The 72,089-nt window shown below is 39.2% G+C and overlaps 2 protein-coding genes, 2 long non-coding RNA genes and 1 other non-coding gene across 6 annotated transcripts; 3 read left to right on the top strand and 2 right to left on the bottom strand.

The window, feature by feature from the left end:
• The first annotated feature begins 3,254 nt into the window (after positions 1-3,254).
• On the top strand, positions 3,255-3,336 carry Trnas-cga. The gene has a single exon. It is a non-coding gene; the product is annotated as a tRNA-Ser (tRNA).
• Positions 3,337-5,563: 2,227 nt separating this feature from the next.
• Positions 5,564-17,434, top strand: LOC121863148 (juvenile hormone esterase-like). Of its 2 annotated transcripts, none has more exons than XM_042361638.1 (12): positions 5,564-5,681; positions 9,346-9,544; positions 9,984-10,136; positions 10,816-10,957; positions 11,548-11,733; positions 11,941-12,146; positions 12,638-12,788; positions 13,158-13,345; positions 13,814-13,970; positions 14,413-14,542; positions 16,498-16,612; positions 17,163-17,434. In XM_042361638.1, exons 2-12 carry the CDS (start codon positions 9,353-9,355, stop codon positions 17,241-17,243), a joined length of 1,701 nt encoding a protein of 566 aa, XP_042217572.1. In that variant the 5' UTR covers positions 5,564-5,681; positions 9,346-9,352; the 3' UTR covers positions 17,244-17,434. The 2 variants fall into 2 exon arrangements, with proteins under 2 accessions (XP_042217572.1, XP_042217573.1); XM_042361639.1 differs by lacking the exon at positions 5,564-5,681 and adding an exon at positions 9,124-9,146.
• A 615-nt stretch (positions 17,435-18,049) lies between these two features.
• Positions 18,050-19,230, bottom strand: LOC121863149. The gene is made up of 2 exons (XR_006088347.1): positions 19,026-19,230; positions 18,050-18,993 (listed from the first exon to the last, which is right to left on the bottom strand). It is a non-coding gene; the product is annotated as an uncharacterized LOC121863149 (long non-coding RNA).
• Positions 19,231-19,694: 464 nt separating this feature from the next.
• LOC121863143 (mucin-2-like) lies at positions 19,695-23,724 on the bottom strand. The gene is made up of 8 exons (XM_042361632.1): positions 23,649-23,724; positions 23,350-23,372; positions 22,779-22,812; positions 22,214-22,449; positions 21,106-21,276; positions 20,788-20,859; positions 20,419-20,533; positions 19,695-19,825 (listed from the first exon to the last, which is right to left on the bottom strand). Exons 1-8 carry the CDS (start codon positions 23,722-23,724, stop codon positions 19,695-19,697), a joined length of 858 nt encoding a protein of 285 aa, XP_042217566.1.
• Positions 23,725-30,014: 6,290 nt separating this feature from the next.
• LOC121863158 lies at positions 30,015-30,943 on the top strand. The gene is made up of 3 exons (XR_006088348.1): positions 30,015-30,092; positions 30,257-30,334; positions 30,775-30,943. It is a non-coding gene; the product is annotated as an uncharacterized LOC121863158 (long non-coding RNA).
• The last annotated feature ends 41,146 nt before the right edge of the window (positions 30,944-72,089 follow it).

A 72,089-nucleotide genomic window follows, 5' to 3' on the forward strand; every position in this document is an offset into this window, starting at 1 on the left:
GAACAAATATAGTCACTTAATTCTCCATACATTTATTTCACTGGTTGTTGTGAGATTTATGCTCTCGGGTGCCCCATGCATTCTCTCATACCGGTGAGGCGAGACGACAGTCACCTTCTTCTACTTCATGATAAACACTACAGCACAACCATAGCTGTGTCCGGGTTGTTATGTGAAGGTGACGGTACATGGCTGGTTGCGTGACGGTAACAGTGATGGTAGAGTTGTGGATAAAACAATTCGGCAGGGATGGAGGCAGGGAGGAAGTCGTAGATGGCATCTTTGCATAGTGGTGGCAGTTAAAACAAAGCGATTTCCTTTTTCACATTAAATTTTTTTTTACCAGATGCAGTTAACACTAACAATGTGCTACAAATAAATCAATATACCAAAACAGCGAAAAAAATCCGAAAATGCTGAATGTTCGAGGAAACCTTTCATCGCCAATGCTACCTTGCCAAGTCTGCCCTTCTCCCCCTACCCTCCCATACACCACCGCCCTCCCTGCTGAATTCTTTTTGTCCACAACGGTACTTGACTGTGAAGACCTTGTGAAGTAACGCAACTTCTCCGTGTTACAGGCACTTGTGGCATCGCGGGCAGGAGACGCTGCAGGTGACAACGGCGAAGCTGCAGTTGGCGCGAGTGATGAGGGAGCAAGCTGGCAACTACTCTGTCAGCGCCCTCACCGACAGGGGCGTCATCAACGCCTCATTCGTCGTTAATGTGCAGTGTGAGTTACTGGCAGCGGCGGAGTATATATTAAGGTGTCTTTGTATAGGTGGCAGCACGCGCTTTATGGCTCTTAAATGCAGCATTTTCTTAGTATATTTAGAAACATAGATAAGGAAATGCTCCTTCAACTTTATAAATCGCTCGTACGTCTCAATCTGGACTACTGTATACAAACATGGAGACCTTACCTTCAGAAACATAACTTCCCTATAGAAGGCGCATCACAAAGCTACTAAGATTATTCCTGAACTACATCATCTCGATCATCCTAGTAGACTGACAACCTTTAGACATGATAGGGCGCGGATCTCATACACATCCAAAATCTTGAAAGGGATGGGAGACGTAAACCCAGATCGATTTTTTGTGTTGCCACGCGCCGCCACCACAAGAGGATACTACTTCAAGCTCGTCAAGGTGTCATATCTTAAAGGGGGAGTTAGACCTATGGAACAGTCTACCAGCTTAACCCGTGGAAGCGAGAACAGTACTGGACTTCAAAACACCCCTTTACAAGACTATCAAGAGTAATGGTCATTAGGGTAAATTCGGTAACAATGTAGTAGTTGTCCTCTTGGCAGGGAATCAGGAAGTTTTAACGTTTGTCATCAAGATATTCTTTTGTAGTGGAACAAGACTACTGATACCTTGTGCATTAACACGTCCCTAAAGTACACAAACACGCTTCCACATACACGAGAACACGCCCCAGTATGCCAACACAATCCCCAGTACACCAACACACTCCCCCGTACACCAACACACTCCTCAGTACACCACCACACTCCCCATTACACCAACAACTCCTCAGTACACCAACACACTCCCCAGTACACCAACACACTCCCCAGTACACCAACACACTCCCCTGATACACCAACACACTCCCCAGTACACCAACACACTCCCCAGTACACCAACACACTCCCCTGATACACCAACACACTCCCCAGTACACCAACACACTCCCCTGATACATTAACACACTTTGCCAGTATAGTTACACCGCCGCCCTCCCTTGGCAGGTGAACTAACTAACAGGGCGTGAGGAGAGGTGTGGCTTAACTGGAGACTCAACCTGTATGGTGGCGCCCCTAGCGGCTACACCCTCAAGTACGATACTCCCGCCTCGCACAACTACTGGATATCTCGTCTCTCCCGTTCTTATTTTCTGGGTTGTCTTGTTATCTGTGAATGATTTTAGTCTCTACAGTTGTCTGACATAATTGGATATATTTGATCTTACAGCGAGGAGAATATCTCTTAGTTGTAATCACTAGTTACGCAGATAGAAAGAAACAGACAGACAGACAGACAGAGGGGGGAATACAGTCCAAGACCTAAGTATTTTACACTATATATTTTCAATTAACATCATTAATATCTTATGTACGCAACAATGATTTATGTTCACATCGCTCATAATAAGAGATTAATGTGCACATATTACGAATAAAAAAAAAATTACGTGTACATAATTCGTGTCAAAAAAGTAAAATAAAAAAAAAATAACCAGATAAAAAAAAAATCTAAAAACACAACGACAAAAATATACAAAACGCTGGTATGAGTAATGCGATTAATGGGCCTTGTGCCTCCGAGCCCACACATGGAGACCCAACAACACTTGAAATTGAAAATGTAACTAAAAAAAAAAAAATAAACTAGGGAGTCAAATTTATTTATACAATTAGTATTTTATACATAATGATAAATGGTGTAACATATCTACGTTCAGAGAGAGAGAGAAAGATGGGTGTGAGAGAGAGACGGAGAGAGATGAGTGTCTGTGATAGAAGAGAGATATTAAGGAACTCTAACTACCATTGATGTTTTTTTAAGGCTATTCCACTCTCATTGTTCATTCATCATCTTCACCTACAATCTTACATCATCTATCAATATTTATGGTAGTTAAGCTTGGAAAAATCTTCACGTTTTCTATACCTATGTGTTTATGTATAGTCTGTGGGGTGTTGTCATAAGAAAATGCTGAGGAACGAGGGTCTGAAAATTATATACTGTACTTGGTGTCATGTTTTCATCGGTCGTAGTGGCTGTCATGGCATGTCTTGCTGATCATTCGCCTAAGCTGCCGTCATTGGTCACTGTGTTAAATAGCTATGAGGATATTTTCACAGTGGTGTGCATGACACTGCAACTTGCACTGTTAATTCACATCAAGGTACAGTACATGATGAGCCTCGTTCTGTCTAATTTTGACTTATTTCACATGGAGGTAACTTATACGACAAGGTACAACAGATTGTCTCATTTGTGGTCCTCACTCGACACGATTTTATTGATGTTTTACCTTATATAAATGCGTCCTCTTAATCCAGTTGGGAGACATATAAACGGAAGAATCCCTTATAATACGAGAACTGCTCTAACTCCCAAGATGAGAAGCGTTGTACAGCTCACCGCAACCCCGGAAGTTTTCACCCGTTGATGATAAACTATCATTTGGGTTATCATTTCTTTAATATTCTATTACGTTGTTCATAGAAAATTCGGTAGCTGTGGTGTCCGAGTGGTTAAGGAGATGGACTCGAAATCCATTGGGCTCTGCCCGCACAGGTTCGAATCCTGTCCGCAGCGGCGTAAATTTTGTTACCTATAGTAATAATACGAATTTGTTTAACATAGTGAACACAGTACAAGTGTTAGCTTGCTTCTCATGATAAACGCGGAGATACAAACGCTGGTGTAGACTGTCTTGCTACCACTGTCAAATTGTGTGTATGTGTGTACATGTGAAAGACACTTGTCCACATAATTGTTACACCATGTACTGTTTGTGTGTGTGTGTGTGTGTATCTATAGATATATGGTCTTTGGCGTGACATGGGAACATTGTCAAGTTCACGTTAACTGTTACTGCGAGTTAGGTTATGGACAAGTTTAGGTACATGCGAGGCATATTTCTGTGCTAAGGCACAACATTTAAACTTAACTCATGCGACCGAGATGGAGAAGAGGCAGTGTAACCTATAGTGTTTGTCGTGATCACAGATACTGAAAAACACTTCACTCAGATTGTCTTAATAGTGGATTTCTGCTATAATATTATTTATGGTTCCTCAGACTATGGAGTTCTGGAAAACATGACCTTGAAGAAGAACACGCTGCTGTATCCTGAACGATTCCTGAATAACCTGACATGTTCTTCAGCATGTCCTGTATCGGACACTGCAGGGCGTTAATGGCACACCAACCGCTGCTACTACACCGCATGAGCCAGAAGGACACCAGCAGGAGACGTATCATCCTACTGTGTATACGACTGGTACTTATCGGGATGGTGATGGTACTGTGGGGAACAGGTTGTTTGGTTCACACTCAGGATGGGATGGAGAAAGGAAACTCACAATGTGCTCTCTGTAACCATATTATATTGGATGTACAATGCAGCTTGGTGGCTGGTGCTGGGAGGAGGCAGCGTGGTTACAAGCGTGATGTAGAGAGAGCTGGTTGGTGAGGGCGCTCAGAGGAGGACAAGCTTGTGGGTCGCCGTGCTCGCCGGCGGGAGCGAGGACCGCCAGGCAGGCGGAGGAGGTGGTGTTGCTTGCTGCGGCTGTAGCTAGAAGAAGAGAGAGGTCACCACGAGGTCAGGTCTTATATAGCGGAGGTAGGCGTGGCTTAATAGTTGACCTCCGTGATGTAAGGCGGCGCTGATTGACCTAGACCACGAGGCATAGACTGGGGAATTCGAGGGGTCGGCTACTCAGCGACAAACAGCGTTAGTAGGGGAGAAATCCACTACAGTACAACCTTTAGCAACTCATCATATTTACACTAAATGAAAACTAAAACTGAGTCACCGGAATAAACTTTACAGCCACGTTGTATCATCTGTCCTCCTTCCTCTCACTGTTAGTGTGTCGAGTGTTGGCTGCCTCAAATATTAGAGCGGCAATTACTGATTTTGTTAATATTATACATGACTCTTAATAATAAGAGCTTTCTGGGACACGCGGAACACAACAAGGGTATCGTTGATAAGTCAAGAGTGCTCATCGAGTTATCTATATGAAAGATAATTCTACAGTTTTCACATACTGTAACAGGGGCGTCGCCACGGGGGCACTAGGGGTCAATACCCTCTCGTTTTTCAACGGTGCCCCCCCCCCCTCCATGTTTATATATGCTGATTTTGTTTAAAAGTTAAAACTATATAATTTGTTGTCGAGGGAACGACCGTTATGATGCACGAATTTTAAATCATCAACAGGCGAATTTGGATTCCTCTTTGCGACTAGATAACATACTGTATACTGCGACTAGCGACTTTTTGGCGAATTTCTAGATCAGCTGGTGGAAGCATAATGTGTTGTCTAATGGTAGACCCTGCTGCCATATGGCATCACGAAAATTGTGACCAAGTCCCAGGTTGCTGATCTGACTTTCTGCCTCATTTACACTTAATTGCAGGGTCTCAATTGTTTCTCTTACTTTGACAACACAATATACATACAGTATTTCTCACTCTTGATATTTTTTCATTTTTTCTAAATTTATTTATGGCTCATTATTATTATTATTATTATTTATAATTTATATTAATTGTTATAATTGTTATTTATTTTTATTAATTTCATTATTATTATTATTATTATTATTATCATTATTATTATTATTATTGTTATTATTGTTGTTTTATTATACTTTCGCCCCCAAGGCCTTGATGTGGGTCATTAAAAATGACCTGTGCCTGAGTGGGTTAATGACCGTAAAAAATAAAAAAAATGTTATTATGTGCTGGTGTTATCAGTTAATGCCGTTTATATCGTTTTCCCGAGCAGCATAATGGACTTGTGGCATCTCGTGATGGTTGAGCAGCGAGGACAACTATGAGTCCTCTCACAGACTCACACTCAGTGTACAGCTGCCAGCTGGACGCCGCTGAGACAGTACTTCTCCCCCACCACAAGGGTCTAAGACAGGTTAGTAAGCAATGCAAGTTTTCTTCTTGTGCTGTACACACAGTAAAACAGCCTCGCGCAGGGGGGGGGGGGGCTGCGGACTTCCGTATAATGATCCCTACGTCACCTGATGTGGCGGGAGGGTTGGTATGCATACCTATATATATACGGCAGGATATGTCGTTAACAAAAGATATGTTAGGACACCCTCAGGCAAGGACAGCAGGACTACCACCATAATACAGGACCAACACGCATATTCCACTATCCCTCGTCCGTGGTGTCATATTGTTTCACACATAATCCGTGCGGTACTTTTTTCTGTGTGTACATAAATATAAGAAAATATATGACAAGTGATATTGTATCACATATAAGTGAACTGCATATAACTCTAACGTTATATAACATAACATAATAGTTATATATACTGTAGTTCACTTATATGTGATAAGCATCTCTTTTTAAGTGTTCATGAGTCATTGTATTTGTATTCTATTCTAAAGTGCTCCCTCACTAAATTTATCTGTACATACAAATAGACATATACCTTGTACACACCCACACACATCAACATTTTTATTGGATTCTTGACCTGACCGGACTAGAAATTTTCTGCTCCATCTTACATAATGTAAGATGGAGCAAGTAAACCCAGAATGGACGAGTCACCGCTACTAAGAGTGAGAAAACGGGTTTCTAAACGGGTTATCTGTAATAAACGAAGAAACAAGTTTAGCTTTACCTGGAGCTCACACCACGAATGAACAAACCCTATGCCCCCCTAAAAAAGTGTTGAAGAATTATACAGTACAGGAATTTATTAATGCCATAATCACCCACTTTGACATGAGTGTGTTGCTATGGTCTGGTCTGTCACAGCTGTATTGCCACACTCACTCATATTGACGAAGCTATGTTTATTTCTAGCTAAACACCACGACAAAACACCATTTTTTTGTTTTGTTGACGACTCTTTCTTACTCAGACGATAGAATATACTTCCAAAATTCAAACCAACTCAATAAATACTTAGATAATCATGTTTTTCAAAATAATAATTAAAAACAAATAATCCAAGCCGTTTTTTATCAACCTACATTAACCATGATGGAACTAACGGTAGAAATTTCCTTACACGACATCTATTTCCTAGTATAAGAGCACGTTCCTTCTAATTCTCTGGCAGCATAACCCGTTTTCTCACTCACACCAGCGGTAACTCCCCTAATCTGGATCTTACCACGCATGGGTGAAGTGAAGACGATATGCAAATTATCCGAGTATTTTGTCTGCTTACTAAACACAGCTGCAGTAAAATAGATTAAGCGAATCATGTTGATGGTCGAGTAAATATGTTTTTATTGGGGCGTGTGTATGTGCATTTATATTATATGTGCAAGCATGACTGTGTGTTTACGTTATTTGTGTGCGTGTGTGTGCGTGTTTGTGTATATGTGTGTGTGTATGTGTGTGTGTGTGTGTGTATGTGTGTGTGTGTGTATCGGATACTCATTCATTATGTGTTTGTGTATCATATGTGCTTATTATATGTTTATTTGTGTATTATGGGTGCTTACTATGTGTGGCTGTGTGTGTATCATAGGTGTTTGATACATGTGTTTTTCTCTTTTATGTGCTTGTTTTATGTGTGTGTGTATCATATGTGTTTATTATGCGTGTGTTTGCGTATCACATGCTCTTTGAACTAATCTATATGTTGCATGTCTAGCTCATACACACGGAACGATAACGCTACCTTAAAAATTAGAGCACGGATATATCAAAGAAAATTAACAGCTGCAGAGGATAACTATTTTAATTAACCCAAACTAACTAGCCTTTGAAAATGACGCGTTATTGGCTTTTTAAATATGTCTATATACATGATAAATGTTATTAATTCTCATATTCTGTAGAAACTGATTGAATAAACGATGATTTGAACGACGAAATATTTATGAGACTTATTCCTGACATGATCGCAAGGAGCTGTCGAGTGGATACAGTACTTGTCTGCTGTCTTAAGGGTTACTGGTTCGAGGCTGGAGTATTTCCCAGTCCCCGCAGATATGAATGGGTACCTAACACATATATTTGGAGAAAAATAAGGTAGTTGAGTGAATGTCGGCCTCAGCTGCCTCTTTATGTTGCGAAAAGGGGCATTCGTTTATACCAGCACACCTGTCCGTTTATAATAATAATAATAATAATAAAGAAGAAGAAGAAGAAGAAGAAGAAGAAGAAGAAGAAGAAGAAGAAGAAGAAGGAGAAGAAGAAGAAGAAGAAGAAGAAGAAGAAGAAGAAGAAGAAGAAGACAGGTTTAATATTGAAGAAAAGGAAATTAAGTCAAACCTCGACAGCATTATACGAATAAATCTCGACTTTAAAAACTGTAAAACAAGGACAGGTCGTCTTCTTCTTCGGATTTCTTAGTCACGACCCTCCTTCCCACGACATCCCAGAGAGCCATGAGAAATATCCTCACTCCAACATTCCGTTCTACCTGACTATTGCGTGAAGACCTCCCCTCACCCCCCATCGTCATCCTCCTCACGCCACCCATTGCTCACACCGTTATCATCTCCCCAACTACCTATAGTTCCTGCCTCTCACTTCACCAATAGCAACACATTCAATGGACCTTATAATGCTGATTTCTTATACATCACCACAACTCATCAATATATCTAGTGTTGTATTACATTATATCATACCTGTTCACATATCATCGTTTCTGTTTTGTTTCACATCTTTTATTCAACTCGGATATATATTTGTCTTATATCCGACAAGTTAAACCATCTGTTGTACACCGCAGGATTCTTAGGCGTCAGTGCTCAGGTAAATCCTCCAGTGGATTAGAAGCGTGAAGTAGTGGCTCATTACCCGTCACTCGAGTGTGTAGCAAAATGGTGTTTTCTCGTGTCCAGGATGTATGTTCGGAATCGAGAAAACTATGTATGACTGTATTAACGTGTTTGTAAATGTATGTATAGATAGCTACTGGCATATGTATGTATGTATGTATGTATGTATTTATGTATGTGTGTTTGTATGTATGTGTGTATGTATGTATGTATGTATGTATGTATGTATGTATGTATGTATGTGTGTATGTATGTATGTACAGTATGTATTTATGTATGTGTGTTTGTATGTATGTGTGTATGTATGTATGTATGTATGTATGTATGTATGTATGTATGTATGTATGTATGACCAGACACGCCACTTCCTAAACACGCTATCGTCACCTCCACTTTGCTACAGGAGGAGTAAGCCATTGTGATACACCTGAGCGAGAGGTAATGAGCTGTTTAGTTGACGCCGCTAAAAATACAGAATGGATGATGACTAAGTATCCTGTGTGTGTGTGTGTGTGTGTGTGTTGAGCGAGAATGGACAGTCTCAGTTGGTTTGTGGCCACAGTTGACAGAGCCTGTCTGCTATACGCTTCCCTTGTCCTCTAAGCTGCAGTAAAAGGTAGGACTTGATGGTCAGCTCTGGATTTCAGTGGTTTTGCAGCATTGTTATTACCTTCGTGTGTTCATTTCTCCACAATTGTTTCGTAAATTAATATATGCGTGATTCGTGTGCTTTGTGTTTCTTCTTTATGGTGTATACTAAACGCGTCTTATATAATGAATCTTTAAGTACTGCACCTGTACGTGTGTTCCCGCAGCGTGAGGATGATGAAGGTGTTACTGTGGCTGCTGGTGGTGGCTGTGGTCACGCATCAGCAGACCGAGAACACGGTAAAGATAGAGTTGCAACAGGGCGTCATCATTGGGTCCAGGGAGGAAGCCGACGCGGGAAGGTTCATCTATAGTTTCAAGGGCATCCCCTACGCCGAACCTCCCGTCGGCGACCTCAGGATGAAGGTAATAAATGTATTCTTATTGATATAAAATTAAGAGGAATGATAATCAATAGTGGTAGTTGTAACAATAACAGCAGCTGAAGTAGTATTGTCAACAGGAAAACAACAACGGTATGAAAAGTAGCAGGTCACTGGCATGTAAAGTTTTGCCATTTGATCTTCGATATATGGTTAAAATAACACACAAGATATAAGCTGGTCCCAGAGGGTTGCAGGCGTCAACAAAGTTTCCGAACCACTGGTCCATAAGATAGTCGCTTACCATTCCCTGTCCCTACACCCGGGCCAAGTCTGGTAAATCAGCCAGTATGACAATAATTTGAAAGACGCCAGGACCTGCCTGATGACTACAACATTCTATGATGTAGCACTCGGGAATGTATACAAGTGTCGTGTATGCTTAGCGAATCTTTACTGACTTAGGTGCACACTTTTCCCAGGACCCGTTGCCTGCTGGTGGCTGGACGGGGGAGAGGAATGGCACCGAGGATCCACCGGTGTGTAAACAGATAGACATTGTGGCCTTATTTAAAGACGAGGAAGCAGTGGTGGGTGACGAGGATTGCCTCTTTCTCAATGTTTTCACGCCTCGGGTGAGTATTATTGTAAAACTATTTGATAAACATGTTACATATTTTGTCATAAACCAGCGTGGAGTTGAAAGTTTGAGCGTCTATCTATTCGCTGCGAACTAAATGAACTGTGCAAATTTCTTATCACCTTAAGATGTATGTATTTGCACCACAAAGTATCAGAAGTGATTTACTTAAAGCCAACTCGGAGTGGTTTAGCCACACACACACACACATTAAGGATCTCGTAGAAGAAACTTATGATACAGTATGTAGCGGTATACAGAGGAAGACAACTTTTAATAAACAGGAAACAAATGTTTTTATGGCTCATAGGCCTCAGTCCCTACACCCCAAGTCAAGGTACAGTTGGCTCTACTCCTGCGCTAAGTAGTAAAGTCAGAAGTGGAGCTAACTGTACTGTACGTCAACATCTTTCTAAACCTGAGGCTGTCGCAATTCAACAAATATAATTCACTGATAGACTCAACCCGACATTAAGAAATGGAAAACATTAATGAATATGTTACCTGAAAATAGTTATACTACACGTAAGGAAGAATAATATTTTGGCTGTTTTTGTTTTAACAATTGTAACGGACACCTGATGTTCATGGTTAAAGCAGAATTCATGTTTCAGTAATCTCAATAAATTGTCATTACACGTTAATGTTTAACCTCCCGCCCGCTCTTGTGGCAGCCATATTCTTCAGATTTGCCTGTGATGGTGTACATCCATGGTGGGGCGTTTATCTTGGGCAGCATGATTGGCTGCGGCCCGCTGCCTCTCCTCAACAAAGATGTGGTCCTCGTCGCCATTCAGTACCGTCTTGGTGTGTTAGGTAAGGGACTCTCCTTTTGGTTGAAAGCTTTATATCTTATTAAAAAATAGTATGGAAAATAAACATATAATCTGCTCTCAAGATGTCTTGCTGTCATTTAGTTCACTATAAACTAAACGAATACTGTTTATGAAGTTGTTCCTCCTGACTCTTTCAACATGGTGACTGAGGATTTAGGATAATTTTTATATGAAGTTTGGTGCATATATTATGTCACATTGTTACAGTATAACAAAAATAATATTATACACAACAAAAGTTAACGTTTGTTGACACTGTCGACAACAACAAGTGAACTGCCAAAAAATGACTTTACTAAAGGTTCTTCACTTGGTCCAAGTCAACTAAATTTGCCACGTTACAGTAGGCTGTGCTGTCTGGTCACAAATTGTCACTTTCTCTAACTCGTCAGTTGATCCTCTCAAGACGTGATCAGCGGCTGCTAGTTCCACCTCCCAGATTTATATAACCATGAGACTGTTAGCGTGCAGTGCGAATTTTTATGCAAGAATCATGGAATTATAGATGGCGAGCGTTGGAAGAACTCCATATACTGTACTCTGTACGTGTTACCGTGATTTATATTATAGGCTTCTTGTCTACGGAAGACGAAGTACTGCCAGGGAACCTTGGGCTGAAGGACCAAACGGTGGCCCTCCGCTGGGTACAGGAGAACATCCGTAGTTTCGGAGGTGACCCAGAGAAGGTAACGATCTTCGGGGAGAGTGCCGGGTCGGCGTCTGTCCACTTCCAAATTCTGACGCCACACGCTGCCGGTAAGATGTCGTGATGAAAGTATTTATTTCAAACTCATTTGATAATTATTTATCTGTGTTTCATGAAAAACTCGGCATTCCTCCAGTAACTCTCTGGAAATTTGGCGTGGTATGAAGTCTTCTATTAGTTTTAACTGTAAACACCAGACATACAAGTAGCTTATAAACCACACTCTGTAACGTCTCTCATTTTCTCTTTCTTATCAGGGCTTTTCCAGCAAGCTATCATGCAGTCAGGGACGGCATTGTGTCCGTGGGCCCTGAGGGAAGACCACAAAGAAGTGGCAGTCACCCTGGGGGAAATGTACACATGCTCGGATGCGGAGTCTCCTGACCTGGACAGTAACCGGCTCCTCGACTGCCTCAATGAGGTTCCAGTCGATGATCTCATTCTTTCTCAACTTAAGTTTTTTGTAAGTTATACAAACACTATTATCCATGTTAAAGTATCATATTCTTGAGAACCGTAAATACTTGTACAATGTTCAGAGTACTGGAAACCCTCTCAAAACCAGACAAATTCTTGCAAAGTCTTGTCCATTATTGAGATGTCTGGTATTCAGAGGGTTTACTGGATATGGGTATGTTTCTTTCAGAGTCTATTGATGGGTAATGTCTGCGGCATATGAAAACATACTCACTAATTCAACTCATTCGGGCGTTTTAACCCTGTACTGTACCCTTAAGTGAGAAGGTTTGGTACATCGGTCGTGTTAAAGTCAATTGTTTCTTGTAACTCTCAAGATTAGTTTGACTTGTGTGACTGCCTTCACAGTTATAACAATCCATAAGTTTGGGTCATTATGTTAGTGTGATCTTTATTAAGCTCAACCAGGAGAGGGGGACGGCGAGAAGGAATAAAAACACGCAAAAACTTAAGGAAAAACGTTCCATATTATCACAGAAGTGGGGCAACTTTCCGTGGATGACCCTACCTCGCGTTGATGGTAACTTCCTGCTCGACCACCCCGCCTCCATGCTGAGTGCTGGCAGGTACAACAAAGTAAACATCATGGCCGGCATCAACTTGGATGAGGGCTCCATAATTGTTATCGGTAAGTTTATTTCTAAAATGAGTTTCGTCATGTACAATCATTCACAAAAGTCCTGTCGCCTCTCCTCCTGAACCACGAACCCCAAGATTCAGTCTTGTGAACCCGAAGCAGTAGATATTGATGCATTATTCTCTCCAAAAATTCTTCGGATTCATGAGTCTGAATAAATTATCAGGGTTCGTGGTTAAGCAGGAGAGGCGAAAAGACTTTTGTCCGGTGACTGTACTTATTTAACTTTAATTTGATAAGCTCGAAGTAAACTTGTACAGCTCACTTTTTGGTTTAATGTGTTTGTCTTTAAGTGTTTATTATATATAAGGAATGATAATTTAATAATCAATCATCAACACATTTATCTTCTCTTGACAGACTTATTCTCGCAGAAAAGAAAGACAGATTTGAACATGTTAAATGCGACCTTCCCCAAATACAGTCCAGTCGTGTTAGGCTTCGAGGAGTGGGAAGAACGACCAGAATACCTCGCTCAACGAGTCTTCCACCACTACTTAGGAGGAGACATCGATCTGACGGAGGGCCAATTTCATTTATTGTCACAGGTTAACATCCATGTCCTCCACTGCTGATGGGTGGATGTGCTTTAACTCTCTCCCAATCTTTCATACAGTAATCAGGTGAAGCAAGATAATATTATGCGTTATATCACGTAATATTTAACTCCCCTTCCTGCCACTGAACGTCGATTCGGTTCAGTGACTTAAGAAATACTTTATTGATGAAATGTAGTTTGTGTGTGCAGCATTTTCCAGTTATTTAGAGAAGTATGGTCCAGTTAGAGAAAAAATATGTGACAGAACCATAGAACAACCTCATTGTCTACGGTGTGTGTGTTACTTTAATGTTATTTGAAACTGGGAATATGCATCGTCGATCTTTTGTTTTACCCGAGGCTGAAGATTTAAAAATAGCTTACATTTTTATGGTAGAATTAAAAAAAAAAAAAAATATGAGTGTGACAGTCTAGATTACTCATCATGTCCCTGTGTTAATGATGGGTATTGTTTCAGATGTTTGGGGACAGATTTATAAAGACGTGTCACGAGGACGCTGCCTACTTCCACAGCCAAAACAAGGACTGGAACGTATACCTATATGAACTTCGCCACCAAGGTCAACAAAATTTACCTGACGCTTTAACAGGTTCTCCCAGTGGTGGAAACGGCAGTAAGTTTTAACATTGATATTGTATTGCCATTCTCAGCTAATATTCTTATGCCTCTAACATACGGCTTAAACATATTGTGTGACTCATAATGACTTAGTTCCATATTATTGATGTCTAGGTTGAGTAGAGTAAATCTGCCAGTGAGCATTAGTGAAATTTTGATATTCAACAGTCGTTAATAACTCGACTGAGGAAAGTTATCCATGTATTGACCTGTTTATTTATCTTAGTTACAGTACCTTTTAAATTTTAAGTACTAGGGATTAATTCCAGATATGTGACTAATTTTTGGCTCTCAATATCTTCAGTGATTTGTTGGTTCGTTTGTAATTTTGATTTGTAAATATCATATACCGAATGAAACTAACCATTGATATTATGTAAACGTTTCCGGTGAAGCAGTGATTAGATACTGACACAAAACCTTGCTGGCACTTACAGAGGTGAATCACGGTGACGACCTACAGTACCTCTTCAGTGGCATGCCGCCCTTCCAACCCCTGCAACACTCTGGCGATCTCTTCCTCAGTGAGATCATGGTCGACCTCTGGACTAACTTCGCTGCCACCGGGTAAGGTTGGCAACACAAAAGTAATTACTACAATTTTAGGACTGGAACAACGTATCGAAAACTCTATATACTGCCTTATTGGTGATAGTAGAAGTCACGGGGGTTTATATTAAATAGATATCATTTGTACAGGACAGGTACACGGAAGTTATAATTCATAAACAGAAGTAAAATAAAAATTTATAATCAAAAGTAAAAAAAAATCACATGTTTTTTCATTCATAAATCACTGTTAACAGGCCTTAATATTTCTCTGCTGCAGATTTTTACCACATCATGTGGTAATTCAATAAAAAAAAGATTTAAAAACGCCAAAAAGGAAATGAATTTGAGATTTATCGTAGTTATAACAAAATAAATCTAAATGAAAGTTAAAGTAATACTTGTTTTAACATTTCGAAAAAAATACAAATTGTAAGTCATGCTTTCCTGAAAATCAATAAACACATGTACAGTAACCTCCAAAATTATCTATACAAAATTCTGTTGAAAAAAATATGACAGGACGAAGGATTTTGAATACCCAACCGAAACACTCGGAATCGAGTATGACGATCATCCAGCTATGATACAATGATATGAGTTATTAGGGATGTCACCTACTGTAGATTGGTGAGTTTTGATGTGACTAAAGCGGCCGATACGGGACCCGCAGCGTCGTCCACATTCGTTGCACTTGTGGAGGGCTCCATCTACTGTGGGAGGGGAGGTGGCAGCGTCTTTCCGACGTTGGCGCTTGTCTGCCTCGGTTTGCAGTCGGGCTAACTCGAAAGTATTGACACCTTCTCGTGTGGTGCTCCTCCAAGCGTTACGATGTGGAGTAATCGATTCCCAGGTGAAGGGGTCGATTTGGCACCTTCTCGGGTTTGTCTTAAGACTATCCTTATACCTTTTCAATTGCCCGCCAGCGTTACGTTTACTATTCGTTAGGTGACTGTAAAGTATAGCTGCAGTGGCAGTCTACTGTCACCCATGCGAGTAACATGGCCAGTCCAACGTAGTTGTTCATGGATAATGGTAGCCTCGATGCTCCTACAGTTGGTGTCAGCAAGAATATTGGCATTTGTTCTCTTGTCTTATCAGCGAACTCGGAGGATGGAACGTAGACTACGTTGGTGAAACTTTTCAAGTGCCTTGAGGTGCCGCCTGTATGTGACCCATGTCTCACTGCCATATAGTAATTGCTCGATATACGTGCAACTTTGTGGATAATTTCATCCCCCTACAGCTGAAGACATGATTTCGGAGTCCGCTCAATGCTTGAGATGCATATCTGATCCGATGCTGAATCTCTTCATCGATGTCTGCGGTGGTGGACAGGTGGGAGCCGAGATACCGAAAGTGAGCAACATTAGAGAGGGTAGTACCGTTAAGCTGGATGGATGGTGAAGGTGTGTCTGAACCAGGGGCAGGTTGAAAGAGAATCTGAGTATTACGTACATTCACCTCAAGGCCGAAGTGTGCATACGCGTCTGAGTACGGTGTTCAGGATCCCCTGAAGGTCGTGTTCAGTGTGAGTAACACGGGTGAGGTCATCTGCATACTGAAGTTCAGTAATGGAAACTGCCGACACTTTCTTCTTGCATGGAGTCGTCTTATGGAGGATAGCTGAGGTGGATCAGCTCTGGATGCTGAGGGACCTGCTGAGTGGCCAGGACATCCACATCGATGTTTCGTTTAAGCAATGAATGGTAATGCTCTTTCCAGCGCTGAAGGAGGCCTTCGTCGTCTTCAATTATGTGGTTACCGTCAGATGAGCGGAGGGGGATTGTGCCACGAGAGACTGGGCCATAAAATGTTTTAGTGGAAAAGAAAAATTCGCGCATCTTGAGCTGATCTGCAAGTTTTTGTGCTTCACATGCTTTATTTTTAATCCAGATAGAACACAAACCACATACATTCCTCATCTTGTTTAATAGATTTGAAATACTTAACGATACACACTCCTGCTACAGAAACCCGACGCCCGATGGATCTCTGGGATTCAGGTGGACTCCGGCAACCAAAGACAACATGACGTTCCTGTCTCTCACTACCGTCCCCATCATGGATAAGGAAGGCAACCAAGAGGTAACCTGTATTTGATCATATGCTCTGTCTGTTTGTCTGTCTCCTTCCCAGTGCTACATGATACGTTGACTCTTCCTTGTGTTAGGTTCTCGAGTAATACAACTGTTTACCATGGAACGTTTTCAAAGACTGGTTAATCTCAGATATCGGTGAAGCAAAACCAACAAGTAAAATGACTTAATATGATTAATATAAACTCTTTACAATGCGCACAAGAAACAATAACGATAATATTACTAACTAGGAAGTTTGCTCAGAGAATTTAGCCGTTGACAAAACAACTCTGTTAAACCTAATATTAAATCATTTACAATACACAGTACTTAACCTAACCGGAGCAGGAACACTTGTAACATAAGTGAAGACAGTTTACACAATACAAATAACAATGCACTCATCACTATGGAGAAGAAGGAGGTGAGACCCAAAGCCGGCAACCACACTGTCCACCAAACCTTTAATGAATGAGTCGACGCTTGGCAGTTCTCAGGTGGAGAACTTCAGGTTTATCCTCACAAGTTATGGTAATAATCTAAATTTGTGTTTACAGATACAAGAGTTTTGGAGGAATTTACCCACGAAGCAGAACAAACTCCTCTTCCCTGAGCGTTTCATCAAGGACAAGGCATAATGCTGTTCTCCACCACCATCTAACCTGCTGATGACGTCTCCAATAGTTGCAAACGACAACCTTTTATACTGTCACTGTGTACTATACGCGGTGTCTGCCCTTTCGTCTGCCACCTCCACCAGAGAGAGTTGTAGCAGCTGGTTCAGTCTTGGTGATATTTTGTTTCAGTAATACAACACTACACCTTGATATCAGTCTTTCTTCTCAATCGTTAATTATAATGAATCACGAATACGTCATGTTACATCATTCTTCACTTATACACAACATGTTAAAGCCTCTCCAGAATGTTATCATGTTATCCGTAACTTAATAACTCTTACGTGAGACAAGATAATATATTGACGTACTTATATTTTCCATAATTGTTCTTATTTACGTCAGGCTATGATATATTAGCAAAATTTAACATCTTGTCAATATTCCAGTAGGAGGGGAAACACTATTTCTCTTCAAATAGGAAATTAACATAGGGAGTTAGTATAGCGGCGAGCTTGCATGGGGGAGAATTTGTATGGGGGTGAGTTTGCATGGGGGCGAGTTAGTAAACGGAAAAGTTAGTGTAGGGGCGAGTTAGTGTGGGAACCAGTTTGTATAGGGGCGAGTTTGTATGTGTATGGGGGGTGAGTTAGTATGAGGGCAATTTCGTATAGGGACGAGTTAGTATGTACTTAATGCTTCTCCGTTGTGTCTATGTAACACCATTTTCCTCACTGCGTCTCTCTTCATCTCTCTGTTTTCCTTCTTTAGTGTATAGTATATTAATAATCTCTATGTAACAACAAGGGTGAAATAAAATACAGTTATCGTGTTCCAAAAAATCCAATATTTTATTCAGTACAGGGAAATTCTGTTTATGGTTCATGTTTAGTTACAAATATTTTGGTGATATTTTACTGTCAATTATTCCGTGGACTAGATATGTTGACTTCTACTGTCCTCCCTTGTCAATGTACAGAAGCGTCTATGTCCAGTCTGTGAAGTTAAAAAATAGAATATTATGTTTGTTTCAGTTCTCATCGATGTTGTTGATCGATGTTGAGAGGTGATGCCTTCTTGTCATTGGTGTTGAATGAAGCATCATCACTGTTGTATGGTGTTGTCCAAGCATTCGTCGATGTTAAAGCACCAAAAACTACGACTGAGTGGTGTTAGTATCCATATAAAGGTGTTAATGGAGTCAATTACTGTAATGATCTGGTGGATGGATCTCATTGTAAGACATATCACAAAGACATATCACACTTCTGATATTTACAACTGCACAGCGTCTATAATGTTGACTATTGTGATGTTTTAAAAGAATTTCCAGTTGTTATGTTTTCAAGACGTTGACTAATTATTAAACATTTGGTTAAGGTGATAATTTTAATGTTAACGTGATGTTTAAGTTGTATTCACCTTCCATTGAAATATCTTAAAGAACAACCTTCGATATTGGCCTTCACGGTGATGGCTGTACTCCCGTGTGTTGTGTTACTCCTGGAAGAGTTAATACAAGACGAACAAGTGGAAATTTTTACAGACGAACTTTATGTAAAATTTAAATGATGTTTAATGAAGAATCCATCCATCCATCCATCCATCCATCCATCCATCCATTCATTCAATTATCAACCTATCATCCAACTTTCTATCTTTCTATCTGCCTATCCCTTGTTAGATGATTTCCTTCATATTTGACACAATATGATATCGTGATAAAGTTCAAGCAGGTATAAGGTTCACTGCATTAGGCCCATACCCTCACCTGCCCATACTCTCACCTGCCCATACCCTCACCTGCCCATACCCTCACCTGCCCATACCCTCACCTGTTCCTCCTGCTCATTATCCACGTCCTGCTTCCCTTTGTTTAGCCTTTGCTTTCTTTCCGTGCTTCAAAGACCTTATTCTTCGTACGTCTTTTATGGTCTCGGTTTCTGTTACGTCCATCACTGGGTCTTCTGTTTCTTTTGTTAATAATTGGCTTTTTATTTGAGAGGTTGTTGACGTGGGCCTTTGTTGTAGTTGTTGTTGTTGTTGTGGTTGTTGACGTGGTTGTTGTAGTTGTTGTGGTCGTGGTTGTTGACGTGGTTGTTATAGTTGTTGTGGTTGTGGTTGTTGTGGTTGTTGTGGTTGTTGACATGGTTGTTGTAGTTGTTGTGGTTGTTGTGGTTGTTGAAGTTGTTGTGGTTGTTGTAGTTTCCGTTGTCGTAGTAGTTGTGAATCCTTTTGTCACTTTCTTGCCTTTCTCTAAAATAAGAAACACCTTATTAATAATTCCAGAACAATGGTCTACATAAATATCTGATTAAGTTTAAAAGAGTAAGTAGAGACTTAAGTGTGTAATAGGTTGGACAGGAAGTAGGTATAGTGACAGACAGGTTAACAAGCACAAAAGTAGACACAGATTGTTCATTCCAAATAACAATGTGTTCAATGAGAAAACTAAGTTGCTAAGTAAAGCGACTAACCTCCTTTAAAATGTGGAATCGCCATGGCCAGGTGAGCGTTCTCTGCCAGTGCCTCCAGCCACCTGAACTCTTCCCTCTCGCCCATGTTGTTTTGATTCAACATGCACAGGTCAAAGGCGCAAGTCTCTGATGGTGCACACGGAAGAGTCTGTATAAGTTCTGTTGTTACTCACATTCAACACTGAGTGACCCATCCAGGCAAAGACGTGTTCACTTTACAGTCCTCACTTCCAGAGAAATTATTACTACACACACTAAGCATTACTCCCTTTCCAAACACATTGAAGAAAGATTGTCCGTATTATTGCATCTCGTCTCCAGGATATTTAGACCTTGTATTCTCACACACTGATATGTAGTACACTAAAACTCTATAATATGAAAGACATATATATATATATATATATATATATATATATATATATATAAACATTAGATAAAGAGTAATGTTTACAGTAACATATTAGACGTTTGAGGTATTATTAAGTCTATGAAGTGTCAGGTGGTCATGAAGCTCACCCGTGAATGTTTTATGACGATACTGCTCAGTCATAACCCGTGACCGAGGATATCCCCTACAATATTAAACCTCTCAATCATGTTAAGACTTCTGTTGTGTATCATAGACCACATAAGGCGCCTTAAAACATATTAAAACATATACAAGTGTAAACTACATCATGTTACCTCAGAAAAACACAAGATCTTCATTCACTTACCAATGTAATGTTGCCGTTTCACATCTTTCCCGACGATATTACCGAGTTTCTTCCAACATAGTTTCCAGTAATGTCTCCACTCTTCGCCATCATGATCGAGTGTGCAGGGATCATGCTATACAAAAAGAGATAAAACCGGACAACTTTATGCTAACAAACTGATATTAATGTGTATAATAAAACTCACGCGGTAGTCATAAATAAATCAATACAACATAAAATAGTCATAGTCAAGCTTATATATGTTTACCTATAATAAGAAAAACTGAGCGAATGAGAGTATAGGAGTTAGAGACGAAGGGAGAGACAGATAACTAAAGGAGAGTCAGAGGATGAATAAGTCACTAAGAGAGAGAGAGAACAACTCACCGTTCCCTCGCCCTCACAGCCCATTAGCTCTGGACACTCGTCTTTACACTTCTCTTCACATTGGTCATCAGTCTGCCAAGAAAATTACGTGAGAATAATTATTGTTTATTTAATCCTAAATAATTAGTGTCAGAAATATCCTCAATGGACTTTTACGACAAATACAGAAACGCTTTCAATAATATTTATCCTGTTGATCTCTACATATGGTTCATTAGGTCTCGTCCATAAAAACCTGGATAAGAATGTTAAGTGAGGTATTAGAATATAACAACAGGAGCAAACGAGAGTGAAGCTGTTAGGACCCCGGAGACTTACTAGCCAAGAGAGAGGGAAGGCGAGAGGTCTGTACTGAAGGGGGTGCACCACTTCCTGCCTGCTGGTGAAGTCGTCCATCTGGTACCCGTTGAAGTGACCACAGAGCCCGTCCAGCTGCCTCATATGTGCTGGGTGTGCTATCACGTCCAGTCGGTTAGAGCAATGACGCACCTGTTAACATACACCAAGGGTGTTGGTATACTGCTGCAACCTACACTAGGGGTAAGAGTACACTGCTGCATCCTACACTATGGGTGTTACTATACTGATGTATCATACACTAAGGAAGTTAGTAGACTACTACATCCTACACTAAGGGTGTTGGTATACTGCTGCATCCTACACTAGGGGTGAGAGTATACTAATACATCCTACACTATGGGTGTTGGTATACTGCTGCATCCTACACTAGGGGTGAGAGTATACTAATACATCCTACACTATGGGTGTTGGTATACTGCTGCATCTTATACTAGGGGTGAGAGTATACTAATACATCCTACACTATGGGTGTTGGTATACTGCTGCATCCTATACTAGGGGTGAGAGTATACTAATACATCCTACACTATGGGTGTTGGTATACTGCTGCATCCTACACTAGGGGTGTTGGTATACTGCTGCATCCTACACTAGAGGTGTTAGTACACTGCTGCACCATACACTAGAGGTGTTAGTATACTGCTGCATCCTACACTAGGGGTGGTGAGGTAGCACAGTGAGTGACCACACCACAAGCAGCACGCATTGCACTGGACTGTCACACTCACCACTAGCTGGCAGGACCCGATAAACGTCACACATGAACCACTTTTGTAGGCAAGCACAGGATGGGGGACGCCGTTGACGATAACTTGGGAGAGTGACGTCGGAACAGGGTACGGGATGCCATTCACCAGGGGCTGCCTCACCCAACACAAGTTAGTTATTACATAACCGCTCATCTTTGTCTTCATCTATCATTTATCTATTCAAGCGGCCTCCATATATAGCAACAACTTGATTGTTATATTATATCAGAAACATCTATTTTATTTTGAAGTGACAATCTATTCACAATGAGAAGCAAAGTTTGAGGAAGTTTTTACATTGGATGAATAAAATTTACCAAGAAGAGGCTGGAGACACGCATGGTTATGATAGTGTTGGGGTTGTCCCTGAAGGTGGTGTGGCCGAGGCAAGATGCCCACGCATTGCACGGCTCGAAGTCGCTAAAGACGCCCACATGTGGATCAAGGCTAAAGTCGCTTTGCGTGACGGAGTAGTTGCAGGTGCCGTGCCAGTCATACCGGTAGCCGTCGAAGGTTGTGATGTGTGGGTCGTTGGTGAGTTCGCAGTGAGCACCTTCAGTGGTGGTATAAAGTAGATACTTGAAGAAAGTAAATAAGCAATTAACGATTCAGTGATTATTTATCAATCTGTACTTGTCTAAGACACAATACCCATATTGTGCTACAGATAAAACCTTATTCTATACCTGTGTTGTACCTACGTCATGGTCTCCATACACATCTAAAGAAGTTTGTTGGAGATTAACAGTTTTAACTGTAGAAACAAGTACTACATAATAATCATCTTGACCCGGTAACTCACAGCACTCATCGTAATTCCCGGTCAGGAACCAGCGGCCTCGCCTACATATCACCTCCAGACATTGGCCCGTCAACACACACCCATCGGGGTACACTTGGCCGTTAAACTCACAACCTGTAGAAGGAAAGAATACAAGTCAGAAAGTGTGAGACACACAGAGAACAGACAAACAGTCACAACCTTGAGACTTACAGTGACTATCCCCGGGACTGTTGAAATACTCGGCGACTATGTGGGTGTCTTGACACACCAGCTGAAGGCAAGACTCTGGCAGGGACACTACCACCTCCCCGTGGTTAAACAAATCCTTTCCATAACAGCAGCATCTGGCCCCAACCGGTTCAGTAAGACAATCGTATTCTGAAAAGAGAAGAGTGAGGGACTTTTACAGATTAAGAAATAACAATCGATTCTTTGAAATTCACTGTAATATATATGACAAACTCAGCAATATGAATATTCAGCCAACTTTAAGTCTTTGGTGAACTAGAGAGATACACACTAGGACAAGGGACTTCAAATGTGAGGGCGACAGTGACTCTGCTAAAGGTTCATGTCATATACTGTAGAGGTAAAGTGACCCGTGCCCCACCCCACCACCCTCATCTCCCTCCTTAACCTCAAGCCTTTTCTTTTCCTTTTTTTACATACCTTTGGTTGTTCTTTTTCTTTGGCTCTTGGGTGTAACAAGAAAACATATATTAAACATCATCTTCATACAGAACATCTTAAGATGAACTAAGTCATTCACCTAAAGCTCCACTCCATCAAGTCATTTTGGTGTAATAGAAGTTTTGGTCTTCTACTTAACTCTCCATCCACAACAAGGACCCAAATAACCAATGATATACAACTATACATTTATCACTTCACACAAGACCTACCAAAAACTCGTCCCTCAACACTAAAGTCTCCCTCATGTATAAATAAAGAGATAGAGAGTTTCTTACCATGTTGCTGCACTGACAGAGACACGAGAGAAAGCACCAGGAAGGAGAGACTCATCCCTCTAGTTATCCACTCCATCTCTGTAACAAGAAGGTTAAGTTTTGAGCTGAGAAACCACTACGGTTGACACTGAGAGTATGTCTCTACTTACTGAGTGGAAGAAAATATATTAACAGGTTTTTGCAGCTGACAGTTTGTAAGTGATGAACATAAGACAGTAACTACACGCAAGGTTGTGACTCACTCGTGGTAGATCAGCGAGTGTATGCTGGACACTGTGTGCTGGAGTCAGGTGAGGTTAGCACTGCTGCAGAGGGACAGATGTGCCGTTAAATAAGGGGGCTGCCTGTACCACGTGGCCAGGTGACGCACACACCTGCTCCATGTTCAAGGACACTATATATATTAATGTGGTTTCACTCTTGTAGGGATAGCAGTTAATTAATGCAGGTTGGACTGGAAAGTAGACACGAGTATCTAATAGGAAACATCTGGGGAACCAACTCTGTAATTATGGTTGTAGAATTGTTGTTGTTGTAAATTGGTTAACTTAATATTTCATAATCTTAAAGAATTCTATATGGTTATTATTCTTCTAACTCTTACATTTGATTTACAATAAAGGATCTGCTTCTGTTTGTTATTAACTCACAATATTATCTTATGTTTATGTTACACACTATATTAACATTTAGACAACACACTTCTCTTTGATTCTACCAATATAAAGTATTGTTAAAATTACCCAAATTTTGATAGCAGTAACAACATAATTGTAACCATTTTTTTCATGAAGAAATTTTACAATGACATTTCATACAATCACTTCCCCTCCGTTTTCACTTTTGTTTAGAAAAATATAGATTAAAGATAAAATTGATCATATTATCCATAAGAACCGTTCTCCTAAGTAACAATTTCAATTGTCTTTTTCATCCATATTTTCATCACACTTACTGGAACTGGAAGCAAAATCAATACGGGTTTCAGAATAAATTTGTATTGTCTTAAAGATTAAGTTGAAATAACGAACAGACTATCAATGTTGTGGAGGAACCAGTCAAGGACCACATTTAAGGAGTTTTTATAATGTATATGTGTAATAAATTTGGATATATAAACTTATAGAAGAAGGTATAAAACTCCTGGAATATGGTGTTTAAAGTAATTTGTCGTGCGCAGGTTTAAAGGTTTAATTTGACTGGTCAGCCGGCCATTTATAGACAAAGGTGATTGGTAGCAGTTGACCAGGAATCCTCTAGCCTCCAAATTTCCTCAACCAGAAATACATAAATTTAATTTAATTGGGGGGAATTACACGGGTCTCGGCCACATGAAACGTGTTTGTAAAACACTTAAAAAAACACGTTGATACAAACAATGAATTAACTCAACAGTCTGAGAGCAGAGGGCATAAATTACTGAGGCATTTATTATATTTAGGTAATGATTTTTTTTACTAAAGTAACTTAAAAATGTAGCACTCTAATGAAATATGTCTCTTAAAAATTGGGATAATTTTTCGTCGTGGGACAATTTTCTGCTTTATTATACAGTATATTCAGGAAAGCCATTTTAATTATATATATATATATATATATATATATATATATATATATATATATATATATATATATATATATATATATATATATATATATATATATATATATATATATATGACTAACGTGTGTTGTGTTTAATGTGAGAGTACATACTTGTGTGTGTGGGTTCGTGCATAAAGTATGATTACAGATGTAGGTACGTTAGTGTTGTGTGGTTGCTCGTGGAGACACAGGGGCGTTCCGTGTTTTAGGAGTGGGTACATACTGTACGTGTTAAATGCTTTTAAGTGAGGTGGGTGTGGTCTGTGCTTACATATGTGGTAGGTGTGTGGTGTATGCTTGTATATATGGTAGGTGTGTTGCATGCTTGTATATATGGTAGGTGTGTTGCATGCTTGTATATATGGTAGGTGTGTTGCATGCTTGTATATATGGTAGGTGTGTTGTATGCTTGTATATGTGGTAGGTGTGTGATATGTGCTCCGTGTGAGGGAATAAACAAACAAAAAATTACAATATAGCTCTACTTTATTTTCCATTGTTGAACATATCTCTTTAATGTCAAGGAGAACTTGTTTCAGAGATAAATATTCCTTTTCTTCTGTCTATAATAGATAAGTACTTAGTATACACAATTACAATTATATTTTTTTAGTTATCAGTTCCCAGTATTGAAATGCCTTAAGTAGGATGAGGTGGAAATGCGATATTATGAAGGTGTTTTCTAGTGAACTAATTGTATGCTGGTGTCAGGCGGGTGTAATATCACGGAAATGCATTATACATATGGAAAAGCAACAAGTGTAATTGAAATTCATATATTCACTTTTCTCTCTGAGTTTTGAGTGGCAAACAAATTAAATAAAATGTTAGCATCACATACTTTATAAAGGAGTGAAAGCGGAACGACATAAAACAGATCTAACTCAATAAACAACATACAATATAAATGTTTACCTTCTGATTTGTAATAAGAAAATCGACCACAACATATTTAAATACTGATACTGGCAATCGCAGTGTAACAATTCTTATGTAAATCATTGCAGTAGCCAGTGATTTTTTTCTTTAATGTTCACTTATCTAACGGCATAAATGAAATTATTAATTATTCAAATGGTGTATTGGTGTGGCGGAGTCAAGCAGGATGCGGTTAAAAACATTAAGAGTAGAGCAATTTCCTTTCCTGTGGCGGCCCAGGTCAACATGTCTGCCAGGTTTCAGTTTAGCACCTCAGACTCATCTAATAAGAAGGATCTTGTCTTGCAACAGTAAACGATAAGAAGTTTAAACTAAATATGGAAGTAAAGGAAAATAATTGGACTATGTTTTATAAAACTGATATTCTGTCGGCTCGCCTGTGGGGAATTTGATATGGTCTTTCATCAAGTACTGAAATGGAAAAGCCTCTGAATTTAAATGGAAAATTTCCGCACGTTATAACAGTTACGGCAATTTTTACAAGGCACCAACAGGTCATATATATATATATATATATATATATATATATATATATATATATATATATATATATATATATATATATATATATATATATATATGACCTGTAGATGTAATTCCATTCCAAAAATAACTCTTCCTCTGATTTCTTTAGACTCACAATAATTCCAAAAGTAACCACACAAATCGTCAAACAATCGTGGTATCATTCATTTTATAAATATTTTCGACTACTTTACGACTTAATTTAATCATATAATTATACGACTACTGATTCCATGCGATTAACTCAGAAGATAAGCCGCATTTCAGATAATTACGATCACTAATTATGATTACTGATTACAATAACTCTAGTCTTGAGATGCATGTAACAACGTACAGTAGTGTCTCCACATTACGGTGTATTGTATTAAAAACTTCGCTTCTCGCTTCAACCACTTTGCATTTACAGATCGCACAAGTCCTCTTATTTCACCAACGACACAATAAATACCACACAAAACCTCTATCTCCCTCAATACCAAGGTAATGCATTAACAAATTCTGATTACATGAAACGAAGGGAAATAGTTTGGTACTTTGCTTGGACCTCTGGCTGTAGTTGGCCTGTCAATGAATGCTACTGTCTGGAGCTGCAGTCTTCTCCCCAAAATCGCAACACGAGAACAATCCTTACAGGCAGCACCACCTTCAGACACGAACACAGCCCCTGGGCACCACATCGGTTAGCACAAGCACGCCTGCTAACTCCTCACATAAATCTAATTAGTTAAACTTCCGTCAGGAGGAATAGTTAATCTTCATAACGCTAAACCTCTATGAGTCTCCACGGAGATATACTGTACATACATACTGGACGAGTGACAACCTCCTACCACCGGGAGACTGAAAAACATTAAGGTATTATCACTTTGTGTGTGTTGTGGTAGCTTGTTGATGGCACCTTAGCTCAGCAAGTTGCAGTTATGTATCGCAGTATCAGGCTACTTGGAAATATTATAGATGTATTAGTATGATTAGTAAATAAACTGCCATCTATGGATAACTCACTGTACAGTAACATGACTGTATCATACAGTTTAACTCAACAGCCGGAGTCCAAGTTTTATAAAGATTTATAAAAGGTTCATGAGTTTCCAGGTGTTTGGTAAGAGGACGAAGATTACTGAGGTAATATCAGACTGTTGATGGGTCAGCACCAGCAAAAGTTGTGTGCGTTGCCATAATTCATGATCTCAGTGTAATATCGCCATTATGAAGAGTGTGATCACGCTGTTGTACCACCATCAGTAATGTTTTGCGTCACAATGTGTGTGTTTGTGATTAATTCTTAACACGAATGACTTAACGTGATATAGCTTTGACATTTCAGGGATTTTACGTGATCAAATATTTTCTTTTCTTATCTTCTCTCACTTTTGCCTCCACAGACTTACTGTCATCCCCAAAAGGTACACTGCAAAATTATTCTGTTAAAATTCATTTGACATAACTTTTATATGAGCGAATCAAACTTTTTTGGAACTCATTTGCTTTCTTTTCTGCATCCTAATTTTTCCTTCTTGGGAGAAAAATAGCAGAACAAAACTCTTTCTTATAGTCTCATATAGTTGACATTTTTGAAAGATACGGTTTTCAATTATACTTGACATCAGTCCTATTGGTCTCATCATAATACCACATTCCTTATAATATTCCCATGAATTTATCCCAACAGTGAGGACACGGGAACACCTTCTCATCACGCTCAGTATTGTCTTGATGTCGTGATTAATCAGTGACTCAATTGTATAGTGTGATTGAGGAGGCGCATCTGTTGTCCAATCTCCACCTCAGACGTAGTCCACCAGAGACTCAACATAATTTGACTTTGTTCACTCACTTTGGGCATTGTCCCTCGCCCGTGTTCTTATCCCTTCACCGTATGCACACACCTCATTTTCCTCTGATGTTAACTAATTTTATTATGTTTTTAATAAGAAATTGATTTGATGTTCAATGTCAGAAATATGGAAAGAACTTTGGAAGAATATTCAAAATCACCTCAGTCCAGGAGAACTCTTTTCTTTTATCTCTTTATCCATATTTACTTTCATAATTTTATGTATGGTAATAAAATGTGCTCAACAAAACACTAATCACAGCGGAGGATGTAGCAACCATACACTGGACACCATCAAAGGAATCATTACACACTGAGGCCCACCACAACTCATGTAATATTTATCAAACACTTGGGTAATTCTGTTTAAATTTCTTTTCAACCCTTTCTATGGAAGTTATTTTAATATTTGCTTTTCAGGAAGTTGAGTTGATTTAACAAAGACTTATAAACCTGTTGGGTGTAAATCTTGGACTGTATAAGGTTTCCAATGAGTTCTGACTGTATATATTAATATGAATTAAAAATATTTGGTTTCTTATATAACTTGGTTTATATATATATATATATATATATGTTCAAAGACACACTTACGTAAACATATTCACTTAGTGTATTTATAATGAAGAAATAATCGTTTTTAATGTCTTTAGTCTATAACTCAAATGGTTATACTTATGATTTAAGATTTTCTCAGATATTGCTAAATGCTTTAATTGTACTATGTTTTCTTATACATATTTTTCCACCTTTTTATACTTGATGCTGAGCAAATTATTAGAGTGTGTTAGCATTTGTTAATATATATCATCTTTATTGGTAGAACTCATCAGTTGATAAAATTTTAAACATTGGACCAATTATTAATTTGTAAAGGTGTAGTGTGTGTGGGGCAGAAACGGCAATGTTGTTGGTTTTTATATCGCAATATCTTAAATGTGGTCTATAACATAATTATTGAAGAGATTCGCACACTTCCCACTGCTGGGTGATTACTCTTGTTATGGTAAGTCGGAAAATGAGTAGAAACATATGTTAAGTGACCATGGATACTAAATAGCTCACATCAAGGCAGGTAAACAAAACCTGAAAAGACTTTCAGAATTAAGAATATATTAAGAATAATATATTGATATGATAATTAATCTGTGCTAAGCCTAGTCACCTCTATGAATGGTAATATAAACACCCACATAAGTTTGTATAGATGCAAAGGAAAATCAATTGGTCACAAGTCGTATACATGAAGATACACTAATTGAGATCAGGTGTATAACCAGAGGTGGCCATCATCCAAGGTAATACACCTGATCTCAATTAGGTCAGAGGTGAGCTGGCCACCAGTCAGTTCAAGATTTAAACAACATTCTTTACAAGAGTGAAACCACATTAACATGGAGCAGGTGTGTGCGTCACCTGGCCACGTGGTACAGGCAGCCCCCTTATTTAACGGCACATCTGTCCCTCTGCAGCAGTGCTAACCTCACCTGACTCCAGCACACAGTGTCCAGCATACACTCGTTGATCTACCACGAGTGAGTCACAACCTTGCGTGTAGTTACTGTCTTATGTTCATCACTTACAAACTGTCAGCTGCAAAAACCTGTTAATATATTTTCTCCCACGCAGTAAGTAGAGACATACTCTCAGTGTCAACCGTAGTGGTTTCTCAGCTCAAAATTTAACCTTCTTGTTACAGAGATGGAGTGGATAACTAGAGGGATGAGTCTCTCCTTCCTGATGCTTTCTCTCGTGTCTCTGTCAGTGCAGCAACATGGTAAGAAACTCTCTATCTCTTTATTTATACATGAGGGAGACTTTAGTGTTGAGGGACGAGTTTTTGGTAGGTCTTGTGTGAAGTGATAAATGTATAGTTGTATATCATTGGTTATTTGGGTCCTTGTTGTGGATGGAGAGTTAAGTAGAAGACCAAAACTTCTATTACACCAAAATGACTTGATGGAGTGGAGCTTTAGGTGAATGACTTAGTTCATCTAAAGATGTTCTGTATGAAGATGATGTTTAAAATATGTTTTCTTGTTACACCCAAGAGCCAAAGAAAAAGAACAACCAAAGGTATGTAAAAAAAGGAAAAGAAAAGGCTTGAGGTTAAGGAGGGAGATGAGGGTGGTGGGGTGGTGCACGGGTCACTTTACCTCTACTGTATATGACATGAACCTTTAGCAAACATAATATTTAATTTTTTCAACTTCACAGACTGGACATAGACGCTTCTGTACATTGACAAGAGAGGACAGTAGAAGTCAACATTTCTAATCCACGGAATAATTGACAGTAAAATATCACCAAAATATTTGTAACTAAACATGAACCATAAACAGAATTTCCCTGTACTGAATAAAATATTGGATTTTTTGGAACACGATAACTGTATTTTATTTCACCCTTGTTGTTACATAGAGGTTATGAATATATTGTACACTAACGAAGGAAATAGTGTTATATAGACTCCAGCGAGAAGCATTAATTAAGGAGTAACAGAGTGTAGAAATAAGATGATTAAGAAAGACAGATATACTCACACATAGAAGAACCTTTATTAAATTGTCCTTGTTGATGGGTAGTGTAATTAATAACTTGGTATACTCACAATGCATTATACTATCATTACACAGAGCAGAGCAGAGTAGGTTCTTGCATAAATGGCTTTCATATGATGGACATTTACAGGTAGAAGGGTATAACAAGTGCACAAATAATCTCGATAACATAAAATATTCACTCAAGAACTCCAGCATTCAAACACGTTAAATTCTCATCTTCATCCAGTCAGATTTATATTTAAGAGAAGAATACCCGAATGCTTAGTTTACACTGATGCTTTCTTTATGAGCTGCGGCTGTGTGGCTGCGAAAACTGAGAGCGACAATCAATCTATTTTCCAGAGGATATTTTAATGGTATGATTTCATTGACTTTGGTTGTACATTTTCCAACCAAGGATGATAAAACTTAACACAAATACGCTGCTCTGAAAACAAACTGTGATATATTCCAAATATGATAATGTCTTCATTTTCATAAAGAATTGTTAAAGAAATTTACTAGTCGTGTTTGTCGTGGTGTTTTTCATTGCTTAATATACGACTCTATTATCATAAGTTATGTTCCACGTATTGTCTGGAGGGTAAAGTGTTGGGTGAAGAGGAAATAACCCAGGTAACGCAGCACCAGAGAGAGAAAGGAAGACAAACACACAAAGAGTGTCAGAAACTTGAGCGCACTCTTAACATCCCGAGTGTATCAAATCACAATGGTTCTTTGTGGAGAGAAAGCATAACGCGAATACATTAATTACAGCTAAGATTGCAGCCCCAGATAACCAGCATTTCTATAGAACTCATTATATTATCATTAGGTTAAACTTAGTAAAATAAATGACCATGAAATGCTTTACCTGTGTTGAGTTCTAAAATTTCTGATAAAAAAATGCTCTTAGGTATCTATATTTTTGAAGACCTAGAGTTGTTAAAATGAAGAAAACCCAGAAAATAACATGAGTGAAGATCTCAATAGAGTCAAGCGAGTGACTGTGAAGATCTCAATAGAGTCAAGCGAGTGACTGTAAAGATCTCAATAGAGTCAAGCGAGTGACTGTGAAGATCTCAATAGAGTCAAGCGAGTTACTGTGAAGATCTCAATAGAGTCAAGCGAGTTGATGCATAATTCGTGGTTCTCAGCGTAATCCATTAACTCTTCTCTTAACAAACAACTTGCTTTAGGGACTTCCCATCTCACTTGTGTTTTGTATATTGTTACGAACCCCTCCACCAATTGTCCTGATCTACCTACCCAGCACCACGAGCAACGCCATCTAGGGACGAGACACGAGTATGACTCGTCTTAGTTAACACTCCGGGGTTTCCCTTCTCCATATCCTGGTTGTTGCGTCACTTCCTCCTCTTGTGAGCTCCAATTCGAGGAGGAGAGCAGTCACTCTGGGAAGTGACCACAGGATCACCTATCCTGGAAACCTACGGCACAGTGACTACCTACCGTTTTCTACAATACTCAGCCTTACTCGTCAGCCATCTCAGCTCCGCACTTAAGTATTTGTAATCTTATATTGCCTCCCCCACGTCCACTTGCTTCAAATTATTGTATGTTGTATAAATATGTATATACTGTTAATGTTTAGGTTAAGTATGGTTAAGGGTAATTTATAGAAAGCTGAATAATTTGTTAAGGAATTTATGGTACTTTATTATACACAACAAAAACTCGCATATTTTGTCTACCCTTTTATAGTCCAATTGTCTTTGTTTTTTGTTGTTGTTGTTGCCTGTTGGGATCTGGGTAGACTTTTAACTATATTCTAAATCCCCAACTCGTAACAATATTTTATTGTCTTTCTCATCACTGTAACCTTATATAAAGAGAACTATTAAACTCAACTCTCCCTGACCCAGAGACGGCCATCAACATTCCCTCCACACCTCCTTAAGCTCCGCATCATCTTTTCTCACTTCCAATATTTTTCACCTCAGGGCCGTAAATTCCCTTCCAAGGAATAAAAATTTTCCCCAAAGAGAACAGTAAAAATCAGAAAGAATAGAACCGATGAAGTACATACACTCACATCCCGTTAATATAGAGAATACATTAATATTTTGGTTGGATAGGAGCTTAAGGCATAGAGGTGAGTTAATCATAAGGTCAGCTACTCCCCCACATATATCATGGAGTCTTGTACCAACATATTAAATAATGAGGAACATAGGATATATTCTGGTCACTGAGGCAAACCCGACACGTTGTAGATTTATGATAATGGAGAAGCTTTGGTAAAGGCGGGATGATACGAAATAGTTATGTTGATGGGGTGTATTAAAGTGAGAGAGGATTTGAGAATAGTCTGCTTCAGGGCGTAAAATAATAATAATAATAATAATAATAATAATAATAATAATAATAATAATAATAATCTGTTGGCCTTGGTACATTTGTATACTTTGAGTGACCTCCGGCAAACCTCACCATTTTCACCTGTTTCATATTATTTTCATTCAAGCCTCAGGATACCATACACATTCATACATACATACATACATACATACATACATATATACAAATGGACACGCTTACTCATAAAATACACCCAACTCCATCCCCCCCACACACACGACCATAACAGCCAAGAACACACTATCCTTCATCACAATCCTACACTTGAGTCAGAGAGGCAACGATCCCCTGAAATACACCCCCTGAGACACCTACCATAGTCCTGTGTTGACCCCCTGAGACACTACCATAGTCCTGTGTTGACCCCCTGAGACACCTACCATAGTCCTGTCTTGACCCCCTGAAAAACCTACCATAGTCCTGTGTTGACCCCCTGAGACACCTACCATAAACCATTTATTGCTTCGTATCCTGCAGGCTGTAACTCCTACTTATCCTTTTAAAGAGAAACGGAGCAAGATTATATCCTACATCTGCATGACTCGCGGTGCTTGTAATTCCTCCAAGACAGCAGACAATAAAAGTCATTCCGGCAGAACGTCAGGAGCATTTTTCTGGCGCGGTCACGGGGGAGTGTTTCTGTAAGGGACTCAATTGCATACATTTCTAACCGACTTCCCTTGTGTTGTGAACCTTTTATAGTGTACACAGTAACAGACGAGGTCTTAGCTGCAGTTAGATGAGTGCTTATGGAAAAAAGTATTCACGTATAGTTGTAATTATACTGAATCATATGAATTAAGATCCTGATTCTGTGAGTTAAGAATCTGATACAATCTTGCTAGTGATTGTTTCCCTGCAAGCAATGTCAACCGAGTATGTCTTATGTTTTTGAGGAGAGGGAGAGATAGAATGAGTATGAGAATAATTAATAAAAACACAAATAAATAAAAACTTACTAAATTAAAAAAAATCAACTCATAATCAGGAAGACCAGATCGATCACTTATGATTAATGAAGGAAAGTAGACCAAAGACACATTCACACGGTAGAGTTACAGTGAGAGAACGATGCGGCTTTTGACTGCCAGAGTAGTAGTGAGGGAACACACTGCCAGTGCTCAGAACAACACTAGGAGAGTGTCAAAGGTCAAGGGGTAAAAGATCAATCAGTCAGTTTTAAGATTAAACCTAGCGATCTAGTTCCCTACTATAGGTTCTTGTGTTTGGTTGATCTTGGTCATCAATAAGAGATCATTTGGCCAGGCCAAGTGCGCGCGGATACACACACACACACACACACACACACACACACACACACACACACCAATCACTGGGAACAACACAATAACTTTCGCTGTGTACTTTATTACACCATTTTACCGGGATGAATTGAGTGCATCAATAAACAAGATTGTCAACAGAGTCCAGCCATTACTCTTCTTAGCGAGGCTGACACACCATCAAGTGGCTGTACCTTTATAGTTGTGTTTTGTGTGTGAATTGTTGTCAGTCAAACATAATAAGTACAAATGAGCCTCTAACAACCTCATAACCCCATAGTAAACAAGAGGGAACTTGACATATAACACCTGTACTTAATATTTATGTAGAAATTCATATAGGAAGAGGATTATCATTAATTTTGAAGAGGAAAATATATTGGTGCTGCAACACTCTTCCACATGCCTTAAAGTACAGGGAGTGTGACGACCATATATAAGAGATAGTCTTTCATACAGGAGGTTCAGGCTTGTGGGATCTTTTAACTTGGGGTACAAGCGAGGACGGATTCCCCGGACTGAATATTGTCTTTGAGTTCAGGATGAGTGGGGTGATACTGAGGCCTGACCCACAGCATCTACACGACCGCTGATGAGTGGGGTGATACTGAGGCCTGACCCACAGCATCTACACGACCGCTGATGAGTGGGGTGATACTGAGGCCTGACCCACAGCATCTACACGACCGCTGATGAGTGGGGTGATATGAGGCCTGACCCACAGCACGACCGCTGATGAGTGGGGTGATACTGAGGCCTGACCCACAGCATCTACACGACCGCTGATGAGTGGGGTGATACTGAGGCCTGACCCACAGCATCTACACGACCGCTGATGAGTGGGGTGATACTGAGGCCTGACCCACAGCATCTACACGACCGCTGATAATGTCGAGGTGAACACAGTGCTCTAAATCCATGCTTGGATTGTCATCAGGAATGTTTGTTTTAATGAAGAAAATTCCATCGTCTCTTCGTGTTATGCTTTTAGACACCGTATGTTGTGTTTTAGTTGCAGGTGATGGTAGTTGTTATAGGATGTGGGCGTGAGAGAAGAGGTTTGTGTCACCCCTTCTTGTGACTGTCCTGTCTGTCTGGTTGCCGGGGGTGGTAGACGCCTCTTGCCCATCTTGTGTGACAAAACTAATACAAAAAATAAATCAAGGAAAGAAACTGATAGCAAAATACTGAAGACCTCCCTCGCCCTCCTCTTTCTCATTAACTTCCTGGCTGTTTTTCTCTCCCTTCACTGAGGAGGAGGATCGAGAGAAGCAGGATCGAGAGATATCAACATTTCGCTCAGTTTCAATGACTTAATTAAACCAACGATACTTTCTCTCTTTAAAAAAAAAAAAAAAAAAAAAAAAAATATATATATATATATATATATATATATATATATATATATATATATATATATATATATATATATATATATATATATATATATATATATATATATATATATATATATATATATATATATATATATTATCCCACGGCGCTGCTGGCTAATAACTTTGGATTTAATGCAAATTGCGTATTAAATATTTTTTTTATGAAGACGGAGATGATTATTACGTAGGAATATTATCCTCAAATATTTCGCTCTCTTGATTATTACACGTCTTTTTACATGACTGTTTGAATGTAACCTTTATCTCACTGAAGGTATGTTTTGCATTAGCTTATCAAAGACCTTAATCATCATTCAACAATCTTAACGTAATACCTTGATAATTGATGAAGTGAACTTTTATGTGAACAAATTAAAACTTTTTTTTTTATTATTTTTTTACGGGGATCAGCCCACCCGGGCACAGGTCACTGACCCACATAGGGGCTTGGGGGGCGAAAATGTAATAATGATAATAATAATGATAATACTAATAATAATAATGATAATAATAAAGAACCAAAAAGAAATACAAAAAAAAAAAAGATCCATAGTGATAAATAATATATGTATGTTGTGTTGTCAGTCGTAACAGAAACAATTGAGACTTTGCAATTGTGTGTAAATGAGGCAGAAAGTCAGATCAGCAACCTGGGACTTGGTCACAATTTTCGTGATGCCATATGGCAGCAGGGTCTACCATTAGACAACACATTATGCTTCCAATATCTTCCCAGGCGGTAGTACCTCCCTGTTTGGTAGCTGCCTACTACCTACTGCAATTAAAGTAAATTATATAAACATAATCCATATAACTATATCAGAAATTAACTACTACAGAAACACCACCAAGTACTCACACACCTACAGGAACACCACCAAGTACTCACACACCTACAGGAACACCACCAAGTACTCACACACCTACAGGAACACCACCAAGTACTCACACACCTACAGGAACACCACCAAGTACTCACACACCTACAGGAACACCACCTAGTACTCACACACCTACAGGAACACCACCAAGTACTCACACCTACAGGAACACCACCCTCACACACCTACAGGAACACCACCAAGTACTCACACACCTACAGGAACACCACCAAGTACTCACACACCTACAGGAACACCACCAAGTACTCACACACCTACAGGAACACCACCAAGTACTCACACACCTACAGGAACACCACCTAGCACTCACACAGGCACAAAGAACAGCGCATAAAACCTCTTGCGCTACACAACACACTCAGATGGCCTTCATAAAATAGCCTTTTGTACTCCGGGGTCACTTTCAGACACAGCAGTATTGTATTGTTGTTCTAATCTATATCTGAGGCCGCCATTTGGGTCTTTTATGCGATAGAACCTTTGAGTAGTATTTTTCTCTTATGTTTTTTGTCCATTTGGGGAAGACTATTTAGAGGAAATAGTGACGAGGCTTTTATGTTTTCTTTAGTTATGTTGTGTTTTTTGTACAATGACTTATATGCCTAAAAATAAAGTGTACAATATGCAGTATTTTACGTAAAGAATATAAACAATTTTAAATTTTTTTTATAGCTTTAGTTTACAATCTTTCACAGAATGAGTAAGAAGTCTGATGTGAACACCGATACACATACACGCACTCAAAGTCACACAGTCAGGAGCACCACAAAAAAGGGTCAGTAACACAACAGAAACAGTCAATAAGGCACAAAACCAGTCAGTAGTACACACAGACAGTCAGCAACACAGTAACACAGAAACCTGTCAGTAAGACACACAGACAGTCACTAACACACACAGTCAGTAACACATCCAGGCAGTCAGCAGTACACACAGACAGTCAGTAATACACACAGACAGTCATTAACGCACACAGACAGTCAGTAATACACACAGACAGTCATTAACACACACAGACAGTCAGTAAGACACACAGACAGTCAGTAACACACACATACAGTCAGTAACACACACAGACAGTCAGTAAGACACACAGACAGTCTACGGTAGGAAGGTCAAGACAGAAACAACAATACCACAACAAACTTCACCTACAGGTAACTTGACTCATCTTCCGTCTCAGGTAATTTCCTGGGAATCTCCGGAGATAACCTGACTTGCAACTTTATATTAGGAACATAATCTCTGGCGGCTGTTGCTGACCCAGACTGAAAAGTGACTTAGGAAAATATTGAAGATTAAAGCATTAAGGAGATGAGTTCCCGAGTTTTGAGGTCATTGGGTCATTGTTTTTGTTGTTTTTTTAGAAAGAGAGAGAGAGAGAGAGAGAGAGAGAGAGAGAGAGAGAGAGCATAAGACGAATTTAAGAGGCATGGCGGTCGTTCAATAGGATAAACGATTAGGCTAGTACAGGTAAAGCGAATTTTTTTTATCAACTAAGTCGTTTTGCTTTTGTTTTTACATATAGCTACCTGGATGATATATTATTGTAATTATATTATTTTCGTGTTTAATACTACATAACATACCATCATCAGTCTCCCAATATATATATATGTAAAGAGTCATATACTAGTTAATTGCTATCAAACACTTCTTATCATTATAGATTATCATATATAAACAACAAGAAAAAATACACAAGACATTCTAAAAAAAAATACATACATTAAAATAATAATAATCTTCCCTTTTACCTCCGTGACCCCTCAAGTAAGATGACGTCATATGATACCCAAAAATTCGAGGAAATTTTGCTGGCAACTGATTTAAAACTGTCCTTCGTAAATTAAGTCTCCTTCCGGGTCTAAACTTTCTCATTAATTCAGCTCCTGATCTCTGGTTTTAGCCTCTCTCTTCCTACTCTCTCTCTCTTTCTCTCTCTTGCTCTCTCTTGCTCACTAAATGCTTATAATCTTCCTCAATTTTCTTAATTTTCTTTCGTGGCTTTATACATTTTTGTTTTTGTTTTTTTTGCAATTTCTTCCTGGTATTATTTTTCCTCTCTGGTCTTATTTTCCCTTCATGGATGTTATTTTTCATCCCTGGTTTTATTTTTCTTTCCTGGTTTTCTTTTTCTTTTCCTGGTTTTATTTTTCCTCCCAGAAGTCGTGACCCAACCATGACCGGGGAGCATTGTCTTGTTACTCTTTCATGGACAAGGAGCATTGTCTTGTTACTCTTTCATGGACAGGGAGCATTGTCTTGTTACTCTTTCATGGACAGGGAGCATTGTGTTGTTACTCTTTCATGGACAAGGAGCATTGTCTTGTTACTCTTTCATGGACAAGGAGCATTGTCATATTACTCTTTCATGGACAAGGAGCATTGTCTTGTTACTCTTTCATGGATAAGTACTCTCAGTTTACTCATCACAAAAAAGTCACAGCTCACGGCTTGGAGTCTCCCACCCACTAACAAGTTCCTCCAGGTGGCAGTAAGTAATTCCACGTTGAACCCCCGAGGCTTCAGAATCCCGGAAAATGACACCAACTCCGAGACTCCGAGAGACTGAGACATCAACACCATTTCAACTTTTCCTCGCTTCTTATAAACCCTGAATTTGAAATTTCCACCAATCTTCAGTAACCATTATGTGTTTTATTTATTTATTTATTTATTCTTCTATTTTTTACGCATTTTGGATCATTAACTTTTGTTTATGACTGTTCCTCTGTATTGTCTATATTTAACGTTATTTTTTGTCGCCTCCATTAGAAAAATTCTAGCAAGTTGTGAATTTCCCATCAGATTATAGAAATTCTTTATCCATTCTCTTATATTAAAGTTAAATAAGAGGCTATAACTACATCCCAACTTCTAATGAAATATATTACAAGTTTTCGAGCTTTAATCTCCCCAGCCTTTAGTAATAATTCACAATAACTCCACACTTCCCTAATAAAGATGGACTTATTCTTCACACGGCTCCACGTCCCTCCACTCTATCTGAATTCATTATCATCCTCACATTTTTTTTTAGCTTCTTTTTGGCAAACTTTCTCTCTTAAGTTCAACTCCAGGACTCTGCACTACCCAGCGACAACCTCCTTTAAGATCTGGGCAGGTCCTGGGGGAAGGAGGAGGTGAAGGAGGTGTTGAAGCCTAGTCTGGGTCCTGCGCTAGCAAATAACTCGGCAAGTTCTTGGTGAACCGAAGTCCAGTCACCTCTCCTCACGCTCGAGATATTTTTGTATCCTGACTTTTGGTTGGTTAAAATTTTTGTTATTGATTTTTATTTTATTTTTCTCTGTGTGATTATATTGTTATGGTCTTTGTATTATATCTACCAATGACCCAATATAAATATCCAGAACCCATTAAAATATATATATTGTTACTCATCTGATCATATAAATTCAGAAGTTGTTTAATATATATTTTCATGTATATGTATTTTTTCAACTAGAGTATTAATTTAAGTCAGTAAAATATGTCTAGTTTTACATTACGTTGATTAAGTTGTCTTTCGTATTCTTTTTTAACATATTTTTTACTAATACTGGAGAGGTTTACTATGCCCCTTTACACTTATTTTCGGTAATCTTCCTCAATTTTGACGTATAAGTAATGTGTGTGTGTGTGTGTGTGTGTGTGTGTGTGTGTGTGTGTGTTAAAACGTATTAATGGAGCCAATTTTACACGTAGTTTATCTCACGTAAATCACTGAGCCACATCCTCTGCCTCAACAAGATAAGATATACAGTGGCTCCAACTCGCCTCTACACTCACTCTCGCCACTAAAACTTTAAACTCTCTTACATCCTCTTCCAGGCCGCTCCCTCCCTCCCACCGTGAATACCCGTCTCTTATCCTCTTATCGCCCCTCCTCATTCTTTATTTCCAGTGGGTCATGGAAGTCACCTACAGATCTATTCAGTTCTTGTTTACTCTCTGTGACTTGTTCTACTATTTTACTTTACCCTTGTACAGTACAGGTGACAGTAATATCCCTAGAACTGTTTTATTCACCAGTCCATATTCAGTACCGTGGATTCTTATATTTTTTCACCCTCTATATTAACACGACTCTTAGGATTACTTCCTCGTGCATTTAAACAACACAAATTAAAGTTTTCCCGTGGCCGCGTATCTGAAATAACTTTACATCCAGGTATTTGGTCAACAAGTATCATGAGATTTTACGCGATATAGTAATGCCATGATGCTGACCATGTCCACGAGGGTCTTATGACCTTTCTTTCCCTCTTGGCTTCTTCTCCTTTTTTCTCTTCCTTTTGAAACATTTATCTCTCTCTCTCTCTCTCTCTCTCTCTCATTTACTACATCTTTCCATCCTATTGAAAAATACTTCGTACTGCAAAGACATAAATTCACAATACCACTTCTGCTGCACCTCTGCTCGTAGACGGGGCAGGAGTGTGATAATTTAGCTCACGTTCCCTGGCGGTATTGGCAGGCTTTGGGGGAAAGAATTTGTGCCGTGGGCCGAGTTTAAGAGGTGTGGGGGAGGAGGCTGGCTCAACAATATGGTGTTAGCGGGTGAATTACAAGGCTAATAATACCTAGGGTGTAACTCTGCCAACTTATAATCCTTAATTGATGACGTGTTGTTAGTTTATCTCTCTAAATTGTATAATGATTGGATTAAACCACGATGTTTATACTCAAATGGTGAAAAATGTCGATTCAGGAGGCAGCTTGGCACATCACTGGGACACACCTTTATGGATAGTACAGTAGTGGTGTAACTTTTGTTCATGTACTACAGCCAAGGTTAATGTAAAGGTTAGTAGAATTACCATCATCACGTCGCTGGTTGCCTGACGCCATAACTCGCTACAGAATAGTTAACAAACATTTAAGATGTAATTGATGGTCCAGTTCAGAATCTCAGCAGTTAAAACAGGTCAAAAAATTAACAGTAAAACCATGACCAAAAAGTTAAGAGCTCAGGGTAACAGTAAAACCATGACCAAAAAGTTAAGAGCTCAGGTCAAAATATTAACTGTAAACCCAGGACGAAGAGTTAGTTTAATACAGAACCAGTACACGTTCCTCCCTCTTCATCGTCATTGTATCATTACACGTCTTCCTCACTGCTTCAAACGAGTCCACTTTCACTTTCACGAATTATAAGGAAAAAATTTTAATCGCTTATACTGAATAATAATAATAATAATAATAATAATAATAATAATAATAATAATAATAATAATAATAATAATAATAATAATAATAATAATAATAATAATAATAATAATAATAATAATAATAAATTAATAAATAATAATATCAAAATAATATTTCACTAATATCATATATATTATGTCATAATGTTAACGCTCGTGTGCAAAATAATAGTTGTGATGCAATCTCACTCCCCAGTGTTATCGATGCAACAAATATAAATATTCATGAAGTTTTACAGATGAAAAATAAAAACATTTCGTTTTGTCTCTGAACACATCAGGATTACGGGATATAAGTCTAGAGTATCCAATATAGTTGAGGATGCTCTTGATGCTCTGTAACCCAATTATCTATACCATATTCTTGTTTTATATGAATTTATGTGTTTTGTTATCCAGATATTAATTTAAACTGAGTCACGATAAGTCATCATTAATTCCGCTGATACTGAATGATGTCACAGTGGAGGATAACAAGAGGGGAAATAGCAGAGATAGATAAAGGAGAAGAGGTAGAGGAGGACTGAAGGGATGGAGGAATAAAAGAGAAGGAGACTAAGATGAAGGTTTGGAGAGAGACGTCTAAGGAGGAGTAATGAGGAGGAGGTATAGGGAACGGAGAAGAAACTGCTTCACCAAACTACTCGACCCCAGTGAGCACCGATCACAACTGGTTTCCCGTCCGACTATGAGACCGAGGTATCGAGGAAAGTGTGTCTACCTGGTAAGCTCAGTCTCTTCTCTGTGGCCTACGGTGTTTCTCTTCTCCCGGGGTGTGGACGAAGGATTGTATTACGGACTAATGTCGGTGCTGTTGTGATGGTTTGCTGGTAGTGGACTACGGCAGTAATCCCTGGTTCCTTGTGGTTGGCCGTCACAGCCTAGACATTCTACTTGAGCTGCCATTTCTATCAGGTTTTTGTGTTGTTGTATATAGTATGTGAAGAAAAAACATAAAAAAAATCACTTGACCAAATGTAGAAAGCGAGAAACTGTTGTAGTAGATCTCTGTAATGAAGCCAAAATATAGTAGATTGTAATGCAGAGAAAGGTTCAGACGCGTACTGTAATACGAGGAGAATACGTTAAGATCAGAATACGAGACCGAAACAGACTTGAAGAGGTAAACTGGGCTGCATCAGGTGTGGAGTTCTCTGAGGCGGGAGGCAGGTAAAACCCGCTGGTGATACATTTGTCCCTCACTTAGTAAATCACCTTGAATACCTTTAGCCGAGAGATTTAGCACTAGGGTTAAATTGGCAATAACTTAAACATGACGTTCTTAATGACCAATTACGTGGTAATTCCAGAAACTGCAGAATTATTCTCATCCACATCACCATCGCCATCAGTTACGTTGTGCATCCTGGCATTCGCTACTTCTCTTCATGGTCAAGTTATTTTTATACCTGATATAAAGACCAACAGAATGGATCGCCAGTCTATAAATTCACCGAGTGCTTGTCCTTGTATACTCGTAAGTTTGGCTAACTAGTTCACTCTGACCCAGACATATATTCACCCTTACCATTAAAGCTTGTCATATCATCACCTTTGCTTTCCTCTCCTACACTTCATGGTAGTAATGACCTTTGCCCATTATTCTTAGCTTCATCTCTCCTTTAATTATTGGTATATTTCTTGTTTATTTACTAGTCTGTCACTTTTATTGTTTGATCATTTATTATTATTATTATTATTATTATTATTATTATTATTATTATTATTATTATTATTATTATTATTATTATTATTATTATTATTATTATTATTATTATTATCAGTAATATTATTTTTATTATTATATAACTTGTATTCATCCTACACTCAGTTTAATATTTAATCTTTCATAAATGTTGCTCCGATTGTCACGACCAGACCAGCCTCAAAGTTTCTGATCGACAATTTAGGATGAGATGCCTCGCAGTTTTCTGTGTCTTACCCCCCTCCATCCCTCCCTCCCTCCAGTAGGCAACCCGCAGCTGATCAATAGTGACGGTGTAGCGAGTGTGTGACATCCTGTTCTGATTAGTCCTTTTAAATGAAATCCCTTACCATTGTCCGCCTTTATAACACCTGGGGAACTATCAGCCAGCATGCCATGGCTTCAGGTGTAGAGAGAGAGAATTAAGTTCAATCACTGATAGACAGACAAAGGCGATTACTTGTATTGTAACATAGATTATTATTATTGAGTGGGTGGGAACTGGGAAGGGACGAGCTAATTCATTTCCATTAATCACTGCAAGTCCAGATACAAAGGCGTCAGTATAGAACAGATTATTAACGCTCTAATATCAGATATATACACAATAATGATCTCAGTTGTATATACTTGTTATGACCCAACTTGAACATATTCCTGGTCATCTTTAATGAATCAACGAGACAATGAAACGTTGTGTAAAGAGACATACACACACACACACACACACACACACACACACACACACACACACGGTATTTCACCAAACTGTCAGTACAGGATTATACCTTTGCCATACCGGTAATCTCAAGGGATTTTTCCTGTTCATCACAATAATTAACGAAGAAATACAAAGTAGTGAAGGACAGATTAGCTGTACTTCATTAAATATCACTAATGGGTCAACATATTTTCTAAAGTAGATATGATATTAATGGTTATTCATAAGAGGACTTGATTGCACTGCTTCTCATCAAACTAAACATCATACAATGTTGTTTAAGTTGGAGAGTTTTCTGTTAGTGACGATTGAGACGAACCACGACAGGCAGGGCAACAAAACTTTACAATGTGTCTTACTTCAATACACGCATTGATACCCCTCACCGTCGGCTCCCTGCACCACCACAGGACTACAATAATGATTAATAACAAGAGATTCATTTCATTAGGACCGAATTTGGATGTATTGAATGAGATGAGGTAAAGTGAGGAGATGTGAGGTGAGGTGTAATACGAACAGCTACAGAAGAAGCAGTAACAAACAACAGCAGCAGTAACAACAGCTGCAATAGAATGAAAGAAAACAAGAGAGAGACTACAACTTTAGCAATAAGAACAAGAACGGGGTACTACACACAAGAGCGTCGCACCACTAACAATATTAGCCAGGGCAGCAGCTACCAATTTAGAAAACTCTGTTATAAAGTGCACAAATGGAAGCAGCAGCAGTATTAATAAGAGCATCAGCATCATCAGCACGACTAAGACTATCGTGAGCAATACACAGGAAGACACAGCCAGAGGTGCTGACGACACAAGAAACAAAATAGATATATCCTCTAAGAGCTACAGACCTGACGACTCCACGAGTAGAAGTTCAAAGAGAAGCATTAATTTTAACGATAGATGCAGCAGCAGCAGCAGCAGCAGCAGCAGCAATATCCATGACTACGGCCACCACTGCACCAGTGTGGGCTGCAGGCCTGGCGGTGGTCTGCTGATTATCATTGTTGTTCATACAAACCACAGTTTAGTGTCGCAACGTTACACCTTTCAGATGAAAAGGTTGAAAATTTGCATATTTTTTTTGTTTTAACTTACCACCTCAAAAAATCCCATTTAGATGATAATGGGTGATATTAGTACCAAGATCAAAATGGTGGTGGTGACGAAAACTGGGACGAACTCATCTTGTTAAATTTGCGGATCACAAGATTTTTTTATATTACATTATTTCTACACGAACAAAGTTCACAAGAAATGGAATTGTCAATGTCGCGATGGAAATAGGAATGAAATAGCTTTAGGATATAAATAGAAAATGCATATTTCATGACGCATCAGATCCCGGCTGGCCAATACCTGCAGCGGTCGTGATTGGTGTGAGGTAATGTAGGTTTGGATGCAGCTATAGGAGGAATATAACTCGTAAAGAAGATCCTTCAATTGATGTAAAGAAATTCTAGAATAAATTAAAAATACAAATAGAAAGAGTTTGTACATTAAGACATAAATAAACATTCTGGTTTCACAGAAAATAGTTAAGACATAACACATTATATTAATCACTTCATTAAGATGAAGGAATGAGAGCGGAACACCAGTGTAACTCGTTGTTCTTTGATACGATACCTCCTCTGTAACCTTCACTGATCAATGAATAGTGATACGAGAGTGTCATTAACGAAGGATGTTGGTAAGGACACGAGGGAAAGGATCCTAGGGAGAACGGGAAGGTAGAGGGATCCTGGGGACTATGAATACGGGACAGCGAGAAGATCCCTGGCACGACCCACGTGAGAAGGATCTAGATAAGTATTGTGAAGGACTCATACATTCTCACAGAGGGATTCTGGTGGTGCTTTGGGTGAAGGATTTTGAGAGTATGTTGTTGTTACTAGAGTTTGTTTATTGTTATTCCCGGATGGTAGAAAGTCGAGGTCTTATACTCTCGACATGCTATATGAAATAAGTGTAATTTTAAATCTTGTAAATTGCCGGACATAACTTTAAACCATAGTTAATATCCATAACATGCCGGAAGTGTCTCTTTTTACTAGTTGTTGTTGCTGTTCTTGTCAAGTTGTTCCATTGTAATGAACAATACAACCAAATCAGCTTCGGTAAACTTTCTGACATTATAGGATCTACTTGACTGCCTGAACTTCTCTAGAATCCTTTAATCATCATCATCATCATCATCATCATCATTTATCATCAGACGATTTATTTTAGAATAGTTTAACCTTATCTTCAAATTCTCCAGAAAATAACTTCAGTGTCCTACGCCCAAGCCTACACAATATATCTTGCAGTATATCTTGACGGTGATATTGAATCCCGCATGATTGATTCTGGGGTGAGGCGCAGAGAGGCTCACAGAGTTCATATTGCCTCCTCTTACGGGAATATTGGCAAGGTGTTGAGAGAGGAAGATAATCATCACAGTACAGGGTAGAGTGACTGTAAATATCCCTTGAAAACCTATATCGTTTTTGTGTGTAATACGTTTAGTAAAAATGAATGAGTTATCAATTACTTGTGATGGTATTGACGGAGCATCGAGATTGCGTATTGTACTCGCATATATGTCATTGGCACACAGGATTTAATATATCACGTTGGCGGCCAAACACCCAATCCGCGTGTGTGTGTGTGTGTGTGTGTGTGTGTGTGTGTGTGTGTGTGTGTATGACGTTAGGGTATGACTGTTATGGGAAAATATGTGTTAGGTTAGGTAGTGAGAGATATAATGAGAGCGAGAATTATATATATATATTTTTTTTATGTGAAAAGTTGTTTTTTAATGCTGAATCAACTGTTAAGATATGCCCTTTGATATCTTCAGTGCCTTTTCACTTTATACTTTTTACCGTGAATTCACAGCCAAAGCTTTACCCCCTCAACCTCACAAAAGGATCGCAAATATTTACAGCTGTGTGATATTCCAGGAGTGTGACCGTGCGTAAGGGGGGATATTTCTATGTTATATTAAAGGTTTATTTAAAGTATTTAGAGGTGCCATAATAGTGTTCTGAGAGACAGGGTGTGTAGAGGAGATGTTAACAGTATGTCTATGGGATTAAAATTCACAAGTGTTATGTTAACTCTTAGGGCGACTGTGATACACACCTTCACAAGGGCTCAGGGGCCACGTTATTATATCTACTGAAATTAGATAAAATTTTACACATTATTTGTAAATCGAACAATAAATTTTCAGTTACATAAAAAAAAAATAATATATCATCACTGTATCATAACTAACATGTGTCAATTATGTAACAATAAATTTTCCAAGATTACATAACATACATTACGGAGGTTAATTGAAAAAAAAATAATATTAAGGTTATCATTATATCAACTCTAAATTACTCCACTTGTCTTGCTATAGATTTCAAAGTTACAAAGGATAGAAAACCAAGTACGTTTCTACCAGCTCTAAAAACGTCACAACAGTCGATTTATGAACATTTAAAAGTCACATAAATATTCCTGCTGTACGAGAAGAGCTGAGAGGACCCTTGTGGCTTCATCTTCCCGGCAGACTAAGAATAAAGATCTCGCCAGGAAATGTAAAACCCGAGTTAACTTGGACATCTTACCTGTCGTTTATTTCTCTTGCTCGCATAGTGTGTTAAGTGCTCTGTTTTGGCTCTGTTTGGTAGTATAACCGACGCGCTAGAAGAGAGGATAATATGTATAAGTTTTACTCTATAATTCGTTCTCTATATATGATAAATACTGTTGCTTACATATTATATAGTGAATATTTAAAGATTTTTTTAGTTTCTATATATATTCCATTTACTACTGACGATGTGTGTGTGTGTGTGTGTGTGTGTGTGTGTGTGTGTGTGTGTGTGTGTTGTGGTCCAGATGTAAACACAAACATCCTGGTAAACAACACCCAAAGAGAAAGTCGTACTGAAGAATAAATAAACTTTTCAACTTTCGAATTTAAAGTTTGTTGTAATCTATTGAACAATATTTATCCAATAAAAGAATCAGGCAAGGGAGAATAATAGTTGTTTTTTTCAGTTATTTGTAATCGGCTTTTGGATGTTGTTGCTGTCTTTATCAAATTAATGTGACATCGTTCTTCTTTTTTGGGTCCTTTCTATTTCACATATAATTACGACCTTTAAGTTTGTTCTGTCTAGAATTTAATCAAACCTTAGTTGATATTTTTCACCCTGGAATCTATAACATGAAGCTCAAAAATTTCATAACTTCTTCCCCCACGTTTACAAAGGCTGCTTTAGAAGTTTATGAGGCTAAATTAAGCCTTTTTTATATATAAAGTTTGATTTATCACCATAACGTCACAAACTTGTAGGAACAGGGAACAGAAATTCTATAAAGTTTGTTTTATAGTGAACAGGTGAGATCTTTGTGTTGCTAATGAAGTATCATACAATATGTCTCGGCAACACACCTTAGACACTTTAAGTCCTGTATTGTATATGACGACACGTGTCCATAAAGATGTTATCACCCATAATTTTCAACAGTTGATGACTACAGTAGTGCACAGTAATACTATTCCTGGGATTCCGGTCTAATGACCTTAGTTTATAAAGCGTAGTAGTGTATTATATCATTATAACCTAACCTAACCTAACACATCATTGATTAAAGCGGTCCTCAAATAACCATTCCATCTGTGTTTTTTTATACTGTGAATCTATACTAAACACGAGAATCTCATTGTCCCTCTATTTCTAGGGCATAGCACTAGATTGGCTCACCGTTATACACCCCATCGATGCTCTTCAAGGGGTGAAACAAAAAATGGGCATGTTAAATTATCTACTGTTCTTCTTATCCAATAAAACCAACTTCACAAAGATTTTTCAAACACTCAGACTCGGTAACTTTTCTCTCTCAACAAACCCTTTCGTTAAGCCGTGTTAAGCTAGTTATAAACTCCCCTTAGCAAGAGTTCATTAATAAAAGGAAATAAATCAATTAAACTCCATAACAAGATGTTCGTGATCCACTTAAATAACTTCTTTCATTAAACTTGATCAAAACATTGGCTGAACAGAAGATCAGGGGGGCGTTAATTGAAGAAAAAAAACTCAGTTCAGTTATAGACAGCGGTCTAGAATCTACTCCTTACCTTAGCTGCAACAACCAAATTTCACAATTAGAGAACACCTGTTTGTGGTCTGGACAGTCTGGTGTGACAGAAAGACATCATATGTTCTTAGTTTAAACAGTCTAGTGTAAAATACGGACAGACAACACGTGTAACCGTGGCAGTGGAAGAGGAGAGGTCCATCGCGGGAAATGTAAACGTATCAACATATCTAGTCTTTATAGCAACATAAACTGTATATATCATGACGAAGGTATAGTTGTGTATTTATATTTACATTTCCAAGATCTTACCTTCCCAGAATGTATCATCGATCCCATCCGAAGAGTGATTTTACGTTCTGTACACAATACGCCTCAGTTTACTTCACCCGAGATGAAAAACAAACTCTTGGCTATGTGACTTTTATCGCAGTGTTCAACCTGATATACTGTGCATAAAAACCTTGGCTCAAGATGCTCGCCAACATGAGTTCTTGCTACACCAGTTTTATTACCAACACTTGAAAGACGTCAGCGAGAAGACCCATCACTGCGTTCATTGGTAATAGTCATTCATAAACGTTATAGATAAATGTAATTCACCAATTTGTTATCGTCCTCGGCACATTTAACACTGAAACACGACATAAACTACGGCGAGTGTTGAGAAATAAATATTGACTGTACCTCAGCACTTACTCACACACCTGTACACCTACACCCCCACACACAGACCCACACACCTATACCCCTTACACAGACCCACACACCTACACCCCCACACACAGACCCACACACCTACACCCCCACACACAGACCCCACACACCACACCCCCCCACACAGACCCACACCCACACCCCCACACACAGACCCACACACCCACACCCCCACACACACCCACACACCCACACCCCACACAGACCCACACCTACCCCCACACACAGACCCACACACCTACACCCCCCACACAGACCCACACACCACACCACCCCCACACACAGACCCACACACCTACACCCCACACACAGACCCACACACCCCACACCCACACACAGACCCACACACCCACACCCCCACACACAGACCCACACACCCACCCCCACACACCCACACACCCCACACCACACCCACACCCTACACACACAGACCCACACACCCACACCCCACACACAGACCCACACACCACACCCCCACACACAGACCCACACACCCACACCCCCCACACAGACCCACACACCTACACCCCACACACAGACCCACACACACCTACACCCCCACACACAGACCCACACACCTACACCCCCCACACACAGACCCACACACACCCACACACCACACACACACACCACACACAGACCCACACACACCTACACCCTCACACAGACCCACACACCTACACCCCCACACAGACCCACACACACCCACACCCCCACACAGACCCACACACCACACACCCCCACACACAGACCCCACACACAGACCCACACACACACCCCCACACACAGACCCACACACACCACACCCCCACACACAGACCCCACACACACCACACACACACCCCACACACAGACCCACACACCTACACCCCCACACACAGACCCACACACCTACACCCCCACACACAGACCCACACACCTACACCCCCACACACAGACCCATACATACTGTTCACTTTGCTCCCCTAACCCTCACTTAACACCGACTAACTCCTCTTCTCCCTGTGTTGAGTTAAAGGTATTACAAGCAATCAAAAATTCATTTGTAAAGTGAAAGGGAAACTTATTATTTATTGTCTACGAGCAAAGTGGATTCTTCACTTACTACTAAACGCACGAGGTGAACAAACACAACACCCTGGACACTGGATAGTAACGATAGTTCTCTTGCTCGGAAATGTTCTGAGCAAATGCAGTTTCTGGACATGGGAAACTAAGACAATAATCTAATCCAGCACCCAAGTTTGGGTGACTCGGGCAAGTTGACTGTGAGTTGAACATCACAGAGATGAAAGGTAATCTCACCAATCCAATTACGAGGTTTGTTGGAGTCTCGAGGACCATCACCAACCTTCAGCTGATGTCTGCTAGTCCAGTTTATTTGGAAATAATATTAGTATTATAATTGTGTCTAACCACCTTTAAGAAGAGCATCACCATCAGACGGTTTTATATGTGAAGGCTGACCCAAACGTGAAAACTGAACCAGAAAATAAAGACAAAATATCAATACAGAAGAGTGAGTGTGATGGACGTGATGAACACAAACACTCTCTTTACTTATATTAGTTTCTTAATTAATTCTCTACCCTTTCCTATTTAATGTTAGATGACTCAGAACATATGTAAACATTTCTGTTGCATTTTCCAACAACTTCCGGGTTATAATCTCGGCTGACCTCCCGTCTACTCATAAAAGATTTTCATTTCACTCTCCATCATGGCCTCTTAAGTGACAAAATCTGTAATTACAAAATATATCTCCGCCATCCGCGTCACTCCCCGTTTCCAGTGATCCCTTTCTTCACCCTCTATCTACCAATCATCATCCAATTGCTCTCTGGATAACAACTTTTATAAGCCACCTCCAGTTACCATCTCGTGGTCTTCCATTTAACACTACTTCCTCCCTCCTCCTTCTCCCTCCTTGGACAACACCTCCTTCTTCCTTACCTCCTGTAATACAACTACTTACACACCTCCCTCTCCACTATCTTCTACATTACAACTTCCTTCACTCCACCTTCTTCCCACCTTCCTGTACTTCGTCTTTCTACATATCACCTCTTGACTGTTTCTTGGCATACATCCTCTTACATACCACGCCCCACCTTCTCCAAGTCTTTATACATACATCTACAACCTTTATCTTGCCCTTAAAACTCTCCCTCTCTTATTTATGGTTTCCTTTGGCCTGATGTGTTTACGTGGGAAAGGGTACATCTTCCTTATTTGATTTAAAACTCTAATTCCATACACTATACGATCTTTTTTTTTTTTTATCTTCATTTCATCTCTAGATCTTATTTCGTTCCCCCTTTATCACCACCAGCTTTTACCTCTGTATTAGTTTACTCTCGCCTGGTAACATGATATAGTTCCCGGTCTGAGTCTGTGGTTAAGAGCGTCAATGTGGATCTTATCTGCGTTGCTGGCCCGGTAATGGAAGATGATGATCCGTTAAGTTAGTTTCCTTGTCTCGTGTAGTCTGGTTTTTCGCTGACTTTCTTGTACTCTGGTTCTCTCAGTCTTTCTCTCTAGTGTGCTCTGGAGTTCTCTCTAGTTATCGCAATCTCTTATACTCGCCCCGGCTTTGGATTCAGCCTCAGTTCTCTCCCAAGATAGACCGATGTGTACCAACTTTCCTCAACTTGAACTTATTCCCTCAGTCTTCATCATAATGCTTCTACTTCACTCTGGTTAGTGGACACTGGCTCTCTCTCTCTCTCTCTCTCTCTCTCTCTCTCTCTCTCTCTCTCTCTCTCTCTCTCTCTCTCTCTCTCTCTCTCCAACTAAGGTTCTCACACACTCTCGACTCTTCCGTTTTCTGTATTGATTTTGGATATCATGCATCACCTTACACTTTGAGTCTCGTAAACCTTGACTATTTTTATACCCGTGTTACCCCAGATACAGGAAGGGAGAAAAAGGATGAACATACCTTTAAAAGTAAACTGATCGCTGGGGAACGAGTATACACCAGCATGTAGCTCTTTTCAGAATTGTTTGGACTCCATGTAAAGTTGTTTCAGTAGTGTGTGAGGAGGCAGGATGGAGGTGGCGAGGCTCATACTCAACATTGGTTCACGGTTGATAGGAAAACCAGGTTATGATTAAGGTGAAGGACTAACACAAACTTTAACCATTTCCGTCCTGGAGGGGAAGCTGTTCCCAACGTCATCTAACTCTAAACTAATTGTAAAAGAAATACAAATCGTTTTACACTTCATTAATGACCGAATTATCTTCAGTGAACGAGTTTTCTTCTGCGTGAAAAGTCCCATTAACTTCATTTGTGCCATACTAAGAAGGCGGACTTATAAAGATGTAATAATTTATTATCTAAAATATGGTGTTGATTCCCCTTAGGTAATAAAGAAGCAATAATTAATTTGGAAGAAACTTTATAAGAACAAGTCACAACATCTGCAGGAAACATTTCAACCCATTCGAGTATTAAACGACATCACGGTTCATTATATTTATCAGGTTCCTCCACACCCCATTACTCACAAACCTCGGCTTGAAGCGCCAACGTTACTCTTCCCTCTGGGGTTTTTACGTAAATATCAACAATAATCAGTATGTTCTAAAGCCTTTATGCTGCGCCACATTACAGGATGATGAAATATAAGTTAAATGATCTTAACTATTAATTGTATATTTTTTGTATATAAATAAAAGTAAATTTGTCAGAGAAAAGTAAAGTTTGTCTCTAACTCGATGATCATGTGTGTGTGTGTGTGTGTGTGTGTGTGTGTGTGTGTGTGTGTGTGTGTGTGTGTGAGTGTGTGTGTCAAAATAACACTGAATTTTAATAATTGGATTTTCTCAGTAAAAATTAATTTTGGAAATTTTACTTTGTGTTTTGCTCCTAAAAGCAAATTGTTCTTTATGCTTGTAATCCCTATTAGTTGGATTAAGTATTTTACTGCCTGTCAGGACCAGGCTTTGTTGTCTGTATGTATTCTAATACATTTAATAGAAATTCTCTGCTGCATACAACATGTTTCAGCTCATCTGATGAAATATATCCGACGTTCCAAATTTCGAAATGGAATTGCGAAATGAAATCAAGTCTAAATCACATCATTTTATTTTAGTAATGTTAAATGTAAGAGTTCCTGCCACTATATGTTTCATGTAATGTTATAACAAGATATTTTAAGAGGCAGATATATTAATTATAGTGATTTTGAAGAAATATTGTCATATTTACAACTATGAAATACTGTATCTGTCAGTCACATCTGCTGACACACGAGAAATTATTATAAGAATTTTCAAACTGAGGAACATCAGAAATTCTATCGAAAAACTTATCGGATGATGTACTGTAGGGTGTCACACTGTGATGGTCACCAGCACCACACTGTGTGATGGCCACCAACACCACACTGTGTGATGGTCACTAGCACCACACTGTGTGATGGTCACTAGCACCACACTGTGTGATACTTACTGGCGCCAATAATCACCAGGTGACACAGTCTGTATCAAAAGTCAGGTCACTTGCCGCCATAAATCCTAAGTAACAAGTTTCGTTCCTCGCGGTTCATCACAATTAGCAGGGTGTGTGTGTGTGTGTGTGTGTGTGTGTGTGTGTGTGTCAGGGGGTGACTTAACAACAGCCAGCACTCACATCACGAGACAGCACACTGTTGGGACCTGGTGTTGAGGGAGACTGGGGCGTAACATATTATAATGGACGACTCACTCGGGAACCGGCAGACACAATGAACACCGAGTCTGTGTTGAAATAATCTTGTTTTATCTTTTAATATGCTGTGATGTATTATATCTACAACAGAGCTCTAATGATGTTTATGACTCTTATCTATAGAATCTTGTAAACTCAAGGAAGAAAATGACTTAAAATTACGACAACAAATGTATGAAGAGTGTGTTAATACCTGGCAGGTGCTCACCACACCTGGGCGCCTTGTCTGCAGAATTTCAGGTGAAAGTCACAAGAGGAACAAGTTAAAAAGAGAATGACAAAGTTTCAACATATCATTATTTTTCTTTTAAGAGAAAGACAGAGACAGGAAAAGAACAAAGGAGGAGAGGAAGAAAAAGAAGATAAATAAAACCAGATATATGAAATAAAATTATGAAATTATAATATACAGTTAAAAGACTACTGCCAGCTTTGTTGAGAGTTATTGATAAGAGATAATTCAGAAAGAAGAGGAAGTAGAGGACAAGAAGAGGAAGTACAGTACAAGAAGAGGAAGTTCAGTACAAGAAGAGGAAGTACAAGACAAGAAGAGGAAGTACAAGACAAGAAGAGGAAGTACAAGACAAAGAAAGTAGATTTTTTTACCTCTTCTGCTTGTTGATATAATTAATCTGATCTCAGGTAACGAGTATTCTCCCGGGTAGACCGTAACCTTCCACACACACATACACACTGTCACACCATTAACCTCTCGCTAAATTATCTACCATGATCGCTACACGGAATTTCCTCCTCCACCTTCCTCTTCCTCCTCCCCCTCCTCTTCCTCTTTTTATTCCTCCTCTTCCTCTTCCTCTTCCTCTTCCTCCTCCTCCTCCTACTCCTTGTGCTGACGAGTTTCCCTGAGATGTTCTTGTTCCCCAGCGTCATTGGGTCCATAATTGAAAGATACAGACGAGATCAAAACTACATCATAAGTTGTTCAGGTCATAGCGAAGACCAGAGTATGAATATTATTGTGAAGCACCAAGCAACATTTGAGAAAGACTGAAGTTGGCGAAGATGATATTTTTCCTAGCTCAGGTCTATTGAGGAAAATAACTACGCAATATTAGGAGCTTATTAGTCAAGGTTACGATAGGTGATCATGATAGGAATTTGACTAGAAGGGTCTCGCCTCCATTCTTAGCTACTCATCAGTAAGAAATATATCATTGGGAGAGCCCTTCCCACCTCTCACAGTTGTTACTCGTAGTGTACATTGATGTTCTCCTTCCTGCAACACAGTTTAGGAAGCATGGGAAGGAAACTTTTACGTGGAAATGATTGAAGCGGTCAATTAGCGGTTTATTTTGATCGACTGACTCAGCGGCTACGGAAAGAACACACAGCCGATAATACAGTCATACTTTACCCGGAGGAACACACAGCCGATAATACAGTCATACTTTACCCGGAGGAACACACAGCCGGTAACACTGATTACCACATTGACCGTCTAGGACTCTAGGTTGTATAGGAACTTCCCTCCACTGTGTAATGGGCGGGTCCTTGATGACACCCAAATCATTCCCAAATTGTCCTCAAGAAGATTACATGCAGCAGGGACATGGTTAGCGTGTCAAGGGCTCAAGGCAGGTGTATTGCTATGTCAGCCTCGCGCCAGGTGATAACTAATGCTATGGGGGCAACTAGTGACAGACAACACTTCATCCGTCGTCAGAACGTGAGCAAGTGAACGAGTAAATACACGGTGTTGAAACCAAGGATATTTTTTTAGTCCTTTGTTGAAACGATATCCTTGTTCTGTCACCTTATACGGTATACACTGTACGTCCGAGTATAAAGATCATAGCTCTTTCTACTTTCGAATAATATTGCAGATACACACAGCCAGATGACAAGAAAAATAGATACTGAGTAAGACGTAAAACACACAAGTTATTGACTCTCCCACTCACTTGAGTCGTCGATGTAAATAATAAAAACAAATGTAAAAAAAGTTTCCACTGCACGTTGAAAATGGTTTCCAGGAAAGCTCTGGTATTGAGTGTGTTTATGTTGGGGTTTGCAATGTATATTTCAGATATCTTGGTGCAGTCATGCCTGGTGTATCAATATTTGCACTCAGCACAACCACTGATAAACAAAGTTGGTTCAGCATACACGAAAGATCTTCCTCAACCACACTCGTCACTTTTACAGGAAAAAAAAATATCAAGCAATAAAATAGGAATATATGGCTTCGTAAATCTATTTCCTCTTGGTTTATAGCCATTAACAGATCACCAAACATTTTATTCTATTTGGTGAGTTCTCATAAACACGGGATCAAATCTATTTCCCTGTGCGGCCGTCGTGGGAGCGATAAAGTGTGTTATGATAATCTGAAATTGCTTTCCAGAGATTCACGAAGTTGAGAAACATTTTTGAAGATGAAATACTAAAAGAACTTGAGTTGAGGTGACCAGCCTGACACTTCCTAACTGTGAAGTGAGAGTGAAGTGTGGCAGGTTGTCCTGTACTGATAGTGAGAGTGAAGTGTGGCAGGTCGTCCTGTACTGCTAGTGAGAGTGAAGTATGGCAGGTTGTCCTGTACTGGTAGTGAGAGTGAAGTATGGCAGGTTGTCCTGTACTGCTAGTGAGAGTGAAGTGTGGCAGGTCGTCCTGTACTGCTAGTGAGAGTGAAGTGTGGCAGGTCGTCCTGTACTGGTAGTGAGAGTGAAGTGTGGCAGGTTGTCCTGTACTGCTAGTGAGAGTGAAGTGTGGCAGGTTGTCCTGTACTGCTAGTGAGAGTGAAGTGTAGCAGGTCGTCCTGTACTGCTAGTGAGAGGGAAGTGTGGCAGGTCGTCCTGTACTGCTAGTGAGAGTGAAGTGTGGCAGGTTGTCCTGTACTGCTAGTGAGAGTGAAGTGTGGCAGGTCGTCCTGTACTGGTAGTGAGAGTGAAGTGTTACGACATATGTATATTGTTATTCGTATTTTGTGTTTCGGGGAATGACGTACTTTCTACTAGTGTGTCATTTGTGTAAGATGTTACATGTGTTCCTTCTGTATTTGTGTACTGAATATGTGTGTACATTTATCAATGCAATGAAACAGCAAGTCATAATGTTTTCTGGTAGATGTCGCCATCTATTGGTTGAGTACATAGGTGTGGCGAGAACTGCCAAGAGCCACCACACTGGACTGTCTTATTGACCATATTGGATGAGTTGAAGCTTTTGTTAATGTTTCGACTCATTCATTAAAGGTTTGGTGTTGGGTTAACTACCGAGAACAGCCAGTCAGATTGTGGACAGTGTGGTTGCCGGCTGTGGGTCTCACCTCCTTCTTCTCCATAGTGATGAGTCATTGTTATTTGTATTGTGTGAACTCTCTTCACTTATGTTACAAGTGTTCCTACTCCGGTTAAGGTAAGTACTGTATATTGTAAATTATTTAATTGTTGGTTTAAGAATTTTGTTTTGTCAATAGCTAAATTCTCGAACTGAACAAACTTCCTATTTAGTTATTTTATCATTATTGTTTCTTGTACGCATTGTAAATAGTTGATATTAGTTATATTAAGTCATTTTACTTGTTGGTTTTGCTTCACCGATATCTGAGATTAACCAATCTTTGAAAACGTTCCATGGTAAACAGTTGTATTACTCGAGAACCTAACACAAGGAAGAGTCAACGTAACAGAAGTGTGGGAGGTTGGCCTGTATTATCAATATTTTCCTTCGTGGTTTCTTACTGCACCAAAACAAAGGTATAGTACTGTATATCACGTTAAATGAGAGGAATTATAGAGAGACCGAGGGAAGAGTTGTAAACAGATGCCTCACCTAAGTCACGTTTGTGGAAGCTGGGAGTAAAGTATTGCTGACAACTGTTGCTGAAGGTTGGCTCAAAGGAAAACAAATCGTTGGGTCGTTTTGTGTTGTATTGTGGTAATGGAAGGAGTACCAAGGTGTTGCTCTGTGTAATGTTCTTCTACAAAAGGTTTATATCGGTTCACTCTGCCTTGTCGAAGATGAAATATTGTACAATAATTCACTGTAGATAGAATGAATGGACGATAGTGTATATAATAAAGTGAAGATTCACCTACAGGTTGAACACTATTACGTAAATACATAATCTTCACACACACACACACACACACACACCCATCCACCCACCCACCCACCTACCAACAAACACATCCACCCACCCACCCACTTACCCAGACACACACACACAGACAGCCAAACTTCCCTCGCCACTCTCCAGCTTGTTGGTCAACATCTTCGTCCAAGTCTACAGAGTCCGTCTTAGCTTATTGTTACCACCTGCGTCTGGCCGCGGCTCTAGACAAGTCCATTCTCTCTCTTCTCATCTTCGTTGTCTTCTCCGAGTCTTTTTCTCGTTTCTTAATCCATGTATGGCCCACCGATCCATGTATTAATTATTGTTTATAGCGGTAACTTAATTAAACTCTCGTGTAACAGTTATTGCGCCCGGTATGGACCCAAGTCAGATTCGTACGAAGAAGAGGGATAACAAGATCTTAACATCTGATTGTAAAGTTGTTAAGAATAAATCAAGTTAGCATCTATCATTTCTGTAAAAACACGCAGTTACGTCATATTCCCTATAATACTCTTGATATATTGTTTACGGAACCACGTAGATATAATTTTTGCTCATTAATTGGAATTTTACCGTTTGAGACACTGTATGAGGCCAGTGGTTGCTAGGAGACTTTTCAATACGACAGGTCGTCGCTGTGACACGGTTAACCAGGCAACGTCGTTGCTGGGAGAGCTGGAAGGTGAGGTATAACACAAATTATTAGCGCCACACAACACCATCAATCGTTCTTAATGGCTGCTTAAACTTTTGAAAAATATGGTTGTTGTTAGACAGTAACAGTAATCTGTTCTGTTATTACGGTGTTTCTCTTATACATATGCTGTGCGTGTATATTTTAGTCTGTTTTTATTATCTTTCTTTCTCTGACATGATGCTTCTTATTAATAAAACCTACAACGTAAGTTGTTTTGTACGCTACATATGGCGCCTAAGTATTATGTACAGTTGGGGACATTTCCGACAAGTACACTCGGCTTTGTCAATCTACTCTCTTCAGGAGGTCAGAACCCCGAGAGTATCGACTCCACAGAGGACAGGGGACAGTTGTGTTAAGTAAGAAATACTTAATCTCTGAATTCTGATATTTTACATTTGGTTAAAGTGTCATCGAGATAAACAAATAAAACATTTTTGAATCCTGTCTGCTATAGTATGTGGACATAAGTCATGCTCTCCATATTAACTTTGGGCCAAATCTGTGCCTTTGCATGAGGAGAAATGCTATTTATTTGTGTTGTTTTGTATGTTACAACAAAATACTATCCCATATTAATGGTGTAAATATGTGTGTAATGATCACAGATGATGCTTCTCCCATCAAGTAAGTAGTATTTGATAAACAAGAAGTTAATTCGGTGATTAGACAGAAATGCGGCTGGCCACACTATGGACTTTGTCTCAGAATCCGAGGCACCACGCCACCACCACCACTCCACTCCACACCACACCACACCACACCACACCACACCACACCACACCACTACCACACACCATGAGGCCTAACACTATACTAACGTCTCTAACACTTTTCTTAACGATAAATGAAGTGGTAGATTGATGCTGTGTAACCAACTATTTCAGCCTTACACTGCAAGACAGATATTATTTACTCCACGTTAAATGAATTGGGAGTAACAGTGTATCTATATTAAGAAACTTATCAAATAGTCAACTATAACTTAAAAGCACCTGAATTATGTCGACAAAAGTTATAAAACAAAAAAAACGAGCGAAAGAAATGAATCGACCTGGGGGCCGTCAACACCTCGTGAGTCAGTCTCACTATCTTGCCGCAACAGTTAACCTGACGATGTAGCCAGCGTATATTTGTGTCTCTCAATCATACAGACAAACTTATGACATCTGGTGTATATGAGTCACTTCTCTGTCAGTTATAATATATTTAGATAATGGTTATGTATATCATACCTGGCTGCCTTGAGTGTATGCTCGTGACATTATCTCCCTGGTATATAATATGTAAAAGTTACTATTCACTGATACACATCCTAAAAAAATGGTATGTTTTTCTTATTATAAATCAACAAAAGATATTAAATGAAATTAACGTAAGGAGGAGCTCAGCAGGAGACGGGTTGGGCAAACATTACCAAATTTGTCTTACATTAAGGGGTCGACGACGCTCAAATATTGACTCATTATCTTTACTACAACTTCTGTCTCCTGCTCCACGACTTGGTCACACAATAGGTCGAGTTAATTTTTCTTTGTATGAACCAGATAATGAAGATTACCCAAAAAAAAGGAGATGTTCAAGAAAGTAAAAAGACAATTGATAATATTATAGTCATTAATAGATGATAAAACTCAATAGAAATGATTCTTCGGTGAGCATGAGTATTGGTAACTCTTGAACTACGTGAACAGAATCAAACACTCAGAGTAAAGTATCAGATCTTAAAATATCTTAAGAAGCAAAAAAAAAAATAAATAAATAAATAAATAAATAAATCAAAGCAATTACTCTGAAACATCTCTCAGTTGAGTGAATGAGAAAATGATGTATAGGGCCAACCTAAACTCACTACAAACCCATAAGAGAAATTTGAAACTGGGTCTAACAACGATCCAATAATCCCCACACAAAATATAGCTTCATAAATCTCTGTGCATGAGTGGAGTGAAATGTGTGTGTGTGTGTGTGTGTGTGTGTGTGTGTGTGTGTGTGTGTGTGTCTCCGTCCACAGTATTCTCGTGTTGTCTCTACTGTCATTCACGGGTATATATCCTGCTCCACTGTCCATCTGGAGTGTCAGTAAGTATCTGCGTCACTACACACTCATATCCTCTTATGTCTTCCTCAACACCTAACAACACATAATTTTCCTTTAGATTCTGTTTATTATACAAGTTTCCATCGTCTGAGATTCTGAAGAAGTAGGTAGGGATAGGCAGAGGCGTGGTTGGGGAAGGAGGGGCGTGACTGGGAAGGGGGCGTGGTTGGGGAGGGAGGGGGTGTTGTTAGAGAGAGGAGACGTGGCTTGGGGGGGAAGGACGTGGCTAGGGAGGGAGGTGGCGTGGCTGGGGAAGGGGGGTCATATATGTGTGTGAGGGAGACCATAGAGACGACATATATACCTAAACGTGAAGGGGAGGGAGTGGATATCCATGCTCGTGTTGCAGATGAACAAATATTCCATAATAAGTTTTTTTCAATTCAAATTTATTTTTCATTAGGAATTCACTTTAGGTCTGTTCTCCTCTCCTGGCTCAGCGCCCTCCGTGTTGGTAATAATAACAACAACAGCTCCTCGTGCCTCTCCTTTCTTCCGTGTTCAGGAGAGTGATCAAAGAATTACTAGTTGTCGATTCGTCAATATCTTTTGTTTCTCGCTGTAATATCCCCGTCATCTTCTGCATCCACCACCCCCCACGGTGTTTTCATAATGTACGTTCGTGAAAATAATGTCGGACGGAGCATATTTCTTTTTTGTATACAATAAGTTTTTAAGCAAACACGAAGATAAATTATACTTGGGTGAGAAGAATAATGAGGAAATGTGAAGCTGCGGATGTTGCTGGAACAAACCTCAGACACTAACGCATACACATCCCAAAACGTGTGTGTATGTGTGTGTGTGTGTGTGTGTGTGTGTGTCTGTGTGTGGTCTTGATACATAAGTGCACCAGTGTAAGTATGCATATATACCTCGCTTGAGTCCTACGAGGAAAGAGCCGTTGATAACCACAGTTATTACCGAGTACCTCCGCCACGTCCTCAGGTACTAATATTGAACACCTGGGATGAAGTGGTATCGTGATTTATGACCCTCACTGTGGTCTAACGAGGTGTTAAGATTTTCCTTGGACTACATCACATAAATGTAGTTTTTTTTCGTGGTGAATAATCTCTACGTGTTAACAGTGACGCGTCCTGATCAATGGGAAAATAGTAACACTACTCATGATGCCAAAATCCTTTCACTCCGTTGAAGACTGAGATGTTAAGTGGAATTAATCTGGTGGCGCCTGACAGGAAGCCTTTTAGTCCGGGATCACCACTAAGAGAGCTGTCAGTCTCACTGGCAGACGGACATTAAAGCCAAACCTCGAGTCCATCAGCTTTTAGTCAGAGGCTGGCAGGCTCTTAGAGGAGAGTGTCACACGGGCCATCTTCATCATGGCTCTCGTGTTGACGTTCCTGCCATGAAACATTTGTTGCTGGTGTGACGATGCAGGATTTATCTTATGTACTGTCGCTTAAGTTCATTGTCTTCACTAACCTCTTCACTCAAGGTATAATAAAATGTTTATTTTCATATTGTCCATTTTGTAACCGTGTCCGCTAAACTAGTAATGCATTATCGAGGTAGCGTTGAGCCTCTCAGAGTACAGACACTTAATAATGATCCTGAGGGAACGACCGCGGCCGCCAAGTGAGAAGAGAGAAGCACTAATGGCTGTGGTATGACAAGGTGGAAATATTTTTACCACTTCATCCAAAACCTTAATGTCATCCATAACATTTTCATGGTTAATAAGACCAGAAGGGCATTGTTCTTTGTCCGCGTTTATGACTCGGTGTGTGTGTGTGTGTGTGTGTGTGTGTGTGTGTGTGTGTGTGCCTCGCCGGTCAAACAGTCAAACAAAGGAACACGAGATACGAACAGAATCCAATCGTATACAACTGCATACTAAAACGTTTTCCCTCCACGACAAAGCAACGAGTAAATTGTTGCTTTGGATTTCAATGCTAAACATTACTGCGTGACTCAGCCAGGTAGCAGCACTGGAGGAAGAAGATATCCCAAGGTCTTTCTGATGCCGTGCTAAATATACTACCTACAGTATATGTAAACTCTTAGCATCCTGTATTCTAACAACGATATGCTGAGCCAGACCGTCAAAGGAGTTAATATACAGCACAGTGATACAAAACGATACACTGGTTCGAATATTTCAATAGAACCTGGAAACTGGTTTAATAACACAGGCAGGACGATGTTTAAATGAAAGCAAGAGTTATTGGACAAAATTACATTGGTTGGGTCAGATGACTGGACATGAAATCCGTGAACATTACAATATTATTCCAGAGACCGACGATAAAAATAAAGAACTGGGTCATGAATTAGACATTAAATAAGTATAACACAACTTTGCATTAATTCTTCGATTTACAACTACCTAACCTAACCTAACCTAACCTAACCTAACTTTTTCGTATCTTAAACATCCTCTTGAGTAGAGCTTCTCCACCTCTCTCCAAGGTTTACGTCCCGACACTAGCAACACCTTTCACATTTTCTCCATTTGGCAGAGTGAGTTCATTCCTTGCCTATAACCTCTCGGGGCCTCCATCACATTACTCTGATCAGAATTCCGTCAAACAACTGCTGATATCTCCCTCCAGGCGTCTCTAGTCGAGCTGACAGGAATATACTTTCGTCTAGCTAAAGTTCAATAAGTTACTTGTACTTATTCTTTTGTCATATTTGTTACATATCTCAAAACTTCACTAGTTGTCTTATTCTGTCGCTCATTCCGTCTTGACTCAAAGATCATCCGCAACATTTAAAAACTTCTGAAAACTTTCATATTCAGGCCATTCAGATATTCTTCCTAGTCAAACAGTTCTTGTCAAAAGCTCTCGACTTCTTTTTGATTCGACATCCCATTTTTAACTTTCACTTTCCAGCACAATACTTCAGTTATACTTGTCAATATCTACATCAGTCTGTTTGTACGTCGGTCGTCCCTGCGTCAACCCACTCCAAGCTCCTTCCCTCTGACTCGGTTATGATATAAATGTTGGAGGAAAAACTAATGTCAATTTGTCTGGCAGAGTGATGGAAGTTGGTTTCTGGAGGAAGAGTATTTGCTGAAAGGTGGTTTATTACATAGTGACTGAAAACAAAGCAACAGAAGAGTGATATTTTAGTTTTCTCGTTATATGTAATCCTGAGAGATGAGTCATATTTTGTGTTGTAAAGTATTAAGTTCTCTATAGGAAAAGTTCATATATACTGAAGAAGGTCATTGAATAGGGAATTTCAGCGTAGTAACAATATAAAAGTAAAATTAACTGAGGGTAAACACACTGATTAAATATACGAGTTGTTGATATTTTGAATTGTTCTTATAGCGATCAGCACCTTTTTGAAAGAGGGAGAGAATGACAAGCGTTCCTCCACATTCTTTTTCATACAGAACTAATGTTATATTCTTCTCTGGTGTGAACATTCTCATCCTGCTCCCCGGAAACTGAAATTGTGAAGACTCTTCCTCCGGCTGACAGTTTAACTTTTACCAACGTGCGATATCTTTTCTTTAGTTGATAAATATGCAAAACTGTCGGGAAATGTAGTAAGGAAAGTATATTGCAATGGAGATTTTATACAGTATATATAAGAGTTCATACATACAAACATAAATACAAAACTGGATTAAAAAAAAGAGTAAAATATCCTGATAAAACAAAGAAAAGTGTTTGGTGAGAAGGAAGGATTTTGAACAACAGGTCATATGGAATTACAAAATGGCATAGAATGGAAATTGTCAAATAAATCGAGTAAATGTTTTCTCTAAAATAAAACGTCTAGGGTTTATTTTCTTGGTTTTATTGCTTTCTTCACAATTCCTCTCGGGGGTGAAGGTGATGTTTAATCATAGTGTTTGGCCACCAGTTTTTGACTCGAAGTTTATCACAGGTTTACTGGATAGATCGGATACACACATTGATAATTGATATACAGAGGCAATGTTTCACTTTTATCCAACTCATAAACTCTGCGTTTCTTGCTGTAGGTCATCGAGAGTAAACCTCCACAACACAACACACCACAACACACCACAACACAACACAACACAACACAACACACAAGTGATTTATTAGTGAGGGCGAAAGTAGCCTCTCCATAGGCCTCGTTCTCACCTTTCTCCTAAGAAAAAAAAACACACACACACACACACACACACACACACACACACACACACACACAGGTAGAAAGAAACACACACGTAAAATCACTACAAGTATTTATTTAAGTCTACTGGCTTCGTCTTTCCTCAGTGAGTCATCAATTTTATTCAACAACAACAAATTTACATTCATCCTTTTTACTCATTTTTTCCATAACCAAGATATGAATAAAATATGAATATGCTCACGTAACATAACTCAAGTCTGTCTCTCAAACCATTGCACTCGACGAAAAATAAATCAACATTTAATTCATCTCTGGAACTACCATGATGCTCCATAAACAAAACCATCTTATAGAAATTAACCCTAAGAGACGATTAATGTAAGTAAAGATAATCTATAAATAAAAACAAAATGAATAAATGAAATCAAAAGACAAAAACAGAAAACCTCCGCATTGTTTGGTTTGGGTGTACAGCTGTGAGGTGGCCGACCCTCGACCTCCCCAATAACTCTCTCAGTGTAAACAGTCTGACGTTTGTACATTGTTGGTGACTGTGGACGTCAATAACTGGGTGAAGGCAGAGGACATCGCTCATCTGACGGTTGATTGACGCAATATTGAGGGCTTACTGTGGAAACCCGTAAGAGACAGACAGACAGACAGACAGACAGACAGAACAAGAAAAGTGAGAGATAGATATAAAGAAACTCAAATTAATCATGAGGGCTTGAGATTAAATAAACCTTTTATATCTAGTATTTTTATAACGTTGTTCTTGATTGTATAACGTGGAATTATCGAAATCTACTACAGTTAATAATGTTTAATTTATGTTGCAAGGAGGAGCTGTACTGAACTGCATTACGTATAAGTTGAAACAATGCAACAACAGCAAGGAACTCATATATGCAGTGTTCCCTCCGCTATTTTGGTCGTAAATATATCTAATGTTGAAATAGACAGACACCACATGTACTGAGATATGTTAAACCCCACAAACAGAAGCCTGAGTTATATGTAATGTTTTTAGGTTATATAATTAATGCATATCATGCGAATAGAAGTGGTAGATAAATATGATAACATAATGTCAATCAAGATAAATAATACTATTGATAATACTCTCGTGAAATAGATTTAATTATCGTATACATTAAAAAATACATAACTGAAATAATAAAAAAATGCCAATTCGTTAAAAAAAATAATAAATTCCTGAAATAACAGAATAAAAAATGGCAGAATATTAAAAAAGATCCCCAAGTACCCACAGTGTAAAATAACTCTTCGGGGAAATCAAGAATTCATCCAACAGAGACAGCGCTTACGACCTGCTGCATTTCATGGCCCTCATGAGTGACGGGGGTCGTTAGGAGGGTCAAAACCGCCACTCCCTGGCCCTAGTGAGTGACGGTGGTGGTTGTGAGGGCCACTATCACTACTCCCTGACCCTCTTGAGTGACGGTGGTGGTTGTGAGGGCCACTATCACTACTCCCTGACCCTCGTGAGTGACGGTGGTGGTTGTAAGCTCCTTCCTCGTATAACCACAGCACAAGGCAGGTACAAGACAGGTACAGGAGAGGTACAGGACAGGTAGAGGTATAAGATTAGTATATATGAACGAGTACAGTAAGAATGGCTACTCTGGCCCTAGTGAGTGACGGTGGTGGTTGTGAGGGCCACTATCACTACTCCCTGACCCTCTTGAGTGACGGTGGTGGTTGTGAGGGTCACTATCACTACTCCCTGACCCTCGTGAGTGACGGTGGTGGTTGTAAGCTCCTTCCTCGTATAACCACAGCACAAGGCAGGTACAAGACAGGTACAGGAGAGGTACAGGACAGGTAGAGGTATAAGATTAGTATATATGAACGAGTACAGTAAGAATGGCGGATAACAGACGGGAATTTACCTAAGGAGAGGACAGGTGTAGACGGTGGACTACCTGGAATATTATACAGACAGGTAAATTATTAAGCAGGTGAAGGAAATACGGGTGCGATTGTAAAGTACACCATCCACCTTGTAGACATTATTCAGGTGATTCATGTAAATATGACCACAAATATATGTTCTAGAATTACAAATTGAGGAATAAATCAGGAAAATAAATCAGAAAAATGTCAATAATTTAAGCAATTCGTAATATTTTATGGCCGCTATATTTCCACGGGATAAACGAGACTGGTACAGGGCCTAGTATGTGTTGAAGAGTGAGTAAGCGTATTGTTGTTGCTGCCTGCCTAGAGTATCCTGTTAACTCTACTGTGATTTTGTAGTCATAAAATGTGCAAAAAAGAAAATTTATGCTGTTTCATCGTTTTTTTTTTTTTTTTTTTTTTTTTTGCGATTCCAAGTAAAATGCGTCAATAGGTAACATTTTATTTTAATATTTACTTAAAATTTATCTTCGGATGTCTTTTTAAGTATAACCCGGAAAACATAGATTGACATCACCAATTGGTTTTCAAAGTCTGGGTAAAAAATCTAGAGAAATGTTCCTTCACTCTCTGACCTATTTCTTCAGATTTTAACTAACAATTTACTGTCTTTGTATCGTGGTTACCTCCGTGTACAGTATCTGGTTTCATTCACGTAACACACACACACACACACACACACACCTTGAAAATCGTCTCATTCTCACTCGAAACTGCGGATCTAATTTAATTGTTTTTATGGCTTTAAATCCTGGAGTAATTCAGGCCATTAATAGTATAAGATTTGTTTAAAGAATCGTATTGAGATGCAAATCCACGATGGAGACTTTAAGCAGGAAATAAATTGCTTTAGTGTAGCTTGGAAGGTGTGGTGTGGGATCAGTGAGCAGCCCTGTGTATGAAGCAGCAAGGAGGCTGAGCAGAGGTTGCATGGGTTAGGGGGACGAGGTTAGAGAATAGGGAGTTGATGAGCTTGAGTGCTACAACAGAGCCAACTGAGGCTGGACTCTCGAGGGACAACCAGCCAGACTTATGGTACATTAACACTTCTAAATCATTTCCCAGAGAGTTCCTAGTCGATACAGGAAGTTAATTTGGAACTAAAACTGATTTTAACATAGTTGAATATTTCGTGCAGGAGTGGTTCAGATTTCTTGAGTTTAACATACGAAGGGAGATTAAATTTAACATAATATTCATTTCATTAATTCATTTACATAAGTTATGCATCATTTCCTAATTCATTTTTTGTAACTAATATATTACAGTTTCACCAGGATATTTCCGGTTGATGTTATGGTAATTAGAAAAGGGTGACGAGTTTAGTTTAATGCATAATTATGATAAATTAATACAGTATGACAAATTAATCATATATTTTTTTACACTTTTCTCATCCTGGCAATCTTTATTCTTCTCTCTCTCTCTTCTCCTACACAAATGATGATGACAGTGGTTGCATCTGCTTCTTATTAGCCAATATATTACCCAGAAATATGAATGTTTATGAACCAATAATGTTAAGTACTGGAATTACCACCCAAGTCAGAGTTGTGAGTTATAAGTGGAAGAAAAACCCACAGACGATCAGAATACCAGAGAAATTTTTGTTCGTTGTTGTTTTGCTTTTGCTGTCAAAGGTTAGGTTACGTTATGTTAGGTTAGGTTTGGTAGGGATGGGTTTGGTTAGGTTAGGTTGGGTTGGGTTAGGCTCAAGGTTCGTGATAGGGGATTTGTGAGCCCCCATTATCAAACAAAACACTATTATGTCTTTTCCAGTTTTTGCCACACGCTAGTTCTTGTTTACCTTCCCCAACACATCCCACTATCCCTCCTCACCTTCCCCAACACATCCCACTATCCCTCCTTACCTTCCCCAACACACCCTGCACCCTTACTTACCTCCTCTAACACCATCTCATACACGCTAAACTTTTCATAATCTTGTCTTTAATATTCTGGGTTTTTTATCCTTACGTAAAAAAAAAAAACCTTCCCAAATTTCTTTACTTATCATAACTTCACTTAGCCTCTTCTCACCTGACCAGAGTTTATAATGTTTTTAATGGTTAATTTACCTTTATGTGATTACCTATCCTTACCTGTTCTCTCTGTTCTGTCTAACCTTGGCAATGTTTGTGTCTTTATCCTCGTTGGGATCCAGTTTCTTTAGGTTTAATATTACTTATATATTTACAAACTGAAACTCTGTAATTGAGGGTTTTTGTTCCCTAAATGAGAAACTTAAAATGCTCATCTATGCCAACTCAGATTATCACAATACTATGGAAGGTGATATATTACGGCATTATAAATCGGATAAGAAGCTGCAAGTCACTCACACAGTTCTCGCCTCTTTCAGCCTCGTGGTGGTGGCCAGCCGCTCACTGACACGAGTTCTGGAATGAGTAAAAATATCTGTAGGGTAAAATCTATTTAACTAAGACTCGTACTGAAGGAAAATTAAAGTAAAATATAAAACAAATAAGATTTATTAAAAAATTAATAAAAATAAAGGTTTCTGAACATGGGAGCCATTAGTGCTGTGCCTGAAAAATCTAGGCAGGCGAAAACCCCGGCCAGAACATGTAGCACACAACAGAGAGAATTTGTTGGTATATTTATAGCTCTGGCTGAGCCGTTCACTCGTGCTGTATGGATGATGGAATTGAAAATTTATAAAAAGAGTTTTACAATATTGTACTTCATATTTTTCACATGTTTCTCAAAATAAAGTAAATATCACTCAATGTTTGAACACATGACGATTGATTTTTTTGTCTGGCATTTAAGTGGTCTGAATGACAATATATTTTAAGGTGACTTTTGGTAAATAATAAAAAGATAAAAGAAGAAAAAATGGCGTTTAATTAATAGCTGTAAGATTTGTGTGTCTCATCCACGTAATGATGTACGAACATACTTAATATTAATCCTTTATCAACATCACAGTCATCTCAACACACCTTCCGGCGCCACACTAATCTAACCAAACCTAACCTAACGTGAGTCTTATCCAGAACGTTGCTCGAGTCTTTAATGTTGACACCTGAAGCAAAGTTATATCAGTATATTTCGTTAAAGTATCATAATAGTATATAGATCTAAATGTATAACCAAAAGTCAGTGTTTAAAATAAGTGTAAATTATATTCCTACCACCAAACTATAATCTGGATTTTACCAACTTTGAATTTAATTATAGAGAATGTATAAGTCTCTGTCGTGTCTGTAAGTTCATTTAGCTTCATTACCACACAGACGAGGCTCTCAAGCTGGTTAGGTATGTTAATTGTTGTGAGAATAACAGCTTAAATAAACCTTCAGCTTTACTTAAACTTTATACTGTATAATAGTTACTTTACGAAATCCCTGGTACACTAAAGCTATCCCTGGTACACTAGAGCCATCCCTGGTACACTATAGTCACCCCTGGTACACTATAGCTATCCCTGGTACACTATCGCCATCCCTGGTACACTAAAGCTATCCCTGGTACACTATAGCCATCCCTGGTACACTATAGTCACCCCTGGTACACTATAGCTATCCCTGGTACACTATAGCCATCCCTAGTACACTATAGCCATCCCTGGTACACTATAGCCATCCCTAGTACACTATAGCCATCCCTGGTACACTATAGTCACCCCTGCTAACATTCGGACCATCTGTGGCTTCACCAGGTGGCAGCTGTACTGTACTAACAGACAATGGTCCGCCGGCAGAGCCCAACACTCTGTCACGGTGACCAGTTTACCCATTACTGTGCCCAGTCAGACGTGACGCTGCGTATCACCTGAGTTAATTAACACACATAGAGACACAGACAAACAAAAACACAGGTGTGCTAGCAAGTGATGCACTCCATATGCGCTACGGGAAATTTAGTTTGTGTGACAAATCCACTTTACTCGTGGATAAAATATTTTGTTTAGATATCCTACA

The sequence above is a fragment of the Homarus americanus genome, unplaced genomic scaffold, assembly GCF_018991925.1.
Source record: "Homarus americanus isolate GMGI-L3 unplaced genomic scaffold, GMGI_Hamer_2.0 scaffold5434, whole genome shotgun sequence".
Classification (NCBI taxonomy): Eukaryota; Metazoa; Arthropoda; class Malacostraca; order Decapoda; family Nephropidae; genus Homarus; species Homarus americanus.

What these genes read in the sequence shown, in the direction of transcription:
- LOC121863148 (XM_042361638.1), top strand. Translation starts at nt 9,353, where the DNA reads ATGATGAAGGTGTTACTGTGGCTGCTGGTGGTGGCTGTGGTCACGCAT. An exon ending in GTACCGTCTTGGTGTGTTAG is followed by an intron (nt 10,958 to 11,547) that starts GTAAGGGACTCT and finishes TTTATATTATAG; the next exon opens with GCTTCTTGTCTACGGAAGAC. An exon ending in TTTCTCAACTTAAGTTTTTT is followed by an intron (nt 12,147 to 12,637) that starts GTAAGTTATACA and finishes ATATTATCACAG; the next exon opens with AAGTGGGGCAACTTTCCGTG.
- LOC121863143 (XM_042361632.1), bottom strand. Translation starts at nt 23,724, where the DNA reads ATGGAGTGGATAACTAGAGGGATGAGTCTCTCCTTCCTGGTGCTTTCT. An exon ending in AAGAAAAAGAACAACCAAAG is followed by an intron (nt 22,813 to 23,349) that starts GTATGTAAAAAA and finishes TTCCTTCTACAG; the next exon opens with GTTGTGAGTTTAACGGCCAA. An exon ending in GCTGTGAGGGCGAGGGAACG is followed by an intron (nt 20,534 to 20,787) that starts GTGAGTTGTTCT and finishes CTTTTTGTATAG; the next exon opens with CATGATCCCTGCACACTCGA.